Genomic DNA, 72,089 nt, shown 5'->3' on the forward strand with positions numbered 1-72,089 from the left:
TTACTTTCTAAAGTCATATCACCTTGATTAACTAAATTAGTAGTTCCTTAAAGAGGCCTCGAGGTTTTAAATGAGACACTTTACTTGTAATATTTTGCAATAAGGCTTAATTGACTGGCACCTTCTCCCACAGTTTTGATTTGCTGATGTTATTCAAAGTCCAAGAGAATGATTGGTTCATGAGAAAATAGCACTGCTTAGAAAATAAACTAGAACACAGCTTGCCTTTCTATGCTCCATCTGCTCAACCATGTCTTATTAAATTAAATTCTAGTAAAGCGTCTCACTGCTTTAAAATGCCATGTTGGACTCCTGAAATTAAAAATAATGTTATTGCCTTGAATGCATTTGTTGACATTTTAGTGTCAAAATATGAAGGTCTAAGTTCTAATTAGAGAAATACTGACCATAAATTATGCAATACTTGGTATTTGCACTAAAATCTTAGGTTGAGGATATCATAAAATTGGGCTTCTGAAGCAAGTTTATATGTGGATGAAATCTGGCTCAGAGTGATGACAGCCCCAATCCCAATTATGACCAATCCAGAAAGCAACCACTTAGAAATCACATTGCATGACCTCAAAGTATTTTTATATGATACGGCTCATTAACGATTTCAAATCCACAATGAGATATCACCTCACACCTGTTAGAATGGCTATCATCAACAAGACAAATAATAACAAGTGTTGGAGAGGCAGTGGAGAAAAAGGAACCCTCAAATACTATTGGTGAGAATGTAAATTTCCACAGCTGCTATGGAAAACAGTATGGAGATACTTCAAAAAATTTAGAATAGAATTACCACATGACCCAGCAATCACTCTCCTGGGTATCTACCCAAAAAATCTGAAATCATTTATCCGTAAAGATATATATACTCCTATGTTCATTGCAGCATTATTTACAGTGGCCAAGACATGGAAACACCCAAAGTGTCCTTCGATAGATGAATGGATAAAAAGGATGTGGTATATATATACAATGGAATACTATTTGGTGGTAAGAAAAGATGAAATAGTACCATTTGTGACAACATGGATGGCTTTTGAGATCATCATGCTAAGTGAAATAAGTCAGACAGAAAAAGTCAAGAACCATATGACTTCACTCATATGTGGGATATAAAACTGAAGGCAACAAAGGAAGAAGACAGGCAAATAAAGAAACAAAAACTCATAGACACAGACAACAGTTTAGTGGTTATCAGAGGGTACAGACAGATGGTAGAAAAGGGTAAAGAGGGTCAAATATATGGTGATGCAAGGAGAACTGTCTCTGGGTGGTGAACACATAATGCAATATATGTATTATAGGTATATTATAGAATTGTACACTTCAAACCCATGTAGTTTTGTTGACCATTGATTGTCACCTCAGTAAGTTTTAATAAAAAAGAACAAAATTATATGGTTCATTAATGATTTCAACCATAGCTAATTTTAGATCAGGGGCATGATGATTAGCAAGGTGAGCATTAATCCCTCGATGCCAAATCTGGGTAATATTTAACCAACTTTAATAGACACACACACACACACACACACACACACCATAAATCTTGTCTGAAATATTTAAGAAATGAAGCACGTGGGACTGGGGAGAAGAAACAATGTAGGCTCGGTCACTATCAGATGAAACAGGAAGTCACACATTTAGAACAGAAAGAAAAGATCAGCAGGTCTGGTATCATTAGATTTGTTTGGCTGCTCTAGGGAGCTAAAGGCCTTGGACATAATCATTCTTAGGCAGTTAGAAATATGAAAACAGTCCTGTTCTAAGGGCCTGTCTGGTAAGAAGCTTGCCATACTACGTGATTATTTTTAGAAGTACCAAAAAGGGACATATCTCTCCCTTTTGTCTTTTAAGGTACCTCAAACGCTAACTTGAGCGATTGCAGCCTTCCAGGCATCATGTTCAAATGTGACTAAGCCTAAGGTTTAATGTCTAAAGACCAGATCATTTATCAGGTCATGGTACAGCAGGCAGCTAGCAGAAACAAACGGCACTGTGGGTGAACTGCAAAGGACGCGAGGAAACAAGGCAAAAGGATTGTGAATTAAGGTATTGGTTAAAATGTTGCCACTACTTCTCCAAGACCAAATTTTCCCTGGACCAGGACTAAAAGAAAAGCAAAAGGTCAAGAAAATCCATTTTTCTTTAAAAAATATCTGTTCTATTATTTTAAAACATGTTTAAAGTTCTTTAATATGACTTTATATATCTCCTATTTGTTAGGAGTTTATAATATCCTTTGATACGTAATGTGATAATGTTACTTGTGTGGTTTTTAAAGGTTCTTACTGTGCAAAATCAAGTATAGCAGCCTTTTGTGCTATTATTCTTAAATTTGTATTATTGGTCCATGAAATCAATGAGCCCACAAATGATTGGCTAGTATTACAAATTGTGAATGAACGAATGAATGACGCAATCAATCAGTGAATTAACAAAAGCAAAATGGTGATAGGGGATTGGGGGAATTAAGAATGGGATCAGCCTTGGGGAGGTAGAGAAAAACTATGGATCAGTCCCCCTTTAGAACAGGGTGTAGTGAGGACGCCCTTAAGACAAATTTTACCTCCCCATCTTTTACCAAAGACTCTAAACTAATAAAACTTATCTGATTCCAAGCCTCTCTTATCTGACCTGCAACAAGATATCTGGAAACTAAATCTGAGGTTGTGGATTCCAGGTCTCTCAAGACAGAGGAAGTCTTCAGGGTATTTCAGATCATTTACTTTCACAGTCTTTGATTAAGAACATTTCCTAGAACCCATGCTGGCTACGGCATCTCTTGCTTTCCTAAATGTTCTCACATATACACTTTCAAGTCATGAAGTTCCTAGAGAACCTCCTGCCAGTTAGTCCCCTTGTGGCTTCCTTCCTAAACTTTGAGCAGACGCAGGATTTCCATAAAAAAACTACAAAATAGTCATAGATTGATACTAGTCACAATAGTAAGCCAACATTTACTGACTACCTCCTATGTGTCAGGTACTGTCCTAAGAACTTTCTATATATTTACTCATTTACTCATCGCAGCCACTTTAAGTGAGGTTCCATCACTAATGTCAGAATATTTTTGCAGCACGTGACTCTTAGAATGTTTTTCTACTTTATGTAGTAATTCACATAATGATGTTTGTCTCTTTTCTCCTCTAAATTTCAAAGCTGGGGACACGTCAGCCTTTCTTATAAATATAGCCCACCCCCACCCTCCACCCTTGGCACTAATTCTGTCTCTGATCACAGCAAATGGCAGGGTCGTTAAAGCCGTAGCTTTGAGAATAGATATCGAAGCAGCCTGACTTCTGCTTCTGTTCTGACCTGGGTTTTGAGCTCCAGGAATGAGGCTCTCCTCTTATTTCTAGCAGCCAAACCTTGGCTGCCTGATTTTTCCTAATGTATAAGTCTTTCCTTTGGTTGTTTTGGATGGTTCCCAGTCTTTATGAGACTAAAATAGCCACAGTTCTGCTCCCAAAACTCAGTAACTGTCCCCAATAATTATTGCTGTCTTTCTCTTATGTCAACTCCTGACCTGCTTGAATTTTCGCCTGCTGTCTATTCCTTAAAACTATTGCTTATTCTGTCCCAGGAAGTTAATCTAACCCCCCAAACCTTTCTCATTCCCATATAACCAGATTTTGAATATGTGTCAATATCTCTATTTTCCCCTGTTCCTCCTTATTCCTTCCATAAAGCCAAATGCCTCAACAACCGTTTAGTAATGTCCCTCATTCAGTATATGCAGGTTTATTAGTTTGTTGTTTATTAATTTACATCTGTCAATTTTAACCTTCAATTCAATTTTCTAGCACACAAGTCTCATGAGAAATTTAAATCTCCATAGGTAACTGTACTAATCCTTATTATTTGTTTTCTTTATTTAGGCTATAATCAAATTCGATAATCTTGTGGATAGGAGAATTACCAGAAAATACATAAAATATTCCATACATTTTCAGATCTGTTGAAAATCCAAAACATTGTCAACTGGGGGTTGCATAGTGATAACTAGAATTATTTAACATGTATTACATTGCACAAGGTTCTGAGATGTGTGCTGTTTATTGTAGGTTCTTAAAGAAGGAAAAGTACTGTCTCTCACTAATTTAGATTTTCTTAACTTAGGTATTTAGATAAAGATAACGTGAATACCTATTATTTTTATAGGCACTTCTGTATAAATATGCGTGCTAGTAAAGTAGGTACCAGCTTTTTGGAAACGAGGTTCAGATTCAAATAAATTCCACATCAAGGAAGGCTGGCAGTCCATTTGAAATGTTTCTGATATCAAAATAGATACTGGTACAGCTTTGTCTCAGAGCAGCCCAGGATAGATTTCTGGCTCTTCTCCCCGTCACCGATTAGTAATTTATCAGTTTCAGTATCTCTTGATTTACAGTGTTCCCCACCAGTCATCCAAACCACAAGTGGAAGGTGATTTTAAGATAATTATGGAGACAGGGGAGAAAGAAAGGAAAGGGTGAATGAAAGGAGAAAATAAGAGAGGGAGAGAGAGAAGAAAACAAAAGCATCACAGGAACAAAATAGTTTCTAGGAGAAAGAAAGATGGATTTGGGAAAAGAAAATGAGGGTGCTGGTAGGGATCACAGGAAATTCAAAGAAGTGCAAAGGATTAAGTGATCTTTTAAGACGAGAGGAAAACGAGGATGGTGATGTTACCTCATTTATTGCGCAGGCACCGTGTACTCCGTACTAAGCACTGTGCTAAGTCTTTTCCATAAGGTAAAGGAAAAATTATTTCAGATCTCAAAGACTTACAATCTGTTGTAAATATTAGTTCTAACCAGGAGTGAACCTGAAATAGTCTGATTACGGTTAGAGGCATCATCCTCTTTGCCACTGGCCCTTTACATTACCTGGGGGGAAATTGTGAATGACTAGATTTTTGAAAAAGTCAAGACAACACAGGCTGCTTAAAATAATAAATAATCACAAAAACATGGCACGTGTCGGTGTATATGATTAAGTCACCCAGGAAAGCCTTTACAATACCACCTCTGCCCTTGGACGTGCCTCAATTTTCTGTTTCTAATACCATTATAATGACTCAGGAAAGTAGGAGGAACCATCCTCCTCCTGTCCCAGGTTTCTGCTGGTCCATCAAATAGGAAACTCTGACTTCCGGTGTGCAATGGTTAGAAGCAGCCAAACGTTTTTCCATTTCTCACTTGCTTTTCCTAAGTGAGGAGTGGTTTATCTGATTGATGAGACAATAAGAATATGACTTCTGTTAGTTCCAATTTCTCTATCTGGTAGGGGATATGATAAAGGTCTTTATGTATACATGACCTCTGACTCTCCATCCTTACTCTTGGCAGATGAGAGCCAAGCGGGTATTCTCTGTGCAGCTGGTCAGGTAAGGCTTCTCTGTAAACTGACACCGTCCTCTGATGGGTCTTAAGGTCTGAACTTGGTGTGGTAATGGGGTAGGGCTGGGGGAAGCATTAGGAAGCCCATTTTACCACTAGATTCAGGCCAAAGTCTCTCATTCAGACTTACCTGCATTAAAGGTGACTAGGTTGGTCCCTATTTGTCCCCTGTGTATATTTTTCAATGAGTCTAGTGTGTCATTAATTATCTTCCTCAAACCACAATGAGGAGGCTTTAGCTCAAATGAAACTTCTAAGTCGGAAAAGTCACTAATTAAACTCAAATGTGCCATTGATTCCTTTGTTTGAATGGACATATCAATTTCCTACTGAGAACAGTGTGCTAGGGGTTCTGCAGGCGACCTATTGGTGGGGCAGAGGGAAGAACAGGCTGGGAGCTCCTTGTGCTGGGTAGGGCAAACTAGGTGGTGAGGGTGCCCTGGTGGGGGCAGAGTTACTGAGTAAGAAAAGAAAGACACAAGAGAGGAGTGGAAAGACACTAAAATCACTTACCATCAACATATATTTTTTTCTAAGAATAGCTTTTATTTTAAGTGCTAACCAGCATCTCTATTTAACAGATGCTCAGAGAACTTTGTGTTCAGGGATAGTCATAAGAACTGTATAGAGGTAATAATAACTACTTATCACAAAGGGAGAGTTGCCCCCTCCCAACAAAAAGAGAAACAAAAAGGTAATGAATAAAACTTGGAGGAGAGTATTTTATTCCTCAAAAATATTTTATTCTCTTTACCAAGCTTATTTACTTATATTTCCACAGAGAGTAGGTATCACTTTAACTATTTTTATAGAATTTTATCTTGAGGATTGGAGAAACTAAGTCATTTGCCTAAAGTTATTGTGAAGCAATGGTGAACAAAGGACTCCAGAGTTTGCTCCATCACCAACTCTGAACAACAGATCCCCGACCAGAGCTACTATCCTTGCCCTGAAAATCTGATGTAGCTGCCACTACTCTAGATTATACTCTACCTTGTTTCTGTTTCTTTGCATAATAAGCTTCTATTTCAAAGCTGAGAATGATTGCATCTTATTGGTTGAGCTGAGGCTATGTGCCCACCCTCTAACTGTAAGCAAAGTTAGAAGGCAAGTATATCTGGAGCTTTTAAAGGTCATAGTGAGAGATGAGCTCTGCCTCCCCTTAAGACTGATATATATAATCAGGAAATTTCAGATCATGGGCAACCGAATAGTGTAAATATCCACTATAACTACTGGATAAATTAAAACCTTAGTCCTTCATTTGTACTAATAGACACACATGCCTATGGGCTTCCATATTGGACAATATAGAATATTTTCATCATCACAGAAACTTCTTTTGGACAGCGCAGGCCTACACAAAACCTCTCATTTTATTAATATACAAACCAAGGGACCTGGAGGTTAATTGATTTATCAAGGTCACAGAACCAGTTAATGTTCAATTAAAAACTAGATATCAAATTTCTGACTCCCTTTTTATTGCTCTACCCATCACAACTTATTGTCTCTCAACTTACAATTATAAATGTTATGTCTGTTTTGGTCCGTTTCCCCAATTTGTCAAAAGCTTTTTGATTCTCAAGCCTCTGGCTTATTGTTATTAATTTGAAGAACTGGGATGCTTTAGTGAAAAGCTTTTACGGCTGTAAAGACAATTATTAGCAGAGCCTGGACATAACAAGTGTTTTCTAACTGTTGGTCTTCAGATGATTTGTTGCATGGAATATTAAGAGAATAATCTTAAAGGTTTTCATTTAGCCAGTCATAGAAAGGGGACAAAACTTATGCAAGACACCAAAGGTTAAAGAGAGGACAACTGTGCTTTGTCAGTCCCTGTTTAGAGTCTGGATTCCTGCCGATGTCTGCAGAGTGGCTGAGGCATTTTCAGCCACAGTCAACAAGTTGATCTCTGACATGGAATGCCACTCTTCAAGCATTTCCCAAAGGCTAGCTAGTGATAGCTAGAGGAACTGATCCAAGAAAAATATTTACACTCACACCCACTCAAAGACTCTGACTCTCTTCCTGCTTGAAGACACACTTCCTGCACTGCTAAAGTCTGTGCAAGCTGCAGAGAGCACACCGGGTCTCTTCTCAGGAGGCCCTGTGGATGCTCAGAGGAAGCCACTGACCCCAGGGAAATGTGCAGGCAGAGTGAGTGCTGCCATAGAGACTGCTTGGTTACCAACACTCTCAGGGTGAGTCTGAGAGAGCAGTCTTCAAATGTTTTCGTTTTCAAACTTGGTCTCTTCGATAGGATTGAGATGCTACTAATCATACTCCTTGGAATAAATTATGATCACCTCCAAATACTCATTTTCCTCTCTCCAAACAGCACACAGGACAATACAAATCTAAGGTGAGTGAACAGCACACAGCCTTGATAGCGGGAGCTTAGTTTTTAAACAAACAATACTTAAAAATCAATCAAATAAGGGCAGCCAACCCAGCTCATCTTTCAAGCCTCAGCCTCCTCTGGTTCCCATCAAATAGTGAGATGTGCCTTTTTCCTGACTTGAAAGGTATTTTCTAGCTACTTTTATAATTGCTTTTATTGCCCTATAATCGTTAAATATTTTTGTTCCCCATTATTCTTTAAGTCTCTTGAGGGTATGGAGTGAATCTGATTCATTTTTTGCTGTTATCTATTCAATGCAATTTATGAGTACTGCTCTAAGCTAGACACTGTTCTAGCTTATGGGCTATGGGTATATAACACAGAACAAAACAATGTTATTATTATTATCTTATGCTATTCTATTGTCTTTGTTTTTTCTCAGTATACTGTAAGCCCCTGAGGACAATTATCACTTATTATAATTGATCCTTGATTGTTCCTTAGTCAATAAGTGTTTATCGAGTGAATGACATCCTTAGGAAATGGAGTCTTGATTGAGACACCAAACTATAGGACCTGGGATGCCAAGGAGTAGAATAAGTGTTACTGGAGATGAAGAAAAGGAGCCTCATGAAACAAACGAGGCACACTATACCTGGAACTGCTGTATATATGTGTTTTAAATATTTACTCTGAGAAACTCATGTCAACCATAGAATGGTATGTAATGAAATATTTAAGGTACTGCTATAATCATTATTATTTTTTTTCATTTTGTGTTATCTTTTAATTTAATAAGTTTGATTTTTTTAGAGCAATTTTAGTTTCACAGCACAACTGAGTGGAAGATACCGAGCTTTCCAATACACCTCCTGCCCCTCACCACACAATCTGCCTCACCATTGACCTCCTTCACCAGGGTGGTACATTTGTTAGTTAATCAATGAACCTACACTGAAGCATCATCATCACCAAAGTCTGTAGCTTGTATTAGGCTTCAGCCTCAGTGGTGTACATTGTCTGGGTTTTGATAAATGTATGATGACACGTGTCCATCCTTATGGTATCATACAGAGTAGTTTCTTTCATCATTAAAAAATCCTATTTTAAAAAATAGGATGACGTGACCCATTACTTGCTCTCACTATGATACTCACAGCCCACCTCAGAGATTTCTATCTTAATCCTTGTTACATCTTCACAGACTACATGGACAAAAGGTTTCTGAGACTTTCTGGAGATGTATCCCACTTTTGCTAATGACCAGTTCCACTTAAGCCACCCAGCATTAGGAACGTATATTTTGACAATCCCCAAACACCATGATTACCTCTCTTTCCTCACAATTCTTCTTTGCCTGCACATTCTTGAAGACTCCTTCAGTAATATATGAGAGTCTGTAAAAAAAAAAAAAAAAAAAAAAAAAAAAAAAGATCCTACTTCTTTAAGGACAGAGGCCAGTACCTCCATTGTTTTGTAGCTCTCCACAGTGCTTCATATTATTAAGTTAAAAGAAGAAATTCACTGAATGAATTGAATTGGTCAGAGCAAAGCAAATCTATCAATTTTTCTAATCCTGTGGGATTTGGTTGCGAATGCATATGCTAAGTCTCTCCAAGTCTACTTTGCTAAGTTATAATTCAAATTTCAAAAGGACACAACATTTAAGTAGATGCATGTTATTTTCACAGCCTTCACATAGGACCCTTAACTGCTACCTTTTGAATCAGCTTCAGCAATTTGATGACTGTAATAAGCTGAATATAAATCACAGTTCTTTTATACTTGAGTGCCTTGCTTATAAAGATAAGAATTGTGGTAAAATTCCAAAGTGAACAGGATCTCGCTTTTAAAAGGTATCCAGCAAGAGTCGCCTTCTTATCTAGATGTAATGAAACTGCTTCACCATATGAGCACTGGCAGACACATCAGAATGGATTTGCCCTTCCAAATGTGGGAAGAGAGATTCCAGACGACAAATGAATGTGAGGCAAGTGCTGTCATTATAATTTTTCCTTCTGGGAGAAAGGAACTGTGCCCAGCCAAGAGTAGCGATACTTCTGCCATAGGGCATTGTTAAAACTATTACAATAGAAAAATATAATGTTCAGGGAAAACAAATACCCACAAGCAAGAAGCAGACTGGGAACAGACTAAAGAAAACTCCAGGTAAGTCAGGTGAGCTGGAATCTCAGCATGGTGTTCATATTTACATGCTTCCTGCTGGTCTGACCTCCTACATTAGAAGGTCATAGACTTCCCTCACAGTGGTTATCACCCAGTTTTCAAAAACTGTTCAGAGAGTATTGCACCCAAATAGCTGGTTCTTCTGAGTTGGAAATCAACAAACACATTTAGTTAAAGCCAAACTCACAGGGAAATGTTACAGCTTATTCATTTCCACAATTCATTCCACAGGAAAGAGCAGAAAAAGTTCAAGACATATTGATAGATAAATGTGAACTAGGTCATAGTTTACTGTAGAAGGTCTGCCAAATTTGGGGGCTGGACTATGATAGCTTTAAATGCACCCTGTTAAATCCCCATAAAAGTAAGCTGCTCTGTTACTCTTACACAAAATGTGCCTAGAATAGAATAGATTCTATAAAGACACAAAACCCTTACCCCTTACTCAGGTCACACATTTCAATAACTATTTACAACACTATTTGACCATAAGTCTTCTTAATTTATTGTAAAATGCACAAGCACTACAGAGGACTTGTAGCAGCCTTTAAAGTGTTACCTGGTAAGTGTTCATTGAGTAGATTGAATAGCATTAACCCCCAAAAATAAAATGAAGGTTTGAATATCTCCATCTTAAAGAGATATAGTAAAGAACCAGGAAAACTATACAAACACGCTAAAAGTCAAGTCTAATCTCCAGGTCTGTGGTCCTCTTTATATTCTATCTAATCATCCCAATCAGAATACTGCACAGGAACCAGACTTTTTAAAGTAATAACTTACTCTGGCTGGATTTTTTTATTTAATAAGCTATTTTTCTTCAATATGTTATAACATTTTTTCCATCATGACAACTTCAGTAAGACGGCCCTTCTTATCAATATCAAAATACTCCTAAATTGTTAAATTCCAATATTACATTATTTCTCATAAATATTTATTAGCCCATTCTCCCTTCTAGAAACTCTCTCTTTTCATGGTTTCTGTGATCCAAATCCCTGCTGAATTCCCCCCACTCCCCCAGGAGTTCTTTCTGAGAATTCTTCGGGAGCATGTGTTCTTTACCCCACTCCTTAAATGTTGGAGTTCCCCAAAAGCTCATCTAGCTGCATGACTTCAAATCCCAAAGCATTTTTCTTCAGCCCAGATTTCTCGATTCTGCAGTTAAATCCAACTCCTCTGAAAAACGCTGAGTACTTCATGGAATTTTATTTTTAAACCTAAACTTACCTTCTCCTATATACCCTATCCTACTTCGCATTGTCCATCACCCAAGTCAGAAAGTTGGAAGATATTAAATCTTATCTCTCCCTCATCTCTTATGGCCAGTGTTCCCAGCATCATTCTGTCATTGCTGCTTGTTCAGTATCTCTCCATTCCTCCCCATTCATCCTCTTCATTCCCAACACCCTCGCCTTGGTTCAGGCCTCAGTACATCACACCTAAGATCCTGTGACTGCCTCATGACTTGTCTATTTACTTTCCATCATAACTCTCTGCCATCTATCCTCCAATTTATTCCTATAAGTTTTCCTACAATTTTATATATTGATTCAGTCCCCTGCTTAAAATGCATTAGTAGTTCCCCTCATTTCAGGATAAACCCAAACTCCTTAGGAAGGCCTTTCACTATCTCTTCCTTGCATCTCCTTCCAGCCTCAGTGCTTGCCTCCCCACTATTTGCACCACACACCTGCCAAACCAAACAACTTGCAATTACCCCGAAGTGTCATATTACTATACTCTTCCATGGTTGCCTTGCTCCTGCTTCTATGTTGGGAATTCACTTCCCATCTTTCCTCAGTGGAGAATCCTTTACTCACCTTTGTGGAGCCATTCTGTATCTAGACCAGAAGTTCCTAGAAGGCAGGAATAACAGCTCGCTCACTCTTGTCCTTAGCACTTAGCATAATTCTTGACATTCAATAGAAACTGAAAAAAAGTATAGACTGAGCAAATGAGTAAATGTGTACATGGTCCCCTTTTCCTCTTATGTGGATAAAGTGACTTTTCTCTGAAGAACTACATTGTCACTGTTTACTGTTTTAGGACTTCTACTCAGACCTATCTTCCCTGTGAGATTCTTGAGGACGAGGACTGTTACCGCCAGACACCCTGAGGCGAGGGCAGAGTCTTGCACAAAGTGAGGTACTTATCAAATATTTTGAAATAAATGTGAATGGATAAAATATTGTGTATGTGGGTTTAAAAAATAAAATTTCATATTTTAAAGGGTCATCTGAAAATAATTTAAAAATTAAAAGTAAGATCTAGAAGGGATCTTTAATGTATCCCAACAATCTCCTTGTACAGAGATGGTAACTGACTTACCTACACAGCTAGTTATTAGCTATTCTTACTAGAACCCAGGTCTTCCATTACTTAAGCATGTGCTATTTTACATATAATAGTTACATTCAGGATTAACAAAACAATGATCAAACATACATATTAAACGTTTTTTTCAAGTATCCTCTACACTATTCTGTGAGTCTTTCTATTTCTCTTAATCAAGTTGGAGTAAAAACTTATTGTACCTCTATTATCTATCTACTGGGTGCTCATATGTGTTATGTCTTTTAATTCTTGCACCAACTCCAAAACTTAGTTACTTTATATCTCCATTTTACAGATGTGGAAATGAAATGCATTGCCCAAGGTCATGCAGTCTCAGAGCAGAACACAAACTACATACAGATCCTGTTCTCCTGCTGCTATCCCCTGCGGTATCCCTTAGTTCCTTTACTGTAGATCATCCCCACGCAGGCCATACTCCTCCTGATTCCTTATAAGATACGTGTGTCTTTCTGTTTTTAAATAGCTGACCTCACCAAAATAAAAATAAGAAATGTGTCATTCCTCTTTGTTGTCCACAGTCGGACCTAAGACCAGGTAAAAGTTGTCAGCTGTTCTTAAAGATTCAACCAAGATCTCATAAGTTTTTAACTTTCCACAGCAAGCTATAAACTCTTATAAATATCCTGTAAGATTTCCAATGCAGCAACAATTCATTTGTTGAGGATCAGATATAAGTAAAATAATTACCCCTATAACAGACTCCAAACAAAGCACACATCTGCTGAGCAGGAGACAACCCTCCAAGATCTCTCTCACCATCTCCTCCATCCATGCCAGGGTACCTCCTTTTTCTTGTATTTCCTCAAAGCTCTCAAAAGGTTATCTCTAACATAATTGTACATCAACGTTTGCATAAAGGAAAAAAATAATCTATTCTCATGAAACCACAACTTCACATGTGTCAGCGCTTACAGCCTATAGTTGAGTGCCAATAGTCCTTTTCCTTTTTATATTCACATCTTATTGTTTGTGGGAAAGAAAGCCAATTAACCTTCCTAGGGAAATCATATTACAATTAACTCATCAATATGTTAAGTAGTAAAAGCTTTTCAACAATGTGCTTTCCTTTTGAATTGTTATAAAATCTTTGGCTAGAAATAGATGCAGCAAATTCATAGCAAGGTTGAAATTCAACACGAGTTATTTCCCACATCCCTTCAATAAAGAAAAATGGTTTTGAATCCACACGTTAATTTTAAATGGGTTCACTTTAAAGTTCAGAGAAAAGAGGAATATGGCCATGCTAAGTCAGTGAAGAGTAGAGGAGATATAAGGTAATAATTTTGGTTACTGAATCCTACAGAAACAATTGCCATTATCTTCCAAAACTGTAAAATGCATTATCAATGCTTTCTGTATGTTTTACTGAATTATGGATTCAATTCTGATTTCTACTTCTGCCTTAATAGTCTGCACTTACTAATTTCCCTGTAGTACTATCCCTCCAATTTATGAACTACATTCGAACATCAACAGAAATACCAAGTAAATAAGAAACAATGAACTTCCTAATACTCTCAGGAATTGCTAGAAAGCAGGCTTGTGTTTTTTGTCTCCTTTCTAGACAGGACACATGGTAAAAATGGGTTTAGGAATAAATAGATCCAAATTTGAATCTAGGCTCTGCCAGCTAAAGGGGAGTATGACATCGGGCAAGGTCTTACATTTTATTAAATAACTCAGGCAAGTAAGTAAACTTTTTTAAACCTTTGAGTTTTTCACATGTTAATGGAGCTAATACTGTGGGGATTAAACACATTGTATAAAGCATCTGGTACATAACCGATTAACTCTTTATCTCATCCAAACTAAATTTTTAGTTCTTCTTTCTGCTGAACTAAAACATGCCTTATAATTATTTCTTCCAATTGATGCCAGTTTTGTCCTAAGGAGCAGTACACAATACAGGGGCTCCACTTCCATGTTATAGTAGTTCTCGACTCTCTCTCTTTTCTTCATAACACAGCACCCAGGTTTTTCTCTGAAGAATCACCCCTCTTCAAGTCTCAGTACAGTTGGATCTGGGGGTGCTGATCACTACTATCTCCAGGGATGGGCCTAGAATTTAACCATGAACTCATATTACTCCCATGACTATATAGGAGTAATATAGTCATTCATTAATGAATTCAGCTTATTCATTCAGGAGTGAGCACAAAACCCAATTCAGGCCAGGGCTTTAGCTCTGAATTGTTGAGCAAGAGAAATATTCACCGTTTCAGTAGACATGGCGCCATAGTTCCTCTGGCCACGATCTTGCCCATGGGAAGCAAGAGCCTCTCCAGAAATGGGACCAATGTGAAAAAGGAAGTGCGGAAAGAAAGAGTAACTGGGTCCTGAAATATCCAGCCAAGTATGAAGGTAGAGCTACTTCCCTGAAGTTTTCAATTATATAAACTAAAAAGTTCCTGTTTTGTTTTTCCTTAACTTTGCTTCGGTCAGATTTACTACTACCTGCAGTCAAAACAATCCTGATGGAAATACACATACCAACATTCTATATCTATTTGAAGATTGATATGACTTTTTCTCCATAATCTTCTGTTATTTCAAACAAACATTCCAAAGGAAACATTCAATTCCTTTAATTTCCACTCATATTCAAGTGTATCAAATCTCTTTCAATTTTTATCACTGGACTCCTTAATGTCTACTGAATGAAATGGGGTAAAAAAGAAAAAGTTTGCTGACACAAACAGTGTATAAAAGGAAAACAGAAAAGAAAATTTTAATCTACTTCATAAAAACTATTTTTAAACACCTTAAAAAATACTGCTTCAGTGGGAGATGAGGGTAAGAGGGATCAAATATATGGTGATGGAAGGAGAACTGACTCTGGGTGGTGAAAACACAATGGGATTTATAGATGATGTAATACAGAATTGTACACCTGAAATCTATATAATTTTACTAACAATTGTCACCCCAATAAATTAGAAAAAAAAATACTGCTTCAGGTCAATTAAATTGCCAACTTCAATCTTTGTTATCTAATCAAGAAAACAGGTTTCCAAAGAATCTCTATTTGCTCACACTTTATTATATTTCAATCCAACTACATTTATTCACTAATATTCTGTTATTATAATTTTTTATCAACTTAAAAAAAATTCCAATTAATTTAATATTCTAAAGTTTTCTACGTACCTAACTAAACATATTTGTACTATGTGCAATTTTGATCCTCTTTTCAAAGCACATAAAAATAGCTAACACACTGTCCCTTAATTTGAGGATTTTACACTTGCTGGGTGAAAACACTTATAACTCATCATGACCACCATCACCTTCATCACCCAAAGGGTTCCTCGTCATTTACTAAGTACTTAAAATATGACAGGCTTGGTGCAAAGTGCTTTGCAGATACGGTCTCATTTAATCCCCTTAACCTCATGACATGGTATTTTTATCACTAATTTACAGACAAGAAAACTGAGGGAGAGATAAGTTGAGACATATGTCCAAAGCCACAGAACTTATAGATGACAAAGTTAGTAATGAAAACTAATTCTGTTTCTAACGTACATGTTTTCACCCATCATTCAAGTCTGCCTCCAATCTCTGCATTGCTAAGTGGAATATATGCAAATAATGTCTGAGGAGACTATAATGGGAGAAACAAGCAGTTCTGATCATTGGTAGGAGCTTTCACAGAGATGACACTTCTTAAAATAAGTTTTTATTTCTTTTCAAACTAGGAAGGTAAATTTTAAAAACTTAAGAAAAATCAAAATATCAAAGACATCCTTAGAATTCATGCTGAAAATAAATGGCACACATTTATGACATCAGAATTCTAAGGGAAGTCCTTTTCTTTCTAGATCACCTAAGTTGATGGGTGGGACTGGCCCTAAACAGATTGTGAAAATAGTTCTTTGCCCCTGGTCTCTCTTTTCTGTGCCCTATTCACCTTCCAGATTTGCACACTATTCCTTCCTCATTCCTTAAGATACCCACATCCTTTTACTTTCTTTCCATTCCTATAACAAGCTTTTTTCAATATCAATCCCAAGGAAAGAATTCTGGTAATCTGCACTTTGGACTGCATTTATATCATCATTACTATTCCCAAGACATTTTAGCCTTATTTCTGGTTATGAAATAAAACTCTTTAAAAATATTTTTCAAGCACAGCCAGTAGATGAAGATTTTTCGGTGTAGAAACAGATGCTGAGGAATGCCTCCCAAGTCAAACGGCATAAGCAATCAAAATACACACCCAACAAGTAAGCCTGGTGCTGATGACAGATGGTACTCACCTGCCTTGCTTCTTCGTGCTCTGCCTTCTTCTGCATTGGTCCCGTTTTCAAAGAAAGTCATGCTTCTATTCCCATGGACAAGATCGATGGTCAGAGGCCAATTAGCACCTTTTCCAAATTTCTCGTCAAGTTTATCAACAATGAGAACAAAAAAAGAGTAAAAGAATTTTGTTTTCCAACTTTCCATTTTCCCACTGCTTCCTGGATAGAGGTATTTATGAGCAGTGAAATTACCAAAAGGCATACAATATGCTGATAATTCACTAACTGAATAAAAAAATACTGAATAAATTACATAACATAATTTACAATGATTATTTTGAAAGGAAGGAATCAGGGACTCATGATATTCATTACTGGGTACCCCAGAGTGAGAAATATCTTAAAATTGAACGAAATGCAAATTTAAATATACAAATGCAGTAGCCTTCAAGTGAACATGCTTGAGTCCTCTCTCATTCTAAAAATATAAGCAAACATATTTTTCATAAGATATTTTCATTTATATTTCTCCTTGAAGTCCCCTCTCGCAGGCAATATAACCAAATAGAATACTCACAGGCAAATTCAAATAGAAAAAAAAATTAAAAGAGCCATTTTGGGGAGCTCATGTAATGATACCTTACAATGCCTGTCTCTGAAATTGAGTTTCCATTAGATACTATACTAATATCATGAATATGGTGTTCCTTTAAAATGCCCAGAAGATTAATGTAAAACCTAGATTTAATACTTTTTCTTTAAAGGTGCTATTTCAAAACCTTATGTTATATCATGACCTGAAAAACTTGTTAATTTTCTTTACGAGATCTTGCTATTTAAAGATGTTCTGTCTGCTATAACACTTAGTGAAACCACGAACAAAATAACACAAGCACAAGACTGGTCTGGAAGCTGCGTCCGTAAAGCAAAGCATAGGTTTCTAACAGTTTTGACGTGTTGTGTGTGCATATGCTGCTTTTCATTTGGCAAGCCTTTTTTTTTTATGTCTTAACAGATTGCTAAGGAGTAACAAGTGTTCTTTTGTTTGTCAGATTTTAGGCGTTCTGGGGGACATTTTACAGCTATGTGGGTTCAGTTCGCTGTATTCCATGTTGAGAATATAATATCTTTAAAAAGATCTGCTGTCTTTGATCTAAGTACTTACTAAGCAGTATGAAGCATCATCTTTTGCTGGAGGGTAGACTACTCTTTAATGGGTTAAACAGTCAAATCCTGAGCTTTGTCAGGGAGAGTATCTGCCCAGGAAGTATAATGGTTCCCAGGTCCCCTCTAAACATAGAAATCTGTTCACAAAGTACACTTAATCTGGAAAATATCCCTTCTTTCAGATGCAATAATATGTAAAGCCTAGAACACTATCTGACACATAAGAGGTGATCAGAAAATATTTTTTGAAGGACCACATTCCTGCCTTGAAGTAGCCTGGGCCAGGAAAAAAAAAAATGGCCATTAGATATTGAGCAAGGCAGAAAAAGGGAATTCAAACTAGAGCCAGAACAGTAATAATGCTCCTTTAATACAGGATCTTGGGTTTCAATAATTCTTTATAAAGAAATTAAACATTTATCTGAGCACTCTACAGGGTGGCATTTACAAGTCACGTTTGGCATGCTTTAAATGCATATGTTCCTCTTGGAGCATCTCCCTATACAGTGCTGACTTATCAAAATGTGATTTGTCTCAAATATTTTTATATTTAAATATGCAAATCCATTGCAAGATTAGTAATAAAGCATATATATATATATATATATATATATATATATATATATATATATAAATATCTTTCTCATAGCCACTGAAGCAGTACAGTAGAGCAAACACAGACAAATGCTCTCTGCCATTAAACATGGAGGCGTCATGGTTTGCTCTTCTCAACTGAACCAATGCTCACTAATGCACTTGCTAACAGTACAGTAGCCTCACTTCCTGCCATTACTTTGTTTTCTGATGAATATTTAATCCACAATGGCTGACAAAGACAAGAAAGTGTAAATGGCTTAAGAGACTGCAAAAGTTCCAAAGTGCATTATCACCCTGGATATCAAAATCTAAGTTTAACAGCAGATCCACTCACTTCCAAGCAATGGTCAGGGTAAAAAAGGGTCAATCAATAGACAACTGTCTGTTGATAAAAATGATTTGACATGACTTAGGGAAGTATAAACATCATTACAATCTTGGAAGTTAGCAAATACATTGTATGAACAAAAAGTGGAATAAGCTATAACTGCAGACATATAAGTGTTTCAAAAGATTGGAAAAGAATAGAAAAATATGGCATGATTCTAGAAATATATCTACATGAGAACTGAGATAATACAACTCTGAATAGCACTGATTCAGTTAGTGCTTCAATTTCCAGGATATATCTCATCCTTACCCTCCAACACGCACAGTGGTAAGAGTCTAGTTCTAATTCTATAGTATGAGGCTCAAGGCATCTCAATAAATTTTTCTCTAAGTTAAAAAAAATTATCCTATTGTTTTACACACACACATACATACACACACAAACACACACACACACACACACACACACACACACACACACACACTCCACAATTGTGCCAAACTTGGCTAACAAGAAGGCTTTTGGAAATGCTGGTTGATCCTTAGTCATAAATGTTATATGCTGGGCATAAACGCTAGATCACTGAGTAGTATGGTAATTGTTTCTTTTTATACTTCCTTTGATGATTTTGAAATGCAAACCTTTACCATGTGCTTTCCATCTTCAAACACCTTCCCACTGCCATATTTTTCTGCATGATCAGGGTAGGTGGTTTGACTCATTCTGTAGGTTAAGCCTAGTGTCCTGGGAATATATAAGTAGGTTGGAAGTCCTTATGGGTATATGATTCTATGACCCTCTATGCTACCTCCCCTTTCCGTGGTCTGATGATCTTCCCAACTGGTGGTGCTTTGTGACCATCGTGCAAATTTTTGTTATTCTGGTATACCATGAAATTTTTATCTACTAAAATATCATACTTGGTATGATGCCATTATTTCGTCCTTTTAAAAAATATCTGAAGAAACCATTTACATCCTGAGATATATCCAGAGAGTTATATGCTTCACAAAAATTCAAATGAACAGTTACACTTTTTAAAACTATTCTTCTGTAACCTCCCTCATCTTCAAGGAGGGTAGACAGGAGGGTAGAAAATAACCCACAGAGCAAAGCTTCTAATGCAAGAATAATTCTTACTCCAGTTCAAAAATTTCTGAACAAGTAGAATATGAACATGACCGTATTGAAACTGCCATGGGTAAAATCACATGAGAATCTATTTATATCTGGAGAAAACAAAGCAAAAATACAGTACAAAGTGTAAACACTTCTTATGAAACAAAATTACAACTTGACTCCAATAAAAAGTTTGTGGTTCCAGAAAAAAAAAAGCTGTTTAAAAAGAATCTTAAAATCATCAAACAAGAGATAAGATTATTTGAAAATAAAAATGTCAGAGGAAAATATTTAGCATTAGTTTGTAACTCTCTTCCTCATTGCCCCACTAGTATAGAGTCATAAAGGGCTGTTTAAGCAGCTGGAAAAACTTACAAGAAATTATATTCATGAGTAAATAATGATACTACTGATGCACTTTGTTGTTTAAGATCACACTTTTTCAAAAGTTCAAATAATAGATTCCGTTATAAAATAATATAGCCCAGCTTTATATATCAAATCATATATTCGACTATATTGGAATCATTATTTCACTAATGCAGTCCACTTTTTTAATAATTGATTTTTACTTTAATAATTGTAGTGTCTAGTCATCTTTGGAATAATACTTTTATTTTCAAAATTTATTTTGCTAATAATGTTTATAACCCATCTGCTAGTAAATATGTAAATAATTTTATATTTATAATTTTTAAATTTTTTCTCTTATTTTTTAATTCATCGATGCCTTCTTACATTTGATATATATTAGATATTATATGTCACTGATTTTTAAAGTACTAATTATAGACATTATTAAAATATAATGTCAGTGTTATCGTATTTTCATATTAACACAAAAAAATACTAAAACACTCATATGATCATTTTATTTTGGTGTTGCAATCACTAGAAGCATGCTCCTCCTCTCTTCTTCCCAGTGATTTAAGTTCAGCAAACTACTTTCTCCCTACTACCTTTCTCCCTCTCCCTGTGATATCAGGGCTTTGAGAGAATGGGAAACAGTTCTATACCATTTGCTATCTGAGAGCTTTAGTCTAGAAGGAGAGAGGAAGAGAGGAAGGCCCAGATTGTTACTTGGTAGCCATGACGGGCAGGCCAGAGGATCGGAAGTCGTGAGTCAGATACATAGGCCATTTTCTTCTACCCAATGCCTCCGGATCTTCTAACTTTCCTCCAAGAGCAGGTGAGAAAAATGGCTCTTTAGAGCCATTCTCACAATGAGCATATTTATCAGAAAGAAGGTTTCCGAAGAAATAGGATCTCCATGAGATACTAGCATCGGGTTTCATTCTCCAGGGAAAAAAAATAATAATAATAACAATAATAAGTAAAAGTTCTAGAGTATGAGGTTACATTAGGCAGGATTCTCAACTATAAGCAACAGACAGTGACTCCGGCTATTTGAAACAGTAAAAAATAATTATTAGTAAACTATGGTCTAGCTTACACAATCTATGGAGAAGCTTACAAAATAAGGCTTACAAATCTAGTAGGAATCAAATGAGGACAGGCAGCCTAGATACTACCATAGGAACTCTTGCGTTAAGATATTACGTATGTAGGCCACTGCTACCACTGCAAGTGATTTACTCCACGATACTGTGCATGAATTCTAAATGGTTCCTTTAATTCTGTACTGTTTCTAAGTCCTGAGCAGAGACATCCAACTGATAAAGCATAGACCATGTGTCTGCCCCCTACAGGTCTAAGACTCTGCCAAATACAATTAGAAAATTATCTTAAATAGGAAAGAGTGTGGACACTTGGAGGCCAAACAGTATCAAGCAACATCAAATGTCCTCAACAAGCTCTAGATTTCCATTCTGCTATGTTTTGGCCATTAAAAAAAAAAAAGTCAGAGTTAAAATAGCCATTCATTTCACTACAGTTAGTTAACCATCAAACAAAGACAATATCTTTTTCTCATATGACTTTGAATTCTTGCATTATGAATTACGTTTTATAATTTCCATCCTTAGTTACTGAAATATGGTATCGGTCAAGTTCCATACTACTATGTGCAAGCCCCTCTTATCAAATAACGCATTGAAGATATAAAAAGTGCTATTTGCTAGGAAATGAAAGAGTAAAGAAGACATAAATACAGCTTTTCTCTGTAACACTGTTTTTAAAGTACTAAGGATATCATCAGATAATACATAGAAATTTAAATCAGATGCAATTTGTGAATCTGATGAAAAAATTATGCTCTCTATTAATGTGTATTTTGCCATGTGTTTATTTTGTTGCCTTTACATAATGTCCCATAAGTACAATATAAAATTTAAAATAAATGCATAAAAATTAGAAATAATTATACATGTACATGACCTAGAAGGATAAAATCCAGCTCACTCTGCCTCACCAAATGTGGAAGCCATTAATTCATTTAGAAATTATTTCCAAGCAAATGCCATTTTCAGCTAGTTAAATCAATAAAATCTTGCCTTGAAACAGAGGAGAAATTCTATTTTCATTTGAATTCTGTGTTTTTTTCCTTCTATAGGCGCTATATGCAGTTGTGGCAAAACCCAGCATCAAACCCTGACACGCTCTAACTGTTGGTAGGCACAAGAAATTACCATCAACTACTTCATCCTCAACTATGGCATTGTTCTTTGTTTCTTAGAATCCTGAAATATCTAAAATAAAATGCATCACTTGTTTCAAGTGAAGCTTTCTCTTTTCTAATTTTGAGAGTTCCACTGCCTTATGTGTCCACTCTTTAAAACTGACTGCCACTGTTTTATCTCCATCCTCCCTTTATCAGCAATTCCAGTCTCACTCCTCAGTATACAGAGGAAGCCCACTGAAGGTGCAGATTTACCAGGGACAGGAATCATGCATGAAGGCCTCTCCATACTTGCTCAAGAAGTACAATCCAGCCAGTTGGGATGACTTAAACTAATGATCACACCAATTACCAGAAAATTTATAGCTGCATTATCTATCTGTGCCGCTGACAGTAGAAGTGAGTCTTCTGTATTTACCAACAGAGCTGTGGCTGATTCTCAGGTAATTAGTATATTATCATCACATAATGGTCTAGAATCCTTCATTGAAGCTTCTTTATTATCCCCTGTCTGACTCTGATGTCAGAAAATACATTAAACTGGTTTTCTAAAAGGACAAGAGGAAAATAATGAAAGCAAATGAAATAAAAAGCCCCCAAGACCTGGGCACAGGAACCCAGCGGAAATTTTGCTTATATTCTGTCTACTGCAGCTCAGTAATAGTCCTCCTGCTGTGTTAAACGCCTTCTCTCTCCTCCCATTTCTAATGGGAAATGTGGTTTAGATCCCTCCACGTCTGAGCTACAAAATTGCACAAATTGTTTAAAAGTTATAAAATCTGCTAAGTTCTTATTCCTTCAATGGTTCCAGGAAGAAGGCAACATATTTCTACCTCTGCTGCCAATATTGCTTAGAAACCCTGTTGTCCTAAGCCACAGATCAAAGGGCAGGTCAAATAGTTCCACTACAATGTGTCTCTGACTGACAGTGAGCCCTACTCAGACCATTCACAGTGGACCTTTCTGCGCTGAATCTGAAATACTCAATTGATAAACATGTACCCATTAACTCATGCTTGCTTAATTCTTGTCTTCTCCACAAAACGCTAGGATTCAATGAGGAGAGATGCCACGTGGTTTTTTTTCTGTAACATTGTTGTTCACTCTATCTCCTATGTCTGCACAATGCCTATATCAAAAAAAGGCACTCAATATTGATCAGTCCAATTCATGAATTAATTCATGGACAAAACATTGTTCCAGACAGTGCTGTCAATAAAACCTTCTGTGATCGTGGAAATGTTCACGAAATGTTCATCAGACAGGGTAACTACTAGCCACATGTAGTGATTACTGAACACCTGAAATGTGCCTAGTTACAGTAACTAAAGAACTGCATTTTTAATTTTATCTCATTTTAATTAATTTAAATTTAATTAATCACATGTGGCTAGTCACTACCATATTGGATAAGAGAGCAAAGTGGGTCAAATATATGGTGATGGAAGGAGAACTGACTCTGGGTGAACACACAATGTAATATATAGATGATATATTATAGAATTGTACACTTGAAACTTATATAATTTTACTAACCAATGTCACCTTAATAAATTTAATAAAAATTTTTAAAAAATAGTTATGGGGATGTAAAGTACAGCATAGGGGATAGAGTCAATATTGTAATAACTATTTACAGTATCAGATGGGTAATAGACTTATTGGGTTTATCACTTTGTGAAGTATATAAATGTCTAACCACTATGTTGTTTTGTACACCTGAAACTAACATAATATTGTATGTCAACAGTAATTAAAAAATTAATTTAAAAAATAATTTAAAAAAAGAACAGTTCCAGACACTAGAGCTATAACTATGACTGGCACAGTTTCTGCCTTTCAGGAACTCACCATCCAGATAGACAAGTTAAAAAATTATTGTAAGTCATCATAAAAGAAGAAGCATTTGAACTGGTCATGAGGGTAAACTATAAAATTTAACCTATAGTAAAGATTCAGTATATCATCTAAGTAATATACTAAATGGTGTATGGAAGGGCTAAAGACAATGTTCTTTATTTAACTTTTAACAACTCATATGTAACTATATAAAAAATAGACTTGTTTTGAGAACTAAATGACAATATATAAAAAGCACTTAGAATATATTCAGAGCTACTATATAGATAGGGTATTATCACTATTAATTAAAAAATTTTGCTTGTCCTACTACTAAAGTCCATGTTTGTCATCATTAAAATAAAAATAAAAATAACCGTAATTTCTTTTTCACTACCTTTCACATATTTTCTGGATTTTTTGTTGTTGCTGTTAATGTTTTTGCTAGTATACTGGTATAAATTTCTTTAAGGCTGCCATTCCACATAACAATGCTTGGTACTTTGGTGAGAGAAACACCTCGGATCCTTCAGGAAAAATAATGATTTAAGGAAAAATGTTATTGTAAATGAGCTCACTTATATCAGACCAAAGAAAGAATTATTTGGCTCATACATGGCATTTATTGACATAGCTAGTTTTGGTGGGAAGGGAAAAGAGAAAGAGAAGAAAGAGGTCCCTGCACATGATCAGAAATCTCCAGCATTAAACAGTCTTCAAAAGTGGTGGCCTAGAATCCTAGAAACAAGCAACATAGCCATGTTCCTTTGATGTCATTTCTTATGGCTTTAGTCTGTAAGAGAGAAGGTTAAATAGCTCCATCTAGAGATACTTGTGATAGATCTTTGAGATACACAGGCCAAGAAATCTTCACAGGAACAAATTTCTGTTCCTTCCTTTTAAGGAGCCTGTAAATAGATCACTCCACTTATCCTAGATTGTTATCTACAGCAAATCTGGGAGAAACAGCTATAACCCAGCCATTAGAAATGTATAAAATTTCATATTATTAAAATGTGGGGTTAAATGAGTATAACTCTACTGAAAACAACAAATCCCAATGGCAAGTGAAATAAACAGATCAAGCTTTAGAGTGGCTCGCAAATAAGCTTAGCAGCATGTACCGATGGAACCATGTCAAATTGGTTATTAAAGCAAAGCAAATTGTAGACTGAAGGCTCAACTTCATGCTGAACACTACGCTGTGTGCTGAGGACGAAATGGTGTGTAAAAGCAAGCACATTCTCTGACTCCAGGGGGCTTATCATCTAATAGAGGAGAGAGGGAGGCATTAATCAAATAACATACACTATAAAAATTATAATGTAATAAGAGCTCTTAATAATAGGCGAATGATACAAGAAGTAAAACAAGAAGTTCAGAAAGACTTCTCTAAGGAAATGACATTTGAGCTCAGATATAAAACTTGAGTTGTAACTAACGAGGTAAGTAAGGACAGGATGAGCATCACATGCAGAGGAAGAGAATGCACAAAGACTGTCACAAAAAGGGACATTAAAAAAATCAAGAAAGTGAAACTAGACACAGGTGGATGGTGTGGAAAAAGGAAGAGAATGGAGTGAGCTGTTCTTCCTTTCTGGGTGGACCCTAAAATGTATCGTGTTCTCATTGTACACTGACATTTACAGATATATAATATCTATATCTATCTACATCTTTCTATACATATCTAGCTTTGGCTTCTCTACTGGAATGAGCAAAAAAGACTGAATCTTTCTCAAAAGGGATTCTACAGACATGCCCTATGGGAAAACTCTAGGAATATGTAACTAAGTGATGAGTGAGGGCTTCAAGGACTCAGGTGCTAGAAAATGGCACACTTTTCTACCAACGAGACTGAGAAAGGCTGACCCCATAAAAGGGAGGAATTGCAAAGAGCACAGGGAACTTCGGGGGGTTTATGGGTATATTCATTATCATGATTGTGATGATGGTTTCGCAGGGATGCATATGTCAAAAAAAAAGTCTCAGAATGAAATTGATTTTTCTGCCACAGGTTGGTATTTAAGACACTTATTCCAATATAAAAATGAGAAAATATACAAGCAAGAAGTAGACATGAGAACAATAAAAATGAAAATCAACGTATATAAAGAATATCATCTCACAGGTAATAAGAAAAAAGTACACATTAAAACCAGAAGTCATTTTCATTCATTGACAAAATACATATACCAGTAATCCTCCTTATACAAATCAAATACATTCTTGAAAAATGTGGAGAATAAATGTTCAGACAACAGGAGCCTGTATTTAATTACTGTAAATAAGTAAAAATAACAAAGTGTTCTGAGACCATTCAAAATCTCCAATCAGTTTCCCGAAATATCACAAAATCACTCTTAAACACTATGTAATTATTTCCACCAAAGATTTCTAAATATGAAAAAACTTTAAATGCAAATTACCTAACTATTTGTCACTTTATCATTAGCAGGTAATTCTGTTTACAGTATTCAAATAAACTGATTATGAGGTACTCTTTTCTACTCATTGTAATAAATATGCACTATAATGTAACTAAATAATACGCAATAATATTATATGGCATATTTTGCATATAATAACATGCAAAAGACACTTAAGAAATGCAAATGGCATTTTGTAAAATACAAGTTTAAATTGTTTTCAGTTAACGTTAATAACCTAGCATCTATACTTTATACCAGGTAATTGCTTCAGATAGTTGAATTTGGGTTAAAAACATTGAAAGTCATTATGGAGAGAATTGAGATAGTGATACGAACTAATATTTGTATTGTTTTAATGATAGCTTCTTTTTTCGTATGAAGGTGTAGTAATAAACCCAAGTATGTAATGTTGGTGAGAATCTTCATTATCTTCACAACCAGACATGTTTATAAAAGATGGAATTATAGAATTTGAAGGTTGAAATTTCTGGCATGGGCTGTAAAGCTGTTTTTTGGAGTTGTCAGTGGAGGGTAGATCCATATGTTTAGGAAATAATGCAGTGAGAAAATTAATATTCTTGGATAGAATTTAAGAGCCCAAACAAAAAATCATCAGGTTGGGTTCTAATTGCATTATAGTATATTGCTATTTCAGGAATTTCTTTTTTAATACAATGAAAATAAAAAATAAATTCCTTTGTTTAATATGAAGCAAACAATTTGTTTTCATTGTGGAAAATCATTTCCATATGTGTTTTTCAGATTTTCTTAAGCAGGAAATACTGATACAATAATTTACAAACATAGTTCAAAATAACTATTTTTGTACTTCAATTTTTAAAAACAAAAAGTAAGGCTACTTTGCAAGGCATTAAATCATCCTAATGTATTCAGCTCAGCTACTACCTATTAGTCCACAGGCTCTACAGAAGAACAATTATCAGCTCAATTGTTGGTAAAAACACATATTCACACTACAGAAATGCATCAGACTTGGCACGGGCCTAGGGCCACTTAGCACACTGTTTAAAGTAGAAATTTCTAGAACACAATTTTTTTCAAGATTACCTTAACCCAAGAGATTAACTGAAGTAAACAATAGGGTCAGCATTTTACACAGAAGGTATTTACCTTTTTTTTTTCTGCACAGGTACTTTCAGCTAGGCTGGAAGAATCTAATGCATCACTGGCTAATAGAACTTTCTGCTGGAAATATTCTATATTGCTTGGTCTAATATGGCCACAACTAGCCACCTGTGGCTATTAAGTTCTTGAAATGTGGTTAGAGAGACTATTTATTTTTTATTTAAATTAACAAATAAATTTAAACTTAACTAGCCACATGTGGCTGGCTGGTGGCTACCACACTGGTCAGCATTGGTCTAATGGATGGTACTTACAGCCGAACTAGCTCAAGTCTTAAACTATTATAGACCTCTTCTATTTCTAATCTGCCTTTCTCACCTTCGTATGACAGTAGATATCTTCTGTCTAAGAAGGTATCTAAGTGGTAAAAACATACAAACCAGTGTGTGGTTCATGGTGGCTTATCTATTTTCTAAGTAGGTAGAACAAAGATAAAAGTCTAATAAATTCATTACAGATATTTTAGTGGTAAAAGACATGGGTGATAGCACACTTATAATAGTTATTGGCGATGACATTAAATTTTCATCTTCTATGCCGAATTTGAGTAATTAGAAAGCCCTCTATGACCCTCACATTGGTTCCCCTTCCCACAGTTTAGATATATTCATTAACGAGCACCAACAAGAAAGAAAGCTTATTAAAGGAGATTATTAATTTTCAGGCTCATTATCCCAAAAGTTATTTTTCTCTGTTATGTCTCAATGAAATATGTGCACAAGTCTAGAAATGAGAAAGAACAAAAGCTAAGGGGAAAAAAAGTGGGAGCTGCAGCAATCACATGTTAGGACTCAGCAGAGCTGACAGCCTCTCTCAAGCTAATGACAAATTGCATCAAGTGAGGTTGAAGGGCTGTATAATGATATGTACAAGGTCAGATGCAAAGTAAGAAATTGTGTTTCCAAGATCAGGGCGATAGGACTGGAATACCTATTAAATGCTCTGCATCTTAAGGCTCAAGAATGTCAGCTACATGACAAGCACAGTGTGTAAGATTTCAAAAGAACAAGGGTTCAAAATATTATATTTTGGTTTTTAAAATAAGTCTTACAACATAAAAGAAAAAAGTTGAAAGTTACTCTTAAGTCACAAGCTGCTTGTAAAGCCATAAATTTCTCATTCTTTGTTAATGACCGTGACAGAGGTCAGTGTTTCTCAAAGTGTGAATATGGGCTGCTGGTATCAGAATTATTGGGGAGACTTCTTAAAAATACAGAGTCCTGAGACCTGTCCCAGTTCTTCCAAATCAGAATATTTAAGGATGGGTACCTGGAATCTGTATTTTTACTAACATCCCCAGATGACACCTATGCAAATCAAAGTTTGAGAACTTCTTTTGAACAAAGATTTAAGGAATGACGAGTAGCTTGAAAGCTCACAAAGTCCTCATCCACATATTAGAAGACAAAGAAAAAGGTTTTATAATTTGTTTAATACCTGTGTGGATGAAAAAAAAAGAGTTCTAGGAAAGTAACCTCACAGGGACATCTGATCATAAATTCCTAACTGGGCAGGTCATGGTAGGTAGTCATGCCCCGGGCATGTAACTCCTTCAGTGAATGGTGCCAGACATGTCTATTGTTCTTGTGCATCTAGGTTAACACACCTTTGAAATGCTAGAAGTAATGCCACTCAAAGGCGCCATCCCCCTGTAGCCACCCTCAAGAGAGCACATAAACTTAAATAATCTACATTCTAATCCTCACCTTGCTTTCTCCCACCTGCGTGACATCTTCCTTATGTTCCCTCCTGAATTTCAAATGCATAAAAGAAATGGCAAAACTGTTATTCTCTGGAGCATTTAAGATCTTGCTCCCCAGGGTAGGTCATCAGTTTGGCTCAAGTAAAGTCTTAAAAAATTATCCATAAATTTGAACGTTTCTTAACATTGACAGCTCGGTGCCCAAAATTTTAACCATCACCACATAGACTGAAAAATAACATGTACTCAATATCTTTAAGTAATTATGAATAATCTCATAGTTTCAATAAAATCAGGGTACAATTCCTTATTAGGAAATATGGCAGTTAATTTTATATGTCAACTTGACTAGGTCACACACAAAGTGTCCAGATATTTGGTTAAACATTGTTTTTGGGTGTGTCTGTGAGAGTGTTTCTGAATGAGATTAACATTTGAACAGGTAATCCCAGTAAAACAGATTATTCTACCCGTTGAAGATCTAAACAGAACAAAAGGCTGAGTAAAACGAATTATTTCTCTCTTCCTTACACTCCTCAATCTGGCATGACTCTTGGCTTGTCCTATCTCCAGACTGGGACTCAGACTTGGTTCTCAGGCCTTCAGAGCTGGACTGGAACTACACTCTCAGCTCTCTTAGATCTCCAAATTCAGGATTTAATCCCACACCATCTTCACATGTCAGAGAACCAGAAGCTGATAGTTAACATTAAAAAGTAGTTCTGAAAATTAGATTTTTAGACAAAAAAGGTCGTCTGGGTTCATAACACCACTGTCTCAGTTTGGGTGCCCTTGCAATAGACTCTGAGATAAGTATACGAGTGAGTAAGTGATGCCAGAAAAGGAAGGCAGCTGATAAACGCTGCATTGTCAAGTGAGTTTCTCCTGAGGGTGAGTAGATCTTATTCCCATGGGGGAAAGCTGGGGACTAATAAAATACCTCAAAACTATACCACTCAAGACACAAGGGAGCTGTGGTATTTATACATCACTTCCTGTCAGTCATGTGTTGAGGTAGGGAACATTCATTTGGCCACATTTCTAGCTTGCTGTGCACAGGGTAAGAGTGCGTGGTCAGAGAAAAGTCTCTTGCAAACAGATACAGATGCTGAGAAATTAAAGTAAGTCCTACATACACAGCAATGGTAAGGCAGAGAGAATATTGGCAGGGCACCAAGAGGATCTGCTACAATCCTGGAGGGACTGGCAGAGTTACACACAAAACTTCACTAGAAAAACACATCCCAAATTAGGCTGCATAGAGTTACAAAGGATACTCCACATCAAACTGAGATCCCAACACCAAATTAGCAAAGACACAGGAAAACAAGTCAGTATGGGTTGAGTCAACATAAAAAATAAATAACAGAAACTGACTCCCAGGAGTATCAGGTAATAGAATATAGATTATTAAACATATGTTTAAAATAATTAAGTATATGAAAAATGAATCAGGAGCATGAGAAAACAAAAACAGATTTGAAGAAAATTAATGAGGACTAAAATTAAAAATTCAGCAGATTAGTTGAACAACAGATTAGATAAAACTGGAGAGCTAATTAATAAACTAGAAGATAGAGCTAAAGAAGTTACCTAAAATGGAAAACAAAAGGATAAAGAGTTGAAAATTATGATAGAGTAGTGAAGACAACGTAGAGAATAAAGTGACATGGTCCAGTGAATCTCCAAAGGGCATTCCAGAAGCAAAAAAGCAAGGTAATTCAGGGGAGAGGAAAAATCAATATTTAAAAAAACAATCTCTTAGCATTCTTAGGGGGTTATTAAAGAACCCAATCATCAGATTTAGGAAGCCCAGCAAATCCCAGATATTTTTCATTGCGGTGCAATCCTTTGAAACACTGCTTTCTAAAGTGATCAGTAACCTTCATGTTGTTATGTTGCTAAATTTTAATGGTAGGTTTTATCTTTTTAGACCTATAAGGCACATTTTCTTTCATTGACGTTTCCTTATCCTTGATGTGTTTTATTTACATGGCATAACATGCTCGTTTCATTTTTTTTCATGGGTTGCTTCTTCTGTCCCCTTTGCTGATTTCTCACATTTGTCAAAACTTTTTAATGTTATCATGACTTTGACCCTCCTCTATTTTCTATCCATACTCTCATCCCTACTCATGGCTTTAAATACCATGCATATGGCAGCAATTCCCAAATTTGTTTCTTTAGTCCAGACCATTCTTCCATAAATCCAGACTCATACATAAAATGACCTATTATCTCCAAATGGATCTTTTACCATCCAAGACTCAAATGTCCTAAGCTGAGTTTTTCATCTTTTCCTCCCCCAGAAAATCCTCTAACTACAACTTTTCGTATCCCTGTTAATGACGACCCTACCCTTCCAGTTGCTCATACCAGAAACTTTGAAATCATCCTTAGCATCGCTCCACAGTTCAGCAAACCTTACTGGCCCTACTTGCAAAATACATCCAGAATTCTACACTTCTTATCACTACCATAGCTGCAGGTCTGGTCTGAGCCCAAAATCTCTTGTTTTGACACTGCAAGAGACTTTGTAGTAAACTGTACCATGAGCCCCAATTCTTTACTCCTTCAGCTGTATCTTTGCCATCATGTAAGTTTGCAGATCCTTAAAAAAAAAAGCCGACTTTATTTCCCTATCTCTTGATATGGGGCATTGTCAGATGACTTGATTTGGTTAATGGAATTTTAGAAAAAGTGACAAAAGAAGGGTCTCACCCTGTACTTGTACAATAGACATAACTCTCTTGTGCCTCTGACATTACCAAGAGAATATACCTAGTCAATTTGCTGATCCCAAGAGAAAGAATTGACCACAGCAAGTCCAGCTTAAGTTGGCAGATACCTTAGCCAAACTGAAGAGTAATGAATGCATGAGGTCAGTCAAGATCCACAGAGACACACACTCAACCCATAGCTGTATAAGACATAAATTCTCACTATTGTATACTGTGAAAATTCTTTGATGTTTTTGTTATTATAGAAAGAATAGATGGAGACAGTCTCCTGACAGGTCTCCTAAATTCTCCCCTTGATTCCTAAAATCTTGCCACAATACACATACCAAAGAGATCTTTCTTTTTAATCTTCTTCTTCTTCTTCTTCTTCTTTTTCTTCTTCTTCTTCTTCTTCTTCTTCTTCTTCTTCTTCTTCTTCTTCTTCTTCTTCTTCTTCTTCTTCCTCTTCCTCTTCCCCTCCCCCTACTCCCTTCCCCTCCCCTCCCCCCCCTCCTCCTCTTCTTTCTTCTTCTTTTAGTTTTGTGTTACTTTAATTTCCCATGACATACTGGCAATATTGAAAACAAAAATACAACCATGTACTTATTTTAACGTTTCATCCATCTGTCACCCCATATTTTTGTATGAATTTTGCAACAGGGAACAAATCTAAGCAATAGATAAAATAGAAGCCAGATAACTGGTCATGGTCCCCTATCCCAACATTTCAGAGACATCAATCAAGGAACACTCAATCAGGTAAGGATCAAAGTTGATGTTCGTGTTTCTTTACGTACATCAGTGTTTTGTGTGTTACAAAACTGAAAACACAACCATTATTTACACAGCCTGTTGACATCTGAGTTTTACTTTTGGAAACTGTCTGCTCAAAGACTCATAAAAACATCTCAGTTTTAAAAAATAAACCTCAAGTTTATATATTAATTATTCAGTGACTTTTAAAAGAAGATTTACTCTCAACTGCAATTGAAAACAAATGATCTTTCAACTTATTAAAATGTCCTCACTCAGTGAAAATTCAAATGTCTACACATCTTGGAAATTCAGACTAAATACGTAACATATACAAAAACCCTAAGGTTATTATTAATAATCACCAAATTATAAATATGCTATAATTAAGAATTTATAAAATTATATCAAGAGGCAATATACACTACCATTGTTGTGTATTACCTTTTTCGTAAATTAATTTGTCCTTTTTTATATGTATAATATGCCAGCACAAATATCACAGACTTAACCCCAGTGTTGCTCGACTGAGTCAAAGTAAAACCAATGGGCATTGAAATCAAGAGACTCATGATGAAGGCCATCACTAAAAAAACAGAGAAAGTGTTCAGTAACGTTTCAGTGCTATTAAATACTTTTGCCCTACCTGGCAAAACCCACTACTTGTAATGTTTAGCTATTTATTTGATTGTTTATATATTCATTCTTTTCTTATTCATCTTCTTTGGGCAAAATTAACCACTGAACACAAAGATTATCATCTCTATAATATTTTTCATGGTTTCTAGCCATGGTTACGAGATCCTATTTCTGCTTGACAAGGACAGAGCTTTATCACCAAGAATATCTGTCTTCCAGGATTTCATTATGAGAGGGCCTGGCACAGAACCCTGTTCTAGGAACGTCAGCCAGATGAAACAGTCACATCAGGGACCACTGAAGTCTGAATTGTTCCGTGAAAGGATGGAAAGTAGGTGTGTCTGGCTGACACAATCTGAATTCGTCCTTGCTAAGGAAGGCCACTGCCTTGGTATTGCCTCACTTTCACATTATAATTTTAGTTGATGCTCAGACTACCTACCTTAGAATCACCTGGGGTGCTGTAAAGCATTCAAAATGAGGATTCCGAGGAGGCACCACAGACTTCCTGAAGTAAAACATCTGAGTGGAGATTGTGAATATATATTTGGAAAAAAAAGAAAAAAGCTCACCAGCTTACCATTGATTGGTGTTCATGGACAAGCTCTCATTTAAAAGTTGCTACATACAATAGAGATAGTTAATAAGAAGGCCCGGAGGAGATGATTAAGGAAAGATCTGTATCTGAACCAAAACAGACCTTAAAGAATTGTTATAACTTGCAAACTGAACACAAATATGCTCTTTGCTATGGTGTGTAAAGGAAAATAAAGAGTTTGACCAGAAATCCTCCAGCTGTGGCGTATCCCTGGGCAACTGCCTACGGAATTACATTTAGACTCTTGTTTATGTTCAACTAGAAATGCAATCTATTTTATATGGCTTACTATTTTCTACAGTCTTGGCTGGCTTGCTCAGGCTAACATTTTTTTTTAATTGACTATTTCAAGCATCTGACATAAAATTATAAAATTACATCGGAAACCAGCAAAAAGCAGACATTGCAAAAAAAATCTTTAAACATCAAAGCAATGAAGCAAATATCACAGGGCTTGGATTTACTCTCCTGCCCCAAATCCCAAGCAGCTTGGCCTGTGTTTGCTGATTTTTTTCTTCATTTCTCATTTTGGCACGTCAATAAAAACTAAGTAACTCATCTAGACACCATTGTGCACCTTTGAAATCAAATTTATTTGGCTTTTGTGTGCTAATCTGAAGTTTAACCTCTAAAATGAGCAATGAAAGTTAATAAATAGTTACTGAATTGTGCCCAATGGGAGAGGCGGAGCTGGGGCTGATGGCTCTCATTGCTTGTCACTCACTCCAAGGTTCATCTAAATGCATATGACAGAGCCTTTGAGTGTGGGAAAATGTAATGTGGTTATTAGGACATAGAACCAATCCTTTTCAACCAGACTTCGGAAAGAGAGTCCCTGCAAAAAGGCTCTACTAAAAAGAAAAGAATGGAATCCTACATTATTATATGCCCAACACACACATGTAAAAACACATAGGCACCCATTTTACACCCCATTTTGCAGACAGGATGCCAATATTTTATCTCCAAAACATAACTAAATAAAATATGAATTAAAAAAATGTAGACTGAAAATGTACTAAAGTATTTATCAGATAACACTAAATATTCCATTTTGAAATGGCCCAGTCATTGGTCTAGAGACCAACAGCAAAATAATTTTGGCAAAAGTGATCAAAATATCATTGGCACCATGTATGTGACCTGTGCAAACTACTTCACATTTGCTCATCTGAAAAAAATGGAAATTGTAGACTGGATGACAGTTTAATAATTGATAAAGTGAAACTATCAAAGTGAGAATCAGTTTGGAAAAAAAAAAAGAAAACTAATGCTTCTGCCATTTTTAATAAAACAAATATGCATTCTACATTGCTAGACATTACTAAATTGGAGTTGCAAATATTTAAGATAAAATTACCCTGATGAGTATAATACAAAAAAATAGGAGGAAATGTAGATGGTTATATTTTCACTGCTTATTTACCTATATCATATTCCAGAGTGTGTATGTGTGTTTTGATATATTAATATACAGAGGGTACCAAAATAATATACACACATTTTAAGATAGGAAGAAACTATTAAAATTGTAATACTCAACGTATACCAATAACAAAAGATGAATACCACCTTTTGTTTCACACTGATGAGTGTGAAAGTGGTTACCATCAGTATCCAGACACTTCTGATTATGACAAACTACTGCTTGAGCAACATTGACCATCTCTTAAAATGCATATACATTTTTTTGGCACCCCTGCTATATATGTATATATGCTTTAAGAAAATGAAATGTCACAGAAAGCCTAGAGATGGTAGAGGAAATACTTACCACAGGAATGGGGTGTAATATTTGTGTCAGAAGCAGTGTGAGATAATAGGTTGTAATCATATGGTAAAGGGGATTAATTTACCATTCAATAAGTAAAAATTAGCAGTGCTTATGTACCAGGCATCATACATGGGGATACAGCAGATCAATCAATCAATCAATCAATCAATCAATCAATCAATCAATAAACAAACATGGTTTCACCCACAGGGAGCTGATAGATCAGAAGGATTATGGTGGAGCAGGACAAGATTGTCTTAGAAAGATACCCTTAGGAAGTATTATTTTCACCTAGACCTGAAGGATATAGGGCAAAGGAAAGAGAGGGGGGAAGGGTAAAGCATGCCAGGCTAAGAATATTGCCTGTGAAAAGACCCAGAGTCTAAATATAATTTGGGACCTAAAATAAGATTTAAGATCAAAGAGGCTCAATATTAAAGTAGAATGAAATAAAAGCAGGTAAGCAGAAACACATTTGAATCATCATTCTTCATTAACCTATTTATGACAGAACAGATTAAATACCCAAATATCTGTGTGTGTGTGTATATATACATATATATATATATATATATATATATATATATATATATATATATATATATACATGCATATATACATATATATTCCTAGTTATTGAATAAAGTCCATATTTTTATTGCTTATAACTTTTTAAGAACACTGACATGAAACTCCTATCATAAAAGTTTGGTAACTCAAAATGTAATTTTAAAAAAAAGTCAAACACACAAGAAACCGAGTTTGTCTCTAGAAAGGTTAAAACAGTGGGATATAACAGAATCTGGCTTAGCTATAGTGTTTTCTCAGAAAACAGAAAGAATTTAATATTCTAGAGAAATTTACACTAATAAAACTTCCTATTCTGATGTTCATTATGGGAGAAAGGAGTTGTAAACCTGGATCAAAATTTATTCCTTCATATAAACTTAAGGCATGACTTTGATCTGTCATTCAATAATCACTCTAGAAGTATTTATTAAGGATACCAATTTTTGACCACATGCTGCACTGGACACCAGAGCTAGAGTAATTTAAGGGTGTGGGGGAGGTGGGGGACAGACATAGTCCTTGTTCTAATGGAGCTTACAGCATCACAGAGGAGACTGACGCTAACCAAACACTCGGAAAAGTAGGTGTAAAACTGTTACTGTGAAAAGTGCCATGAGGAGAATCGCACAGAGCTATACGAGCATATAAGAATGTCATTTGATAGCATCAAAAGATTAAGAGAGCTTTCTTGAAGGAGGCATAATTGACTTGAAATCTAAATAAGAGTGATATAACAAGGCATAACAGAGAAGCAGCACATTAGAGACAGAGTGATCAACGAGTACAAAGGCTCTTTGGCAGGATCCAGCATGAGACATGCTTAGGACTGAAAGAAAACAGGAGTAAACCAAGAGTGGATATGAGTAGACCAGATAGAAGGTCCACTCATCAAGATAAGTCAAGATAAGAAATAATGGTTACTTGGAGTATGGTGTTGACGGTGTCAAGATGGAGAAAAACGGACAGATTAAGGATAGTTCTCTCCAATCAAGTCCTTTGGCTGTTGATTGGCTCTGTCTTCTCTACATTCCCTTAAGATCCTTAAGTAAACCATGGCTAATTGTGGAGAAGGTCATCGCACTGTAACAAAATCCAGCACATCTTGGATGCAGTGAAGAGAACGGAGATACATGTAGTTAGTATGGTGGTCGTCAGGGACAGGTCAGAAAGAGCTAAATGAATGATTTTTTTCTAAAGGCAACATAGAGCCAACAAAGGTTGTTAAGCAGGAGAATAGAATAATCAAATTTTATCTTTTAATAAGTATATAAGTTTTTACTTTATTGCTAAACACTGGGAACTACTGAAGGGTTTTCAGCATGCAAATAACTTCTTTTGGGGAAAATTAATCTGACAACATTATCATGATGGTTTGGAGCTGCAGATAGAGAAGAATCTGGAAACAAGGGCGTCAACTGAAAAGCTATTTTGATAGGAATGGGGTGATAAGTGATAGAAATTGAGTAGCGACGATGAAAAAAAAAATTAAGCATAAGGGATGAAGATCCAGGAGACAGATCATTCATTTTTCTTCAGAAGCTCATACATCTGTTTGGCACAGTGTCTTGGAATCAACTTGCTAAAACGTCATCCTGGTAACTGAGAAAGATGACCACAATGTATGTAAACTAAATATACATATTTCTTATAACTATATCAATGTGCCACTGCAAGCCTAAGAGTATGGAGATAATTTGGTATCATCATTTTTATTTTAAAATGAACGTATTGATGTTGTTTAGGTGGGGGGTGGGGGTTGCCTAAGGTGAGCTGTGGGGGAAGGTGGATCGCTGTACATGCAGCACATATCTTTCATGATAGAGAAATGCAAGTCCATAATTCAGCAGCAAGGAAACTTAGTGAGGTTGTTTATCAGTAAGAACAGCTTGATGAAGGGATACGTGGGGCAAGCGGCCAGTGCCTCAGAGCCTACAGAAGGAACACCACCTTTTCATCACAACCAGCGTTTAGAAAACCTCCATTCGACACTGAGCTACACCAGCCCTTCCACTGCCAGAGCCAAGCAGTACATGTGAAATCTGAGGTAAATGAAAAATCCTTTTGAGCTCCAGTTTTTGAAATGTGGGCTCCCCTGAGCCCTACAGGAGCAGCAGAGAACCCAGGCCTCTCAGGAAGGCCCTTTGCAGCCCTTTCCTATGCTCTGCTTCATAGACATGGGCCAGAAGAAGTCATAGCCCTACTTTCCTAGGAGAGCTCACACCCTTGTTTCCCACAGCCAGTGGCCTCCTGAGAGCCACGATATGACTTTACAGTGATATTCTGAGAACCTAGGAACTAGCCCTTGAGAAAGGTTCTTTGAGGAGAAGTCCAATGCTGGACAGAACATCCCAGCAAGCTATATGTGGCCTGCTGCTCCTATTTTCCTATCTATTGCTCCACATCAAACAAGGATTTGCCTAAGAAGATTACCTTGGCAGACTTTCTCTTTGTTAGATATTTTTAAAATCTTCTTTAAAGAAACACAAAATTATATTTGTGTGGGAAAAATTGCCACTCCACAGGTCGAGTAATTGCTATACATTTACAATGCTTTAATATCATAGGAACTCACCATCAAAATGATGGGGAATTCATTTCCAGTGGAGAGTTGGATGAATTTCCTCTGCACTGCTTTTTCACTAAATAGCCAAAGAAAGAACATTAAAGAAACATTTTAGGTATAAATTGGTATGCTATCATTCTAAAATTGGAAAGAAGTTTCTAGAAAGGAGACAAATCTTTCCCCAAGATTACACTTGCAGAGAAAAATGTAGTTTTCTATAGTTAAGAAACACTAACTAAATTCTTCATTTGAGCAAGTTTTTTTCTAATGTCTAGTTAAAATAGTTTTCTAAATAATTAACATACCAAATATGTAGTCTTTTCATGATTAAATATACTATGTGAACATATGCTTTCAGGGATAAGTAATTAAAAATTGAGTAATAGACATTCATTACAACTTCTCCAGGCAAAATTTTGTTTTAGCAAGAATTTTATATTCTTGTAGTGGGTACGACTCCCAGAAGATAGAATCTACTCAGAATTGTCAGAGCCAGAACTCATATTAACCCTTTCCTTACAAAAAAGTTTTAATCAGTTCTCCGATGACTTTCCCCCATAGAAATAAACCTATTCCCAATTTTACAATGTAAGCTCATGAAAAACAGAATTCAATGTACATGTATGTAATTCCACATTATTTAAACTTAACTTCTAAAATGTATCAATGTCAAAGTAATTGATAACTGTAAGAGATGAGAGTGATACAAACATTAAAGTCTCTGTGTGAGAAACAAATCTAAAAGTAATCACTGGTTTGTGATCAAATGATTACAAGCTCATTAACAATACACCTGTTCTTAATATGACTGAATCAAATCAGCTTTGTCTTTCTCATACAAGGATTGCTTTTGCTTTTCTTACGCAACAATTCCAATTAGAATAAACACCCTCTGAACACACAATGTAATATATAGATGATGTATTACAGAATTGTACACCTGAAACCTATGTAACTTTACTAACAATTGTCACTTTAATAAACTTTAATATAAAAAAGTATATTCAAAAAAAAAAAAAAAAGAAAGAAAAGAATAACCACCCTCAAGTACCATTTCTTCAATGGCTTCCCTTTCATTGTAATCATTAAAATATTACTGTCTGACTAAATGGCTATCTTCCAGCCATTACAATCCTAATATAAAGGAGAAATATATCAAAATTGTCACAAAACATTGGACATGTTGTATATACATTCTTCACAAATGAAAGAAGATTTTAGTCTCATAAAGTGTTAACTAAAAACAGAACCATGTAGTAAAAGGAAATTACAATGAGAAAAAACGTGAACATGTTATTATTCTTCCAAAGGGAGGACAGAAATTGTATTTTTGGATGACTCCACCTTCTTTTGTCAGGTAATGATTAAAAACTTGACTGAAATAATGAGTTTTTGCTAGGTTTTGTGTTAATTTTAATAGGATGATCAACTAAGAATTATTATTCCCAATATTCAGAGAAAAACAAAGCTGTTCCATAGCAATAGTATTACTCTAATATATAGCTCAGGCTTCAAACAGCACTGATTAAAAGTAGCAAACTGTCCAGAAAGTGCCAAATGTTGAGAAACATCCATCTCAAATTACTTCTATGCCCCTTAGTTAGATAAACCCAAGTTACCGTGAATACCCTCAATGGACCATTTGTTCACTCATCCATCCAAGAATTCATTTTTTCACAAAGCAGCTCTCCAAGGACCTACATACAGTAATAGGCACTGGTACATTACAGTGGCAATCCGGATACAGTTTCTGCCTTCTAGGTCTGCAGAGGACGGCAGACTTGGGAAAAAACAATAACAATATATTGTGCAAAGTGCCTTCAGCGAGATTTGTACATAGTGTTGGAGCACAGATTCATTTACTCACTGGGAACGTAAAGATTTCACAGAGGAAATAACAAATTGAGAAATATATATATATATATATATATATATATATATATATATATATATATATATATATACACACACCCATATATATACATATATGTGTATATATATATATATACATACACACATATATATACACACACACACACATGCGTGTGTGTGTATATATATAAATATATTGTGTGTATATGTGTGCATGTGTGTATTCTGCCTCCCCAGAATGTACCAGGGATTGAAAATTCAAGGACCTACAGTAGGTAAGCAGATAATATAAATAAGCGAAGCCCATATTCTGTCCTGAAGGAGTAGTGACATGTGACATTCCAATCTGTGAAATGTTACTGAGTAGGAATGCCTCCCTACCAATACTAATTTTCCCAATTTTCAAAAAGAAACCTGAAATCCAGATTTTTAAATGCTGGTTACCACTCAATATTTTTTAAGGTATTGTGTTGGACAAATGAAGTACCTGCAGGCCAGATCAACCTACCAGCCACTGGTTTACAACTTGTAGTTTTTCACTTCATATTAATAGCACCCTACGGTTGATATTAATAGCACCCTAAAGTAATAATTCATAAACTACATTTTGTAAACTGTTTCTGTCACAAAACCCCTGAGCTATTAAAAATAGTTACTCATCTTTTCCTTATTTGTGGGAACTTTCTATAGACAACCAACATGTTCCCAAAATGCAGCTGTTAGAAATACATGGCCAGAGGGGAAATATTTTTTATTCTCTTTTAGAGAGGCTTTCCACCTCTAATTGTGTACTATTTAATTAAAAATATAAATATACCATCTCAGATGGCCAAAATGTACTTTGGTAGGTCCAAGGAGTTAAAGTAACTCCAAAAGCTGAGGAATTTGTTTCTCTTAGAGCTAAGGATGAGGCCCACTTGGGATCTATTCATGGAAGCATCAGGCCAGGTCTTTCTTAGTCCCACACAGGTGCATGTTTTCCTCCATAAAGTACACTCTCTTTGGAAACTTAAACATGACGTTAGCTCAAGAGTAAGCAAGAAACATGCCTTTTGTGGACAATACCACTTCATGAGGAAAAGAAATTACTTGAATTTTAGCCATTATAAGCAAAGCAGATAGAGTGCAAATGCAAAGTTGAGATGCTTTTAAGAGCTCAGCCACATGAACGGCCCAAGTTTTGCTGTTTCAACCTTATTGTTATTAAATTTTTCGTCTTCAGAGAGGCACTGTACAGGAAAAAGAAAAGCAGAGAATTGGCATAGCATCAGTTGAAGCACAATCCTAATGCAGGTTTTGCATAATGTGCTAACAGCCCCCTCACACAGATGTCACTGAAAACTACCAGTCACCGTGGAAGTGGGCTCTGTGGTGATCCATATGATCAGTCAGAAGCAAAATTGTACTAAGGCAGAAAATCATTTCAGATCCAGCTATCACATTTTGGAAAGCTGTGAATATATTCAACGTTGGCAGTGTTTCAGAATTGTTTTGTTTGCTTCTCCCATTAATTCTTAGGTTTTACAGTTGAAGAGTTCTTTGCAAATATAATAATGATTCCATTGTATACTATTATATGATACTGTATTATTTCTAATCGTCATAACTGGAATAGACTGAATTGTGTCCCTTTGTAAACAGCTAAGTACTTGGTAGACACATAATAGCCACTACACTTTGGCAATGGTGTGAGGAAAGAGGCACTCTTTGCTTACTGCTGATGTGACTATACATTGATACAAACTTTTGGAAAAGCAAACTTTTGGAAAGACATATATATATGTCTGCACTTTGAACACAAGACCACTTCTAGGAATTTATTTTAAATGACAGAATAAATTATTTATCATAGCTAACAATGGAACACCAATTCCTCAATAATAGCACACTGGTTAAGTAAATCATCCGCAAAATGGTGTATCTATACAATGAGGTATGTCTTTGTATTTTATAAAGGAACAGCCTATGATTTAGTACAAGATGTCCATGGTATATTATAAAGTGAACTAAGGAGCTTTTAGAACAGGGTGTGTGTGTGTGTGTGTGTGTGTGTGTGTGTATCATACTGAGCAGGGATAAAAGTTGGGAAGAATAGAAGAATACAAGACTAATACAAACATGTAAAGCATAGTTTTCCAGAGGGCTGTGGGAAATACCAGTTCTACTTTACTTAGGTAGTGTTTGAATTATGTTTAAAGCATGTGTAGGCAGTTTATTGAACATGCTGGAATTGATAAATTACAATAATAAAGCAGTGTCATCTTTCACCCATCACTTCCTTCACACATGACCTGTGGGATTTTTCCACCCCATTCTCCCGATAAATTTAAGGCAGATGCTACTGTCTTTCCCATCACTGTCAGGTATTTGACTGATTTTATTTTCAACTTTTTAAAGGTTCTCTCTAATATAATTCCAAACTTTAATCTCCCATCCTAATAAAGCTTCTCCCTCCCCTGGCACAATTCTGATCCTTGGCTTGGGGGACAGAAGGAACAAAGAAGGGGCCTAGTCTGTCCTTCCATTCCTCGTCCCACTTCTTTTTATTAAGTTGCCTCTGTATCCCCCAGGGTCAGTATAAGGAGGAAAATACAGAGACAAAAAAGGGACGAAGCGGGTTTCCTTAGCTGGTACTGTGTATCCCTGTCTTGGCTGTCCTGCGCTCTGCTACGGCAGGTATGTGCACGTATTTGTGTATCCTTCAGATCCCTGCAGCACAAGGACGACCATGCTGCACCTTCACACTGAACTCGGTGGCTGCCCTTGTGTGCCGCGCCCATCCTGAGTTCTTGCACTTAGTGTGCACCTCCAATCCCTTTCTGCTCCTTTCTCTCACTCCTACAGGCAGTAGCTCTCTGGAGCGGGTTATTTGACAGACTATTCAGTGAAAGGACCACAGGAGTTCTCTATGCTAGACTGTGATTTTTTTTTGATTTTTTTTTTTTTGATTTTTTTTTTTTTGGTGTTTTAAATTATTTCCAAATAAAAAACTTCAAAAATACTTTATGATTCCCCTGCTTCTGCCTGTCTTCTAAAGTACCTGCTTGGCTCAATGGAAATTCGTCCAGATGTTCAGCCTGTTCCCACAGTTGCTCTCATCTCACTCTGCCATCAGGAGCTGTTTTTTGACCTCTCCAATCCAAAATCAGTTGACTGTACCTACTGCCCTAATCTCCAGGGGGCACACATCAAGCCCTCACAAGTACTCGCTTAGCTTGCAGCCCAGGCCAGGCCTTCAGGTTTTTGCAGCCCACCAAAGCAGCCACCTAGAGAATCTGAGGCCAGTGTCTCAGTTTTGCAAGTCCTGTCTCTCCAATGGGTTTGCTTAGTTGGCAGTAAGCGTTGGAGGGAGTGAACAGTTGAGGGCTTGGTGCCACTATACTCTCTACTCTTAGAATGAATCTCAAATCCTCTTCTAAACAGGCTCCTTGGAGATGATGTGTCCTGGAACAATTTGGTCCATCTCAACAAAGCCTATATAGAGGCAATAAACTCCTTCACTCAGTGGAAGCTTTGATAAAAACTCAAGCAAAGTCAACTTGAAAAATCTTATTCTATATCCTGTTCCATATATATGACTTCAGTGGCAGAAATGTGAATAAAGATATTTTGTGCTTTCTTTACATCACTGAAGAATGCAATGGATAGTCTTTCTGTGTTTTAGATACAATGTCTTTCTCTACATTAAGAAAGTAGGTGTATCGTTCCCTTATCTGAGTGATATGAAGACCACCTCTCTTTCTGGTTCTCTTCTATGTGAGCTTGAGCTCATTGATGGGATTGAGCAAGAAAGAAGCTAGGGGAAGAGCAGCACTGATAAGGGCAATGAAATGGAAACAGAAAGAGAAACAGAGGATATCCCCTCAAACGTAGAACACAGATTTCTAAGGGTCCTAAAAGTAGTGGAGACCAAAATCCTCTTGCCTTGTTCATCCCTAGGAAAGGTCCAGAAACTTAGAGGCAAAGGTTGTGAACGTATCTATAGAGATTAGCTCCCAGATAATAAAATAACAGAGCTCCCAGCCTCATCTAAGAAAACTGAATGCCCCCCCATTGGGACCAAGGTATTATAGTCATGTTTATCATTGACTGTACGGTCTTGGATAAAAATAACACTTGTAACCTTACAGAGCTGAAGACTAGAGATATTTTCTCTGACTGCCACATGAATTTCTGGGGTGGCCTTAGGCAATAGAAGGGGTCCCTAAAATATTAAAATTAAATTTTCCAACCAGACTGTTAGGATTGAGTTTCAAAGTTATATTTATTTGATTTAAAGAAAAGGTGCCAATTCTTGTATGCCTGAGTTTGTAAGATCATTCATACCAGTGACACTTTTATAATTAGAAAAAGAAATAACAGTTTTCTTTTTAGTAACAGAATATTTGCTGGTACCCAATCACATCAAATAGACTTTTGAAATATATTAGCAAATGCCATTCTGTTAGCACTGCAGTAAAATTTACTACCCTTCTGGGTCTTAAAATTAGAGATACGAAAAATATGATTCTCTATAAACAAGTATATTGTTAAATATGTTTAATCCTGTAATGAGCCTATGTGCCTCGATATAGAAGAATCAGCCCCTGTGATCTTTCTAGTAGGGTGTCTCATTCTCTACATGGTTTGAAGCCTTGACTTTGATTTAAGGACCATGGGAGCGTTGAACCAGCACCCATGACTTAGGCATGGGCGCTGATTGGTCTGGACTTCAGCACCCATCATCAAGCATTAGCAGCAGTTTTCACAGAAGGCACTGTGGCATCTCCACGGGCGGGGGGGGGGGGGGGGGAGCTTAGCTGACCTCAGAGACCTCCTCCTTTCATAGACAGCTGTGAAAGTCAGAGCAGTAGAGCCAGAAAACAATGAAAGAAAATGTGGGCACCATGAGGAAACCAAGAGGATGCATTTGAGTACACAAGAATTGGGTGCAAGAAGGGAAGAATTTTGAAGCAGAAAATCCAGGAAGAGACAAAGAGGGAGAGGTTGGTGGAAAAGGCTGAGAAACAGTGTGCAATGGATTCTGCAACTCTGACTTTGGTCTTTTGGCTATGTGCCTGGGTGCATGCAGGCCCCTGATTGAATGGAATTTAAAAGCATCCTATGTTCCTGGCCCCAAAGAAGTCTGAAGAAGTCTGTAGCCATGAGAAAAAGCACCATCAGCAGCTCTAGTGTCCTCTGTCAGAGGCACTTTGCAGCAGTGAAGCAGAAAGAACACAGGCAGAGAAGTCCATGGATTTGCATTCCGGTGCTAACTGCCACTTCCTAAGTTTCTCCAAGTTTCATGGAGTCACCTTAATCCTATGAAAGTCAATTTTCTAATCTATCCCAGGGAGATAATGACCATGATCCTGCTAAAGCTCTGAATTACTATAGAACTCACATTGAGCAATGAGTGTGCTATATGTATATAAGTGCCATTCTCCTGTCAGTGTGATATGAGGTGCCCAAACCAGCGTCCCACTCCGTGTCCTGAGCCCAATGCAAGAAGGAAGGGATGCTCCCTCCTACAATAAGGATATAATGTATCCCTAAAGCCTAGAAATCCAGTGCCCCAGTCTCACTCTATGCAAAGTTAGACACAGTAAGGGATATACTAGGTGAGAATAAATATATGGAGCTTTCTCCAAGTCAATGCACATTTAGAATAAATTTCACAAGACTCTTGAGAGCCAAGAGTCTCACAGAAGATCTTAAGTCTAAAAACAATTGGTGGCTACTTGGGATGACCGCAAGAATTCAGTTGAGACTCTAAGGGACTGCTTTTGAATTTACAGTCAAGTTTTAAAAATTACGCATAGTAGCCAAGCGATTTCCTGAAAGAGTAGAGACCCTTCCCATACCCACAAACCTTTCATATTCACATTGTTTCAGAGAAGAGGCTATAAGAATGTGAAGCTCCTGAATATTATTTCTTTTGTCAGTATTCAGGGGGGAAATCCTACTGAATCTCTTTAGTCTCTAGCCCCATCCACCCAATGGCACCAAAGGAGCAAAGAAATACAGTCAGAGACATGAACTGTCTTCCTGGGAAAACCCTGGTGGTAGACTTCTGCCTTTAACATTTTTTATCGAGGAGCTGATCATATTGCCAGAAGAAAGAGTCACAAGATACTTTCCCAGCAGTTTGTCATTGTCAGCAGGCATTTGGTTGCTGGCAATAAGGCGCTTTGCTTCTTCTTTCTCTAATACATGCTAATACAATTCAATGGTGCACCTTCCACTTATGGACTTGGAGGCAAGCACAATAATCTTATTGGTAAATCCCAGAATTTCTACCCTCTACTCCATTTTCCAATGTAGATTTTCAAAAGTAAAACATGCATCATTAAGAGTAAGTTACTTGTACATATTAAGTTGCTTAGATTCCATTCAGAAAGTATAAATTCATAGATCCTTAATTGAAAAGAATAACAGTCCCTCAAGCTTTTCAGACTTTTCCTTTCCCTGGCTGTTGCCACTGGTCGTATTTCTTGATTGAAGATTACCGAGCCTGGGCTAGCCCAGAGCATCAGGTTTTTATTCTGCCATCATCTACGGATTATCAGAATCGGTTCTCATGAGCCCTTCGCATGAGGTCATAATCAATGACCTCCATTATCTCTCTGACCTTGAGCCACATAGTATGTATGTTAATACAGCTTATGGTTAAAAGCATGAACTCCAGGGTCCAGACTGCCTTATTCTCAATCTCAGCATTACAGGTACCAGCTATTGATCTTGGGCAAGGAACTTACATCCCTCTGTGGTCATTCTCTCTGATTACAAACCTGTAGGATGCTTCCTACCTTATAGAAAGGACGCATGTAAAGCACCTTGCATAGTGTCGAGCACCTAGCAAAGTGATAAAAAACTATGGCAATGATTATCATCCCCATCATCATGGCTATTGTTACTAAAAAGATAGATACAATTCTAGATTATTTTAATTTATCACAGATATCAAGGATGTATTTTAAAATAACATAAGTTTACAGGCCTAACAAAACCTCTTATAATGGACTTAATAATTTTCAAAATACGAGATTTTTAAAATGTCCACAGGTATACCTGCCTGTGTAAGGGCAAATACAAATTAAAAAATCAGAGATTTAATTCTCCCAATTGAAAATAAAGGAAAGAGGACAGTCGCTTTTGTATAGAACCTTTACTTTAGAAAATTTGTAATTGTAAATCCTTTCTTTGTCTCTTTGAAATGCATGCAAATCTTTTAAAAGCTAAATCAGCCTCTTTCTTGACAGTGTTAGGACCCAGGCATATCTTTTTCAAGGACTTGAGGACCATCTCTTTGAAATGTAACCATGAAGGAAGAGAGAGCCCCTATTTTCCCAGTTTCTGTGGGAAGGTAGAAGCCTAAGTTCAACTGGGTATCTAGCTCCGTGCTGCAAAACTACCTTACAGATAGGAGAAGTTTGTTCTCCATTGAATAAAGCTAAACAGCAAGTACAGACAGCCATCCCAATTACCAGTTAGGATGAACTGTGTGCGACAAATGGTGCTGTCAAGTCCTGTGACTTGAGGACTAGTTCTTGTTCATCTTGAGAACATGCGTGTAATGAGCTGTAACTGCTTGGCTACATAAAAGAGTAAGATTCCTTCTTGCCTTTGCAATCTCTTACTGGATTGTCTGGGATGCACACCACACTCCGGTTTAATGTTTATTCAATAATAAATCTGTTTTGTTTTTCTTCCATCTTTGTGGAGAGGTTATCTGGGTTGGCAGGAGATTTTTTTTATCTCGAATTCTATTTCTCCAACATATATAAGTCATTTAGTTGATGGTCCCAGGTTTAAAAAAAATATAATACTGTCTTACGCATAAGATAGTATAGTTGATTGCTAATTCAGGATCCCACAAATCCTCAAACTTTGTTGTGTCAAACGCCATTCATATGTGGCCACTGACTTTCACAATATTGAATTTTACCCAAGATCCTGTGAAAAAGAAAAAAAGCAATGATTAAAAAATACCCTCCCCCCATCCTTTTGTGTTCTAGCAAGTGGCTTGTTGCAAAGAACCACCCTTCCCATGTGATCAAACCTTCAGCTTGAGCCAGCATACAACACCTCCTTAATAACCCCCTACTAACTCTGTAAAGGAAGCCACAGGCATGAGTCTACAGGAGCTTAGCAGAGTTGTTAAGGACAGGACATTGTAGACGTCACTCATTCATAGGGTCACCAGGAGGCTGAGCTGACTCAAAGGCATGTAATGCATACACCGAGAGGAGGCTGACCTCAGAGGAAAACATTCTCTGATCTACTGTCCCTTCACATCTGTACCTTTTCATCACCTTCATTCCCCCTTCCACCAAAAGTTGTTTCTAGCTCTGTTTACTCTTCCTTATTAAAGAAAGCCTCTTTTTGCCTAAAACTTGAGACTCTTGCAGATCTTATAATCTGGGCATTCTTCCTGTTGCAAAAATCCCCTCCCCTTATTGAAATAGTTCCTTTCCTGTCTCTTGCAATAATCCTTTTGAATAAAGTCTCTCCTAACCTAAATCTGGATTTTTTTTAATTTGATAACTTGTTTCTCAAATAATTCATGTCCCACTTAAAAATCAAGCAACCAAACAAAATATGTTGTTGATTGAATACAGATAAAAATAAAGGAACTTTGTATGCATTTACTTACAAAATAAAACCAAAATGCAAACTGTCATTCGATTTTTCCAAATGAATTTTCACTTTGCTTGTTATGGTCACTCTTACTTTTTGAAACAAATGTTTCTTAAGAAAAGATAAACTAGTAAACTGCCTTTTCTGGACATGTTTTTTTTCCAAACTGAAAGATTCCAATAATAGCAGACATCTTCCCTCTAGCCATTGTTGAGTTTGCTCCATTTCTTTCATAGAAGTATTGAATTTATTGAGTTGGTTGAACACTTAGTAATGGATAAAATCCATCTTACAAACCAAAATAAAATAACTGATTTGGCTTCCAAGAAACTGATTATTTTAAACATTTTTAAAATGCAGGTAACTATCTTGCTATTGAAAAGCCATCAACCTCATTTCGTATAGAAAAGAGGCCGCGTGTGTTCAATACCAAAGAAAAGGGATGAAGCAGAAATTTAGAGCAATATTTCTCAGGTTTTAATGTGCATTCAAATCACATTTTTGCTAAAACACAGATCGCTGGACCTCACCCCCTGGAGTTTCTGATTCTGTAGGTTTAGGAGGACCTAACAATTTGTATTTCTAATGAGTTCCCAGTGTTGCTGGTCTGGCTACCACACCACTGATGAGAGCATTTCTTCTTTTATTCACTCATTCAATAAATATTTGTTGAGTACTTACTGTGTGCTAGGCACTGTTTCTAGGTGCTGGAAACACAGCATTAAACAAAACAGACATATCTATATCCTCAAATATGTAAACTGAGGAAGATGAATGGTAAACAAAATAAATAAGTAAAATATATGGATGTTGGTGATAAGTGCTAAGGAGGAAAAAATAAATCCAGAAGTGGAAATATATGTGTTGCAATGGGTATAATGCTAAATTTTGATAGGTCCAGTAGAGAAATTTTTCCTGCTAAGATGCTTTTTATTAAAGCCTAAAGGATTTTTCAGCAAATGGTTCTGGAACTACTATATATTTACATGCAAATAAATGAATGCCTACACAGAACTTACAAGCTTCACAAACATTAAACCAAAATTGGTCAAAGGGCTAAATGTAAAGTGCAAAAGTATAAAATTCCTAAAAGATAACATAGGGGAAAATCTAGATGACCTTGGGTTTGGTGATGACTTTTTAGGTACAATACCAAAGGCATGATCCATAAAACAAAGAATTAATAAGCTGGACTTCATTAAAATTAAATATTTCTGCTCTGTGAAAGACAATGTCAAGAGAATGAAAATACAAGCCATATACTGGGAGAAAATATTTGCAGGAGACCCATCTGATGAAGGACTGTTACCCAAAATATACAAGAACTCTTAAAACTCAACAATAAGAAAACAAATAACCTGATTTAAAAAAAATAGGCCAATGACTTTAACAGACACTTCACCAAAGAAGATATACAAATGGCAAATAATCATTTGAAAAGATGTTCTACACCATATGTCATCCAGTAACTCCAAATTAAAACAATGAGATACCACTACATACCAATTAAAATAGTTAAAATCCAGAACACCAAATGCTGGTGAGAATATGGAGTAACAGAAGTGCTCACTCACTGCTGGTGGGAATGCAGAGTGGTACAGCCACTTTGGAAGACAGTTTGGGGGTTTTCCACAAAACTGAACATACTCTTAACCATATGATCCAGCAATTGCGCTTCTTGGTATTTACTGAATGGAGTTGAAAATTGATCTCTACACAAAAACATGCACACAGATGTTTACAGCAGCTTCATTCATAATTCCCCCAACTTTCAAGCTGTCAAGATGTCCTTCTGTAGGTGAGCAGCTAAACTGGCACATCCAGACAATGGGAGATTATTGAGTGCTAAAAGAGATGAGCTATCAAACCATGAAAAGACAAGGAGGAACCTTAAGTGCAGATTACTCAGTGGAAGAAGCCAGTTTGAAGGGGAGGAAGGATGACTAGGTAGAGCACAAAGGATTTTTAGGGCAGTGAAACTACTCTGTATGATACTATAATGGTGGATACATGGCATTGTACATTTATCAAAACCCACAGAATGTACAACACTAAGAGTGAAACCTAATGTAAACTATGGAATTTGGGTGATAATGATGTGTCATCAGTTGTAAGGACTGTAGCATTCTGGTGAGGGAGGTTGATAACTGGGGAAGCCATGCATGTGTGGGGGCAGGGGGTATATGGGAAATCTCCATACCTTCTACTCAATTTTGTTGTGAACCTAAAATTGCTCTAAAAAATAAAATCTATTACAAAAAAAAAAAAAAACTAAAGTAGGAGATTTGTCCATAAAATATCTGAGATAAAAACACTTAAGACAAAGGAAAAAGAAAATACAAAACCCTGAGACCAGAGAAATCTGGCATGTTGAAGAATTCTAGTGTGGCTTTGTCATAGTGATGATGGGGAAAATAATAAGAAATAAGGTCCCAGATATGAAGAGAGGTGACAATCACAGAGAGCCTTGTAGGTCTTCATAGCACTGTGAGTGGAATGAGTTTTGAAGAGATTAAATCTAGTTTATATTTTAACAAGATTCTCTTGACTGCTGCGTTGAGAATAAAGAACAGAAGAGAGGCCAGGGCAGAGGCAGAGAGACCAACGAGGAGGCTGTTGTAAAAATCGGGTGATTATTGAAGTGAACGGTTCAAGTTTACTTTACTCACTACAGACATGCAGCCTGCTGAAAATCAATTGGCTAGTCTTTCCAATACGTGAGTAATGGCACAATTAAACTCTAAAATAATGCTGAAAGTGGGGACCAAAATACCAATTGCATAAAACATGTGCTCTTGTTATTGTAAAGTTAATGACAAAACTACAAAAGTACAGAAAATACTGAAACTTACGTAAAAGATTGTCTGTACTCAGAATTCAGCAAATCACAATCACAAGGCAGTCACTTCCTAAGCCTCCTGCAGAAGACAAAAATTCAGCTCATTTCTCATCCCCCACCCTTCCACCACCTCCCAACCCTACTAAGCTGAGCAGAGGATGGAGGGAAGCCAAATTGCCAATCATGTCAGAGCCGTGTTTACATTTTTATGGGACATAATTGTGGAATATTATTGCTTTTCTTATCTTTATCTGAGCAAAAATTCGATTTTTGTTCTAACATAACAGGAACACTCTCAGTGCAAAATGATTTCTGTGTATAAAGTATTATCTATGCTCCAAAACAATGTCTCTAACAAATTTGATTACATAAATTGCTTTTGTAATTTTCAATGACCAAGAATTGTCCTATGATCTCTTTATCCTTCACATAAAAACTCCTAACTGCAACACAAATATTTCTCAAGGAAAGCATCTACTTTAAGAGAACTATCTTTTGATATCTTTACCAACCAGCTTTATTATAAGCCGGCTAAGCTCATGAATTGCCAGAAAAACTTCATAAGGCTTCCATAGAGTTTTTGACCCCCATATTACTTTTCCATTTTCTTTTTTTTTTTTTTTGAACTTTTCCATTTTCAATGCATAAGATTTCAGTTATATTTCTGCCTATTACATGAGATTTACTTTCCTAATATGAAACTTAGGGAAAATAAACCTGTAACAAGACTTCAGAAGTGCCACATGCCTAAGATATCAAGCTTCACTACCCAGTATGTTATGTGTTTTATTACAGGCTGACAACATGAGGAAATTATAAGGAAAAACTATAATACAGTCTCCAAAATTTGAGATCAAAAGGCTGTATTTCCTGATCATTATCAAAGGAATTAAAGTAGACAATAAAAAGGACAACCAAAAAGTGACAAATTAACCACTTGAAAATTATGATACACTCTTAAATAACCCCTGGATAAAAAAGAAAATCAAAACAAATGTAAAATTATCTAGAAAATATTTAAAAAGTGAATATTTTAGACAATTACAGGGATACCTATAAATAAATGTTTTTATCATGTAACAATAAGGACTGAAAATAAGTTGAGTATTCAAGAAATTAAAAAATTAAGAACAAAATAAAGCAAAAGAAAGTAAGAAGACATACTTAAAGGTAAAATCTTAATGAAAAATTTAAAACTAGAAGAGAGTATAAATTAAAACAAAAGGAATTTCTTAAGAAGCCAGTAAAATAGCCAATCAATAGCAAACTTAATTAAGAAACACAAGAGACAGCAAAACTCTCCCATGAGTAAAAAACCTGCCATAATGAATGGATTAAAGTAATATAACGAAATGGTATCTGTAATTCTATAGCCATGTTAACTAACACTGTAGTTAGCCTACTATGTGCCAGATACTATTCTAAGCCCTTAGCACATTATTCATTTATCACCAAAATAAATACACTCTGACATAGATACTTAACCATTTTACACATCAAAAAACTAAAATACAGTTACATAATATGTTTACATAACAAATCTGAGAATCTAAAAGATAATTATTTCTTCAATTATAATGTTTCAATAATTACTGATAAGAGGTAAAAATATTAATAGACTAATAACCACAGGAAAAGATTGGTAAGGCAATTTAGGACCCAAAATTAAAAAAAAAAAAATACCTGAGAGTTTCACAAAAGCCTTAATATTTTTGTTTAAAGAAAAGACAATTTCTTCATTAAGTTATGGAAGATATAGAGTTTCCTCATTTTATGAAGCCAGTAAACCCTTACTACCAAAACCCATTAATCTAGCACCAAAAAAGAAAGAAAACTAGAACAGTTTTGAAAACAATTTTGAAAATAAAAAAAAGAAAACTATGCTTCTCAATTTCAAAACTAACTCCGGTATAAAGTCCTTTGTAATAAAAAATGAGACTTCATTTTTTGATATTTGACTGCTGATACCTTTTAAGCCTCCTTTCTATCTTTTAGCTCACCACAGGGAAAGCTGATAAGAAAGCCTGAGCTCCCTGCTTTGGCAGGCATCTGCGGGATGGTCAAACCAGCGAGTCTCTGCTAACCCCACGACCCAATTGCAATAATACGCCCTTAGCCAAACTCCTTTCCTTGCTTTCTCAAACCAATTTAGATCAGTTTAGGAAGCCTGTCCTGCTCTCTCCAGAAAACCTCCTAATGTGAGTAATAAAGCTTTTCATACCCTTTTTGGTGGGTTTGTGTGTGGAGGGGAGCGTGACACAACACCAAACTGAGACTTAACTTACAGTGTCATCTCTCCCAGAAAGGGAATCTTACACCCGTCCATCAGTGATCACCTGATCAGCAGTAGGTAGGTAGTCTGCCTAATAGGCCCCTGCCACCCCTTAAGGAAAAGAACCAATCTGTTTTTTGCCTAGTAGTACTTCCTTGTTCTGTGCTCGTCTGCCTATAAAAGTCAGTTTGTACAGCTCTTCAGAGCACCTTGCTATCTGCTAGATTGGATGCTGCCCATTTCAAATCAAATTTTGCTCAAAGTATGAAATTTTTCAATATGCCTCAGTTTATCTGTTAACAGTCCTGGTGTCAGCAAAGGGAACCAAAGGAGACCCCCAATTGTCCCCAGGAGTAAGGAGTTACCTGTTGAGGCCCTTGAGCTCCCTGCTTTCTTGCTACCTCCCTAGGCGGTAGGTACGTCCCTCTGGGACCATAGCTCAGCAGCTGTTGCACTGAGCTTGCAGACTTTATTTGAGCACTTCCTTTTCCGGACTGGATCCGGAAACTGGCTGAAGTTGAACTGGGCCTCACTTAAAAACTCGACTGGGTCCAGGGTCAGACAATTCTCACTTAAGCCGGACTGGGTCCAGTGTGAAGACTCAGGTAAATAAAATTGTGTTTTAAGGCTCAACAAGCAGGTTATCCTTATCCAAGATGATTTAGAGTTACAGTGGCCACGGCGGAGAAATTTTAACCCAAATAAACTTATCCATTTTTTAGGTGTCCTACAGAAAAAGGGGTCTCAGCCAAGCTCTCACTGTAAAGGTACAGGAAAAATTATTTTTCTACCTCTACATTTTCTGTTAACCAGGATGAGGCACCCTGGGACAACTCACTCATTTTTTAACAGCTCCTGGTGCTCCAATCTGCTAGATTGGATGCTGCCCAATTCCAATCAATTTTAACTCAAATAAAATCTGAAAAATTTCAGTATGCCTCAGTTTATTTTTTTTAATACCATACAATGCAACACAATTCAACAATGAAAAGGAACAAAGTACTAAGAGTTTATTGCAACATGAATGAATCTCACAAAAATTAAGACAAGTAAAAGAAGCCAAATGCAAAAGACTTTATACTTTAATATTCCAGTATTTATATGAAATATCCAGAAAAGGTGAATCTATAAACAAGGAAAACAACAATGAGTGGTTGCCTGGGGTGGAGAAAGGGAATGAGGATTGATTGCAATGGGGCACAGAGGAGCTTTTAAGGGTGATAGAAATGTCCTAAAATTGGGTTACAGTAAAGGCTGCACCACTCTGTAAATTTAGTAAAATTCATTGAACTATACAGTTTAAATGGGTGAATTTTACATTATGTGAATTATCTCAATAAAGCTAAAAAAAAAACACCTTGAGACAAATTTCACTAATGGATATGTATTCAAACATTCTAAAACAAACATAAGAAAATAAGACTCCAGCAGTGACAAAAAAAGACCAACATCCAGTATATAAATAGAAACATATTAGAAGGTTAATATCATATAATTATATAAAGGGATGCCGAAAATCTAATACATTTGATAAAACTCATCAGTCATTGCAAACTTAAAAATCTAAGTGACATTAAAACTAAACAACTTAAATGTGATATACAGACTTTACCAAAAACCAATAGTAGTCAGTATTCCAACCTGTGAGGATAAAACAAAGCTATTTCCTTTAAAATTAGGAACAAAGGATCCATGGCTATAAGCATCACAACAATGTAATATTTATTAGAGGCTCTAACTCATTCAGTTGAGCAGCAAATATTATAATTTGAATATTTAAATATTGGAAAATAGTGATAAAATGTCTTTGACACATGATTGTGAATCTGGGAAACACAAAAGATTCTAATGAAAATGGCATTAAAATTAAGAGAATTTGGAAAAGCTAGCCACAAGATAAATACAGAAAAATTCATAATTTTTCTCTCTGTTAGCAACAGTAAGAAATAGAAATATGAAAAAAATTCATAATAATGACAAAATTATAAAATATATAGGCATAATTTTAACAAAAAGTCACACAATCTTTATAACTGCTTACAACCTGAAAGAGCTATAAAATTGTATTGGACAACAAAAAAACTTGAGAAATTTACTGATACCAATTCTTCCTAAATTAATTTATACATGTAATGCAATTTAATTCAGAGTCCCAATTTTGTTTTATTTTACACTGGATGAAAAATAATTTTGAAGTCATAACAAAAAATAAATGTGTGTGTGTAGCTAAATTTTTTTGGAAAAAAATAGAGGGAAAACCTTGCTGTACTAGATATTAAATTAAGCAATACCATAGTCTTCCCTTATGTGCAGGGAATGCACCCCAAGACGCCCAGTGGATCCCTGAAACCACAGATAGTACTGAACCTAATATATACTGTTATATGTATATAACATATGTATGTCATATACATACATACTTATGATAAAGTTTAATTTATAAATTAGGCACAGTAAAAGATTAACAATATAACTAATAAAATAGAGACATTTTAACAGTGTACTGTAATAAAAGTTATGTGAATGTGGTTTCTCTCTCAAAATATCTTGTCCTCCTTGTTGTAATGATGTGAGTTGATACAATGCCTACATGAAGAGATGGAGTGGGGTGAATGATGTAGGCATTGTGACAGAGACTCTATAAAGGTTACTTGAAACTACAAGCACTGCTCTATACTACGACAGTGGATCTGATAACTGAGATGGCTACTAAGTGACTGATGGGCGGGTAGCTTGTACAGTGGATACACTGGATAAAGGGATGCTTCATGTGCCAGGAGGGAGGGAGAGGGACAGCACAAGATTTCATTACACTCCTCAGAACCATGAGCAGTTTTAAACGTACAGTTTATTTCTGGAATTGTCCATTTAATATTTTCAGGCTGTAGTTGGCCATGGGTAACTGCAATCATGGAAAGTGACACTGCAGATAAGGGGGGGCTGTAGAACTATGATACTATAACTTAATCATTAACAAAAGGTACTGACATTTGTATAGACAAATAATTCAATACAACATGGTAGAATAAAAAAATTCCAAAAATATAAGAGAACTTATTATATGACAGATGTGGCATTTTACTTCAGAGGGACAAAAACAATCTATTTACTAAATGATGGACTAGAATCCTACTTCACCCTATACACAAAAATAAGTTTCAGGATAATTAAATATTTTAAGGTTAAAAAGTAATATGAACAATTTATATGCTGAAAATTGCAGACTGTTTCATACATCTTTGGTACAGGAAACAATTTCCTAAAAAAGATAGGAAATTTTTAAACAATAGGCATTGATTACATAGAAGATTTTTTAAATTTAAATTTTATCCAAAGATAAAAGACAAATAATAGACAGGGATAAAAAAAAAATCACCTCATATGTCAATCAAAAGATTACATTGTCTAATATACAAAGAATTTCCATAAATTAAGTTTAATCAAAAAAAATGGAGAAGATTATGAATAGCTAATTCTGAAAAGCAAAGAAAATTCACATGCTAGGGAATAAACGAAAACTTTCTCAGAATAACTAATAGGGAGATATAAATTACAACAAAGAAACCGCTGTAATACATCAGATCTGCAAAACCATAAAGAATGGTAATACTCACTGGTGGCCAAGAAATTAATAAATCAGCATTCATACAATGCCTACATGACAGTGTATGAACTTGGCAGTGTATGAACTGCTGCACTGCTTTTAGGAATAATCTGACAATAGCCACTGAAATTTAAAATATATAATATTTGACCTACAAATAGACTTTGGGGGCTTTACTCTAGAAATAGATGTATAAGTATGTTTAGATGGTAGAGTCGCTTCTAACTCTGGGGTTGATTTATTAGTAAGTAAGTTTCAATTTGCATATATAAAGATACCCTCAAATAATACCATAAACTTTTCATAGAAATAGTTTACAGAATGAGGTACAGCGAAATGCTTACAATAAAAGGCATGAAGGAAACAGAATCCAACTGAGACAGTAATAGATTTCCTGTCTATAGACATGTCTTCACTCTCGTTTAGAGTCATAGGATCACTGAATACAGTGGCAAGTGGAATGACCCACACTGTTTAAATTGTTTCTCTCCCACCTTAGCGAAGAGATCAAAGTTAACATCACCCTTAATGAGAAAAAAATGAACACTATACACGTACGCCTCCTAATGTAATATACTGAATGGGACCTACCATTACTTACGTAGTACTCTGCCAAAAATGTGTAAACTGAATCTAATCATGAAGGAAAAAAGCAGAGAATTCTAACTTGGGTGACATTCTACAAAATGATAGGTGTTTACTCTTCAAAATGTCAGTGTCATAGAAGATGAAAAATTGCTTAAGCATTATTTCAGATTGAAAAAAAACAACTAAAGAAACATGACAAGGGAACTAAAAGGGTATAGCAACTAAATGTATTTCATGATCCTGGATTGAATCTTAGAGTTTTAAAAAATTTCTGTAAGCAATATTGGGACAGTTGGTGAAATTTTAATAACGGCTGTATATCAGACACTTGTACCATAGCAATGCTTAATTTTCTGAATTTGATGTATCATGGTGACTAATATATATTTATTCTTAGAAGAGATGAAATATTTAGGAATGAAAGAGATATATTCTGAAATATTTAGAAGCCTGCCACTTACTCTCAAACAGTTGAGAAAAACATTATATATGTATACACACATACATATACCAAAAATTAGTAAATCTACGTTAAAGCTATATAATTAATTTTGCATATGTTTTGTAGTTTTAAAATATTATCAACACAAAAAGTTAGAAAAAAATCTAGAAAACCTATAATCCTTCAAATTGTACTAAGTAGATATAATTCTTCAAAATAACAGAACCAACAGGATGTGTGTGTGTGTGTGTGTGTGTGTGTGTGTGTGTGTCTGTGTGTATTATATATACATATATATGGAAAGACAGTGAGAGAGGGAGGGAGGGAGGAAAGGGGAGAGAGAGAGAGAGAGAGAGCGAGAGAGAGAAGAAGAAGAAAAAGGAGGAGGAGCAAGTGGAGGAGAGAAAAATTTTAAGGAATTGGCTCATGCAACTGTGGGGCATGGCAAGTCTGAACTATGTTGAGCAGGTTGGCAGGCTCGAAAATCAAGAAATAGTTTGTGTTGCCAATTTGAGTCTGAAATCTGCAGGCAAGGTTTCTATATTGCAGTCTGGTAGCAGAATTCCTTTTTAGGAAACATCAGCGTTTCACTCTTAAGGCCTTTAACTGATTGGATGAGACCCACCCACATTATGAAGGGCAATCTGCTTTATTCAAAGTCTATTCATTTAAATGTTCATCATATCTAAAAAATACCTATACAGCCAAATCTAGACTAGTGTTTGAGCAAACAACTGCGCACCATACCAAGTTGCCAAGTTGACACACAAAACTACAAGTTGCCCAGTTGAGACATAAAATTAACTGTCACAGAGGGCTAAAAGTACGAGATAGAATATATTTTTTTTACATTATTGCACATTAAGCATAAATGTATGATACCTGTATTGTTAAAATCTTCTCTCCTCTCTATCAACATACATTCACACACACACACACACACACACACACACACACACACACACAGGACAAAGGTAACCCTCAGGCAGCTGTGCTCATTGCAGTCAGTCTGTATTTCCCAGGAGGGGTGGCAGCAGCGTCCACAGCAGCACCCAATATCCCGTGTCATACGGGACAAACAACCTGGACCAGTAGCTGGACCAGCCCAGTAAAGTGACTTAGGACATTTTTTCCTGACAGAGCCCTAACCTCTGAGCACATTTTCCCAGTCCTCCCAGAGAGTCTATGAACTAGTCAATATCCCCTTAATTATTTTTTTTTCAGTTATTGAATCAGCAAAAGTCATTTTCTGTTGTTTGCAACTAAGAACAATGACTGTTATGAATATAATATTAGGGAAAAGGTGCTGATATTTGGCTTTGACTATGGAAAGAAGACAGCACTAAGGGCAGTGAAGACCCTACTATTTATTATAGAACGGGACATTGGTAAACATTGCCATTGGTTGCAGTGTTTACAAAGGTTGTAAAATGAAGCAAAAGCATAGGATGACCTTTAAAATTCTGCGTGAGGTTAGAGACTGCTTACTGTCTATAGTGATGCCTTCACTAACAAAATGCACAGTTAGGCTGAAGGTGACACTATTTTGGCCAATTGCCAATTTGAGTTTGAAACCTGCAGGCAGATTTTTGTAGCTGAGGGGGAGAATGCAGACTTAGCAGAATATAAAGCTAGGACAAATCAAAGGCAAAGGTCCCACGAACTTCCTGTAGGCATGTGGTGGATTCTTCAAAAAAGGAGCCAGTCTGATGGCAAAGATAAGGTGAGTTTAAATTGCTTCAACACTAAAGCTATTAAACCAAAGGACCTATGGCCAGACATCCCAGTTTCCCAGAATCAAAGGTATCTGTACAAGTTTTTCTGATCATTAGTCAATGGAATTATTTAAAAGGAAGTGTGTTAAATTTCAAGGGGTCTGTATTGCCAAAGCAACCCCAAATTGGCCTGTAACTATCTGCAACTAATAAAGCCAAGGTTATCCTTAGGTCCCTGAATTTGCACCAACAGGAAGGGGTTACTAAAGTTATATATGACCTCTAAAGAGCATTCCTAATGCTTCTCTTATATATAGACAAGGAAGTTTGCCCCAGAGAACAGAACCAAAGGCTTATAGATTGCTGACCAAAAGCAAATAAAAGTACTGCACTGCTTGGGGAGAGCAAGTTAACTTCCTATCCTGTAGGATGTGACATATGCCATACACCAACAACATATGTGTGTTGTTTCCTCATCTTCCCTTTTACAAATAGAAGTTTCTTTAATTGTAGTTACCCTGTTCATTCATCACTATGGCTGAGTATGTTGAGATAAACAACCCCTTTCTTGCTTAGTTTCCTGAATACCTTCATGAAGGCTTGATGAAGAGGATTGCCCTGGAGACCCTAGACTTCAAGTTCAATGGAGGAAATAGATGAGACTTGGAGTGACTTTTTTTCCTTTTAGCAAAGGAACGAGTGACTTCATGGGGGTCCAGCTATTTATTAAGTGTGCTGTAAAATGACACTTGAAAATAGACATCAAGTTGGCAACTATCTACATATGCTAATTTATCAATTAGCATGCCAATTTAAGAGAGAAAGATGTATAATATATTTATATATGTGCATTTTTATACACATATAAAGAGTGTAGAGCCAGATGTAGAAGGACACCACACTAGGTTGTAAATACTAGTTACCTGCAAAGTGTGAAAACAGGGGTTATGGTGGGAAGGTTATTTACTTTTTAAAAATACATACTTGTATTTTTTTCAATTTTTACAATATGCATATGCTACATTTATGATTTTCAATAATTAATAAAGTATTAAATGTCTTTAATCAGCAATAAAAGTTTTAAGTCAATGACAAATGAACTTCAAATATGCCTTCAGAACTGTGCAAGATTAAAACAAGAAGACACCGAATGCATGTTCTAGGCTCTCTGTGATAACGGTGAAGTACATGGTTTCAATAAAGGACGGAAACAAGATTACTGGCCAGCATGCTGACAATCTTCAACACATGTGGAATCAGCCTGCTAACAATTCCAGTTAAAGATATAAACAGTCACAAGTGACTTCCAAATGTATCTCAAGACTTTCCATCTTGAATTCAAATTTTGTGCTTAATCTCCATCCTCACCCTGTGGACCTCCCCTTTTGGCAAAAGCATTAAGCAACAAGAGAAGCCACTGTTTTGGGTAGTTAACCTAGCACAATCATTTCAAAGAAAATCTAATGTTAGAAGAGGAAGAAAGCCACTATTCTCTGTAATCTCATTATCCAGTTCCAGAAACAGGAACAACTACTTTACCCTTCATATAAAAGTAAAATACTAAATATGCACATCTCCAGTAAATCAGTTTTAGAAAACAGCTACCTTTTTTTTTTTTTTTTTTCTGGATTGGACAAGACAGACTTGCCTTTGGCTTCTGTTTGAATAGCTGAGATTTGTTTGCTATTGAACATTCTTATAGGAAGGGAAAAAAAGAGGGACCTCAGATACTCTGGCTAGAGCAATTCATGTATGGCTGGTGATATCCTCAGCCAAGTATGTGTCTGATTATCTATTACTAAACACTGGTCTAAAAGTGCTTTCTTCTCCTTTCTAGATACTTTCATCATAAAGCAATTCATTTCATGTTGCAAATGAGAAACATTTCAAGATGCCAAAGAAGTGCTTCATCTCTGTAAAGGAAAAGCACTTTCAGCTTAAATATGCCTTGTTCCAACCCCTGGCAGGAAATGACCAGGTTATCAGGACAAAAAGGTCAGAGAAGAAAGAAAACACCTCATATGCAATCAGTCACCAATTACAGTTTATCAGCAGGAGAAGAGATATGAAATGAGTTTCTTTTGATTGGTGTTTCCTGTGTCTCAGCCAATAAGACTGAACTCCTCTAAATGAATAAATAAAACCCCTACTAGGCCATTCCCCTGCAAAAGTCCAGCTATTTTGTGATATGATCATTAAAGGATTCTTTTATAAAGGTTTATCTTTTTTCCAAATGAGCCAAATTTTTTCTCTGTCTGTTATGGATCAAAGCTGGGTTTTTATTCTATTCTTCTGGCATCATATCAAGATTTGCAAAGCTTATTTCTGTAGATGGGACTTTTTTTCCAACATCTAATGAACTCATCATTGTGGGAAATCTAAATTCGTCTTGAGCATGCTCAAAGTAAGAACTAGGACACATCAACATACTTTCAAGTATACATTTAACTAAAGTACAATGAGTTATCTCTTTTTTTAAGTTTTGATTTATTATACTAAGAGAGGTTTGTCTCCTCTTAAGTATTGGCAACCAGCTAAGCCAGTCAGACACCACCAGCATGTAAGTTTCTATTTAGTGAGACAATGTTTCATGAAGCCAAACCCTTGATTAATAAGAAGCCCTACTGAAAGGCTAGTACAGGATCACGTGGAACACAAAGGAAACTGTTACCCAGGAGTAAAGAGAAATGTAGTCCTCCAGCCAAACCTTCTCATTACTAAAGTTGTAGCAATGGTGGAAAAGAGCCTCCTCACCTCTTTGCCCCAGTGCTGGGAGTAAATCTGCAATGATCCTCTCTTAGAGCCTTCCAGGCACCAAAGTCAGGGTCCCCAAGAATGAGCTACCCAGCAAGGTGATTCTAGAAAGATTTTGGCTGAGATACAAATCAGCTATTATTGTAATAGTTATGGATTTATTTTGATATATATTAAAATACATGTAATTTTTAAAATAAATATAACTAGCACATGGTCATATGGATATGTTTGTTTAAGATACATATTTAATTGAGTAAAACAAGTGAATCAACTTAAAGAAAAATATTATATAAATAATAATCCAGATGTACTAAATATGGCATAAATACAGAGGTGATCCTCAAATGGCTGAGGGTGAGGGCATCACGACCAAAGGTGCAGGCACCCTGCACCAAGGCCACCGCACACCTCTGACCTTTCACGGTCTCCGGTAATGTTGGTGCATCTTCTCTAACATTATGTGACACTGTCTTTCCTTATCTTGCCACCACTGCCAGACAACCTCAGGCAGGTAGACCAGGTTCCATATTTGATTCTGTGACTCGCTTGCTGTGTGACTTCTATCAGTTATTTAATTCTTCTGGAGTTCAATTACTTTAATTGGAAAACAGAAATAATTCCAGAGTAGAAAAATAAATTCAAAGAGTAGAAAAGTGGTTGCCAGGAGCTGGGGTGGGGGAAATAGGGAGAGTTTAATGAAAGGATACAAACTTTATAAAAATCATAGTAATAATTCCAAAACCTATCTCATGGCCAGTGTGGTAAAAGTATAGGTAAAAAGTATAGATAGAAGTGAGTACAGTGTATCACAGGCACTCAGACAAGCGTTGAATGTGCCAGTGGTGGAGGGTTTGTGGTGGAGCCTTTATTCCCTATGCTACGGATAACACGTGCTTCCCATCCACCCCTTGCCAGTTTGTTCACAGAAGGATGACTGAGATTGTCTTCTGATCTTATATCACAAAAATAGCCTAATCAAAAACTTGCATTTGGATTACTTTCACTTCTGACAAGACAGAGCAGATATAATACTTTTCCATTTTCCTTCCACTAGGCACAACTGAAATCCCTGTATGTTTTACATATAAAGTAAGCACAAGAAGACTCTGAAAAGTGGAGGGAAGGCAGACTGGCTAGGGACCTCAAGATCTGAGGACAACCTATGGTCTCCCAGGTTTCTATTCATCTTATATATCCTGTTTGTCTTATATAAACCTATAGCTTAAGAAGCTGGCAAGTAGCAAATGCCAATGGACACAGACAAAAACAGCCCCTTCCCCCCTCTCCCCAAAAAAGTCTGCTATCTCTAGCCAAAAGACCAGGAAAGGGGCAGCCTAACAAGATATAAAACTTTTAGATAATAACCATTCCACTCCAGCTTCGTAGATCAAAGACTTTGTCCCTACTAGGCGGTAACAGGACCACCTTCCTGTGCAGGATCAATGAAGATCATTTAGGGGGCCTGGACTTCCACCCCCCACATATCAGGGATGATGCACTCCTCCCCTTCCATGCAATGAGATACTAATTTGAAATAAAACGAAATGAACAATTGATACATGCAATAAAAAGTATGGATAAATCTAAAAATAATTGTGCTGAGTGAACACAGCCGGACAATAAAAAATGCATATTGGATTATCCCTATAAAAACCTATAATATGCAACAAATCTATAGTGACAGAAGGAAGTTCAGTGACTGCTTGGGGACGGAGTAGAGAGGAGTGGAGCGGGAGGAAGAGAAAAGGGACGAAGGGGCATGAACACAGTTGGTGATGAGGTGTACGTACACCATCTTGTCTACGGTAATGACATCATGTCCAGATGCATATGTCAAACTTATCCAATTGTACATTTGAAGTATATTTTGTTTCTTGTATGTCACTTAGACCTCAATAAAGCTGTTTAAGAAAATACTGAACAGAAAAAAACTTACCCAATACTAAGGTCACACTTCAGACCAATTAATTAGGATCTCTGGGGATGACAGCCATCCAAGAATTAATAGTTTTGAAAGTTCCCCAGGTGACTTTAATGTGTAGCCATGGTGGAGAAGCCCTGCAACACAAAGGCTCCTGGAAATAATAAAGGGACTATGTGATCAGCTGTGTGCAATGTACTGGAGAATACAAACAAGGGGAAATTAAGAAGCATCCACATGATGTGACTAGGAAGAAGTTAATGTTGAATTAGAAAGAAGAGACACATGTCCAAAAAAAAGCTCCCAGTCACCAAGTGATCTACAACATTAGCTATCCTGGGTCCAATTAATCCTTTATGCCAAGAATCACACAGAAAACTCTCGGGCCACACTCCACTGGAAGATTTTATTGACTCTGTGACAAGGTGATGGATGACTTAGGTTCTGAAACAAATTTGCTGAGTGAAAAAACATACAAATGTATATACTTTGTTTCTATTTTAGGTTTTCCCAGGGAACTCCTCCATGGATTTAGATTAAAGCATTTCCTTCACAACACAATGTCAGTTTGCCATAGCTTTCTTTTTTTTTTTTTTTTTCCAATTAAAAAATCAAGGCAAAAAGCAAATATTTTCATTTCCCTTGATTTTTAACTACAAAGTCAGTTATACATATAAGAAGCCAATACACAAACAAAGCTACCTTCTATTTAAAAACATTGGAATTTCAAAGGATGACAAATGTTCTTCAGACATCCACAAAGGTTACCAAAGACTTCTTGTTTGTGGTCTATGAGCTTCAGAAAATTGTAGACAATTTTACATTACATGCATGGCTAAATTTTGGAAAATAGAGAGGCCGGAGCTCTTATCCATGTACAAAAGGGATTGCTGACCTAAAAGGGTAGAAAACAATTACCTCAAAACAAGCATATCCAAGCACATTTTTATTCAACAGACTATATTCCCCACTTGACAAACACTTTCTCTGGAGTATAGAGGTTAGGGCCTTAGGTTACAAGAATGCATTTGTAGCAAACTGCTAGGTTAACCAAAGCCACTGAACAGCTCTTATTACCTCATTTGAGAGTTCCATTAAATATACTGGCAAATCTTTCTGCCTCAATGGCAAAGCCTATTTGAAGGATGATGACAGATCATCAGCTATTCTCACTGAGTACTCCCTATATATAGTTCTCTGCTGGAGTACTTCGATGAAAAGCCAGGAGTCACAAAATTGGAACTGTTACGGGCAATTTCAAGGGACCAAGTGTTTTAAAAACCTTTTTCAGTCATTTTCCCCACAAGGCTAATTCCCCTCTCAAGTAAATGGAAAATATATTTCAAAGAGGAGGGTAGAACCAGGTTATAAAGTGGGTTGCTCTGATTCCACTAAGCTCAAGGGGGTAAGAGGCAAGTACACACAGAAGGAACAGGAGTGCTAAAAAATGGATCATGGAGATGGGCAGCTAGTGAGGAAACAAAACTCAAGGCTTTGGACAAGAGAATCCGTGTTTGAAAGGAAAGTATAAAAACACTTTCAGAAATATTATATTTTCAGAAGTACCATGCCTTTTACCCATAAAATTCATAGGATGAGAAATTTATGAAGTATTTTTCATCCTCAAGCAACATGGATTCTTTCCACATAGGCACATCCCAGGCCCCAGGATCAAGCTTGCGTTTATTTTTCCTCAGGAGCCCCATAGCAAAGAAATGTCTCTGCAGCAAAGCTATTACTCCATTTCTTTGTAAATTTCCTCTCTCTCATCCTCAAATTTCTTTCATTGGTTAAATAAACACAAAAATTATCCCACTGTATGCGTGTTTCTTCTATCTTAGCTCTTCTGATGTAATGAGTATCTAAGCAATTTATGCTTTTCAGTCATGAAATCTGCTTCAGTGTTAACACTATCTATACTTCCACATTTATTTTGGTTCTGTTCTCAATTCTCGAAATACATCATATATATGTATGTATGTATGTATGTATGTATATATATGTAATTAGTATTATTATTTTATTATTTTATTGAAGTATCCTACCGTGAATATTGAGATTCAGAAAGTGAAATCATATTAAATGAGAATGATAACTTTCTAGGCTTGTGATGATGATAGACCTAATAAAAGCAGCTAATTTTAGACAAACATTATAGTTCTTAAATGGGTTACAATTATTTATGTTCCAGATGTAGATTTAAATAATTATTTGGACATATGGCTTTACAATGATAAAGTACAACACAAAGATTAAATGACTTCACCCCTTGAGAATCACAGAGGCAATGTCTTGGGATTAGATGGTAAGAAATGCTGATCTTACAAAAACAGGATCAGAGAACACACTGTAAAATAAGTTATGATCTAGGCCAAGTTAAAAACTATTGGGGAAAGTATTAGGCAAATGGGAATAAGATCCATCCATCATTCTTGTAACTCCGTCAGTCACTACAGATCATGATAGATCCCATCTGCCAGAAAAAGACATATTGAAAACTATTATTTAAAACAATGATCTAGTGGTTACCAGAGGGTAAGGGGTGGTGGTAGATGAAGGTAAGGGGGATCAAATATATAGTGATGGAAGGAGAACTGACTCTGGGTGGTGAACACACAATGTGAGATATAGATGATGTATTACAGAATTGTACACCTGGAATCTATGTAACTTTGTTAACAATTGTCACCCTAATACACTTTAATTAAAAAATAAATAAAATAAAGTAAAACAATGATCTAAGACAGTGGTTCTCAGGTGTGGTCTCCGGATAAGCAGCATCAGTATCACCTCAGTACCGGTTCAAAATGCAAAATGCCACACCTACAGTCCCTGACCATGCGTAATAGAACTATGGATATGTCATGTGATTAATGTATTTACCCTACATAGACGATGGAGATGATATAAGAAGAGGAGGTAACTTTGTGTGTGTGAAGGCATAATGCTTATGGAGCTTATGATTGCTTATAACATTCATGCACACAATACTAAGATAAGATACTGAGAAGAATCTTGATCAAAGAAAGAAAATACCAGCAAGCAGTAACTCAAAATTTTCCTTGTCATTTCTCAAATAAAGTAGATATACATTGATCAGACCCCCATTTTTTAAAACTCCTTCCCCCTTTCCTTGCCCACCCATGTCCCACAAACACCTCAGCCTTTCCCTCACCTTATTCTCCTGCTCTCCTCCAAACTAATTTTGCAAGATCTTCCCAAAAGGTTCTTTTCCTTCACTGCTTTACTCCTGATTCTGTATCAACAAAAATTCAGAAAGTCTAATCTGTCAAGACTGTTTTTAAAGAATGTGGTAGGAGAAGAGAGCAAACTCTCTGCTATGGTCTGAAAGTGTGTGCCCAACCTCCAAACTTACTGTGCTCAAATCCTGACTCCTGGATGACGGTGCTAGGATGAGGAAGTGGAGCCTTTGTGAGGTGACTGGGTCCTGGGGCAGAGCCCTCACATATAGAAGAGACCCCAGAGAGCCAGCTTCTCCCTTTCACCAGGTGAGGACCCAGCAAGAAGGCACCATCTACGAACCAGAAAGTCAGCCTTCACCACACACCAAATCTGCCTTGATCTAAGACTTCCCAGCCTCCAGAACTGTGAGAACTAAATGTCTGTATATATCCCACCCACTGTATGGGATTTTGCTATGGCAGCCCAAGTGAACTAACACACTAGCCAAGCCTGAATCCTCTTTAGAGGTTGAGGTTCATCTGTTACTCATTTCCCTCACATATGGATCTAAGAAATTATCCAAAATATAGTCTCAATACCTGATTTGACAGGATTTAGCTTAATTTCATCTAAGACAGAGGGATTTTACAAAGTTATCAAAATGAAGCTAATTTTTACCTACTTTTAGGTTAACAACTAACACGAAGGTCAAACCATTTTTAAGAAAATGGGGGAAAAAGCTATATCCAATGTAGACAATCAGAAATGTTACAGAATTATTATGATGGTATGCACTTGATTGTTTCTGAACACATCTTGGTTATTAAACTTTTAAGTTATTTTTCCTTTCCGAAGTTTTTCAATTCAAGCAATTCATTTTTAAAAACAAGTCCAATGCTTTAAATCTGAAAGATTTAATGAACTTGAAGTTGTTTCTAAACACTCTACTTGCCCTTTCATGGTGCTTGGGTGCTTACAGGCAGATTTTCTCACAGCAGCAGCAAATAGGGGCCATGCATTCTTAGAGCATCATTACCATAGTAGATTACCACCAAACCCATTACTGACACATCAGCTGGAAGTTGATAAAGCGCAATCAGAACATCATGTTAGTAAACACATTCTATTGTACTCAGATTCTTCAGAGAACTCCTCCATACTCCAACTATTACCCTGACCTGCGCCTGTATCCAGCCACGGGCAAAATGAGTCACTGATTTTCATTTGTCCAAAGCTGAATATATACTAGATAAAAGGAAAAGCTCAAGGCTAAAAAGGGTTCTAATAACACATACAATCATAAGGGAATCCACTTCAATTCTTCAGAAGAAAAGATTCAACTGTTAAAGACTAATGCCAACCAATTTTTTTTTCAATGTAGAAACAAGGAGGTGTGAATGTCATATCTTGTTGATGTTTCAATGGTTCTTTCTTCCCTTGCTTTTTCTAGAACCTGTTCCATGTCTCCCTTTTCATACTGTTACATTGACACCTTTAATGGTCCGAAACCCCAGGAGTTTCCTGGGTGAAATCTGAAACTGGCCCCTCTATATGGAAGGCAAGGATAGACTGAAGAAAGAGGTAGGCCACTGCAGATTGGTAGGTGGCAGGCTTAATAAGCAAGGGACCTTGCAAAGAAGTCAGGTCTGGAAAACCCTCAAGATGAGTAGATCTCCGCACCCCACCCACCAGAATCTTAAAAGTTTATACAGAGGCCTTAACTGGATTCAGTCACATATATTCAGCCTAGATGATCTCAACACCTTATTCTCTCAAGGCTATGAGAAAGGCTTTGAAACAGCTGAACCATGTAGAAAATGTAAGAAATTGGAATGAATGTGTATTAATGTCTTATAACCTGAAACTTGTGCTTTAAAAAAAAAAAATCCTTCATTCTTACAGTGTGTAGTACGTAGTAGTAAATCAATATTTGTTTTTAATATATGAACTTATTTTCCTATGTAAAGAATGAAAGTCATTTTAATGGATTACTTTGGCTATTTAGCATATTATTTTAATCAATTAATTATTACTAAACCATGCATGAAATATATGCATTGTAAGTTTTGTATAATATACAGAATTGCTAGAGAGCTGCTGGAGTGATTGAAATGACCAAAGACTCATGAACTTTAAGAAACATTCTTAAACATCCAGGTCTCTTTAAGTGTAAGCTCTTGGAAGTCAGGAGCTTTATACTAGTCACTTTATGCCCCCCCCCCCACGCCTTTTTTTTGATAAATAGTGTTTATTATTTTTATTCTAGTTTTAATTGTAAAACATTTGAAAAAATTTAAAATATACAAAGTAATAAATACATTACAGTTAATTTAATTCTCCCAGAGTGGCTAAAATACAGTCTTGCACATAACAGGTATTTAACAAACACTTGTTAGGCTTAATTCAAAGAAAGGTTTAGAAAGATGGAGGTACAGTTAACTGAAGAGGGGCAAGAGTGAAAAGTGACATATATTCTGATGAGCTTAAGCAAATTTTATATAATAATTGGCAATCAGAGATGGAGGGGCTCAGGTTTCATTTCATCCAACCACCTATCTTTTGCTTGAATCCCCTACAGAACCTCTACCATTTAATGTCCTTGTGACGGGAGACCCTTCACCTCTGAGACAATCCTTTCCATCTCTTAGAAGTACTTTGTTAGCTGATTAAGAAAACAGAAACCAAAATATTGGGATTTTGAAGACTACAGGGAAAGTGGCAAAAAAGAAGTCATTAAATGACACAAATCCAAAACTAGAAGTTAATATTTGCAAGTAAAAATTTTATGATTTATTTCACCTATGCTTTTCCTTCCTTCTATAAAAGAGAAAGAAATTAAGTGCAATATAGGTCAAATCAATGTAACTTCTAGGTACACTAAAGAATACAGAAATATATTACAGAAGCACATTCTCATATCATTCCCTAAGGAAGAAAAATGATTTTAGATTTATAATAATTAAAACTTCATAGTTAGAGAGTTGTTCCATACACAAAATTAATGCTTGCATGCAAGCCAAATTCCCATTTCCTAACAATTTGGTTCTTATTTTTGGAACTATTCTAGTTAAACCACCATTCATAAACAGAATTTTCAATTTAATTTTCTGATATAATACACAACCTAATAGAAGAATACTTGCAAGGTAAAAAATGTTTTTCCTTATTAGAGTACTATCAAATATTAAAAAATAACAAGCTACAAAATTACTTGTCC

At 36.2% G+C, this 72,089-nt stretch overlaps 1 long non-coding RNA gene across 1 annotated transcript; it reads left to right on the top strand.

Annotated features, from left to right (window-relative positions):
* Positions 1–7,385: 7,385 nt before the first annotated feature.
* Positions 7,386–23,333, top strand: LOC109453382 (uncharacterized). Its single transcript, XR_016020541.1, has 3 exons — positions 7,386–7,767; positions 11,983–12,081; positions 22,259–23,333. It is a non-coding gene; the product is annotated as an uncharacterized LOC109453382 (long non-coding RNA).
* Positions 23,334–72,089: the final 48,756 nt, after the last annotated feature.

This window comes from Rhinolophus sinicus, chromosome 3, assembly GCF_057876585.1.
Source record: "Rhinolophus sinicus isolate RSI-liver-muscle chromosome 3, RSI-T2T, whole genome shotgun sequence".
Taxonomy (NCBI): Eukaryota; Metazoa; Chordata; class Mammalia; order Chiroptera; family Rhinolophidae; genus Rhinolophus; species Rhinolophus sinicus.